The sequence below is a fragment of the Stenella coeruleoalba genome, assembly GCF_951394435.1.
Source record: "Stenella coeruleoalba genome assembly, chromosome: 1".
NCBI classification, from domain to species: Eukaryota; Metazoa; Chordata; class Mammalia; order Artiodactyla; family Delphinidae; genus Stenella; species Stenella coeruleoalba.
The window spans coordinates 108,637,636-108,698,583 of record NC_137169.1 but is presented as its reverse complement, the minus strand read 5'-3'; the positions used below and the strand labels follow the sequence as shown (position 1 = coordinate 108,698,583).

Genomic DNA, 60,948 nt, shown 5'->3' with positions numbered 1-60,948 from the left:
ACTAGAAAAGAAGCCCGGGCAGGGGTTAGGATGAGCACAGCACATGACGTGCCACGCGCTCCAACCAATTGAAAAACCACGAAAGGGGGAGGGCGGAAGTGACGAGCCGTATCCCTCCGCGGGGCGAGAGGGTCGGTGGGGGGAGTCGGCGTCTCTCTCCCCCGCGCCAGCTCCCGTACACGGAGCCGCATTCCTTGGCCCCCCCGCCCCCCTCCCTCGGGGCCCCCCCGCCCCCCTCGGGAAAAAAATCCACCCCAAATCACTCGAACCCGAGGGAGGTTTCCTTTCACCCTCGGGAGACGCGCTTTCAACGGTTCCCTCTTCTTCGTCTCCCCCCAAGCCCCCGTCCCCTCCCCTGCTCCCACCCCCTTCTCCCGGCGCCGGGTGCAAGGTCCCTTTAAGGCGACGGCGCCTTCCTCGGGTCAGACTACCGGCGGCGACGACCACGGGAGGTGAGTGAGCGAGCGAGCTTTCTCTCTCCCCACCCCCCTTCTCCCGGGGGTTCCGTTATCTTTTCGCTCGGCGAGGCGTTCCGAGGCGAGACAATGAGAGGGGGATGGGGCGGGAGCGCGAGGGGTGGGGGTGGGGGCCCGGTGGCGCGCGCCCCCGCCCCCCTCGAGTGGCGGCGCGGCCCGCGGCGGCGGGCGTGGGGTGCGGCGCGCGAGCGCGTGTGTGAGTGCGTGCGCCCTGGGAGCCGCGCGGCGGGCCGGGCAGGCCCTTGTCTGCCTGCCGGCCGCCCCCGGCGCCTGCAGCGGCGCGCGCGCGCGCACTCGCGGTCCACGGCCCCGCACACACCCGACGTCCACACGCACACCCGGCGCGAGGCGTCTCGGAGGAGTGGGCGGGCGCGGGCGCGGGCGGCGGCCCGCTGGGGAAGAGGCGGGGGCGCGGGCGGCGGCGAGACGGCGGGGCGCGGCGGGAGGGGAGGGCGAGGCCGCGCTGGGGAGGCGGGCGGGAGGGGCCGTGGGCCGACGTCCCCCGGGGGTGGGGATGGTGCTCGGCCGTCCCCGCGCCACCCCCGCCGGGGAACGAGTGGGGCGCTCTCTTTGAGCGCGAGGAGGAGAATGAGTGATTGCTTAGTCTCTCCCTTGTGTTATGTAATCCCCGCTCGGTCGTATAGTACACCCGAAGCCTTAGTGCACCGCGGTTTACAAAGTCTCCTCCCCCGGCTCTAAATTTTGGGGTGGCGCCGTGATTTATAAAATGGGATGTGGCGGAAAAAGCTTTATTTTCGTATGGTTATATCCTGCCGCGGTGGGCGCCATGTTTATCCCAGGGACTATTTTCTCTAGATTCTTAGCACCTTCTGAAAAGGAGTGATGTTGATCCACCTGCTTTCTCTCCATTCTGCGAGTTTTCCTGATTTCCTCTTCTGTCAGACGCGGGATTCTCTCAAATTGTTAATAATACTGGACGTTTCTCTCATTGTCTTGGATATTTTCAGCTCAGAAAAAGGTAGAGCTGGAAAGAGTAAGTCGTTTAGCCCAGATCTCTTTTTCGAGATGGAAATTGAGATACAGGTGTCCTATCGGAACAGCCGTCGTTCTGTTGCAGACTGTGGCCCAGCCCTCTACACTCTTTTAGAGACCTCCCACCGCAGCTCAAAACCCCACAGAAGTACAATTTCACTTTCAAAGGAATTTTCCCATCTAGATGAAGGGAAACGGCGGGGCCGGGGGGGGACTGCTTCTTGGCGAACGACATTGAATTTTGAGACCCCTTGCTTTTGGAACTGGGAATTGGACTTTGAACTACTTAGCACAATCGTTCTTAACTTCGGGGTGCATAAAAAGTACCTTGCAGATCGCTAAAAGTGCGGTTTGGGGGGGCCTCATCCCCAAGCTTTTTTGGATGGGATGGGGAGAGGGGTATCATCTCTACATTTTTAATCTGCAATCCTTCAGCTGAGACTGATTAGGGTAACCACCATATTGAGTTTTTGATCCAGCATAAAGGTGCGCAGACTATAATCTTCGAACAATTAAGTGGCAATCTATGCCCTTGATTTCCTTCCCCTTTCATATATTACGGTTATAACGTACCAGCTATGCTGATGTATCTCAAACTAAAGGAACTAACAGAATGAAGACTCTTGGGATGAACAGAATTTTGTTAGTTTCCACCCCCACCTTGAACCAGTGGCATAATCTAGAAAAGCAGTTCCCAGAATGTGGTCTGCTGACCCCTGGGAATCCCCTCAGGCCCATTCAGGAGAGCTTCGAGGTCATAACTGTTTTCAAAATAATACTGAGACACTGTTTATCTTTTTCACTGACATTTGCACTTATGATCCAAAAGCAACACTTGATAAAACTACTGCAGGAAACTCTTTACTTACTTGAGAATGTCCTTGATGAAGCAGTAAAAATAATTAGTTTTATTAAATTTCAGCTCTTTAGTACATGTCTTTTTAATTTATAAGAGTCTATGACCAAATGGGAAGTGTGCTTGAAGCACTTAACACCGCCTGCTGAGGTAGATCTTTGTTATAAGGAAAGGCACTTGAGAGATTTAGTTGTGAGTTACTTGTTTCCTGGAACAGCATTTTTACTTGAACGACTGATAAACTACAGCTTTTGACACTTGAGTGTTTGTGGATGTTTTCTTGAAAATGTGAGCTTGTCACTTCAAGGAAAACGATAGTATTTGTTCCCAGTGATAAAAATTTGAGAGTGAAAATTAGAATTTTTAAAAAGTTGATACCTCAACTGTAACAACTTCCTGGTACTTGAAAGACTTTTCTTATGTCAGTTTTAATAACTATGTTTTTTTTTATATTGTATGATGAAATGTGTCAATAGTTGGAAGATAGGCATAATTCAGTAAGTCTGTATTTTCCAAATGACCATTGCATGAAGTCACCATGAGTAAGAAATCATTTCAAAATTTAAGGTACATCAATGGATTTTAACATAACATTCATTGATAGGGTTTCAGGTTCCAAGATGCAGTTATCCTTTAAGAAACTATCATTTGTCTAGTTTTAGTACTGTATCAATATAAAAACTATCTGAAAAGGTTTTTAGAATACTTTTCCCTTTTTCTATCTGTGTGACAGCAGATCTTTGTTATATACTTAACCAGAACAACATAGAACCACAGACTGAATGCAGAAGCAGTTATGAGAATCAAACTCTTCTATTAACCTAGACATGAAAGATTTGCAAAAATGTAAAACAACGTTATTTCACTCTTTGGGGGAAAAATAGTAATTTTTAATTGAAAATGTTATTTAAGTTAACCTGTAATGGGTTTGTTTTTGAATATACTGATAAGTATTCACATTTTTTATGATTTAATTTCTAATGTAAATATCAAAAGGTAAAGTCCACATAAAAAAAAGCTCTTTGGGATCCTTAATAATTTTAAGAATGTAAAGGGGTCCCAAGACCAAAAACTGGGTCTGTCCTGTCCTTCTCCTTAAATCATCCAAATCTGTCTCCCTATAGAAACTTCCGGAGAATTCAGAAATGTTGGAGTTAATAATGGAAGAGGCAATGACTTGGGGAAGAATTCCAGAGCAAAAAAAGCTTAGTAAATATCCCAGCCAGGATTCAAACCAGCTGTAACCTAGGGCAAGTTACTTGAACTCTCTAAACTTCGTTTTGACCTTATCTGTAAAATGTATTACTTAGGGTATATAGTGAGAATTAATTGTGATAATGTAAAGTGCATAATGCCTGTTATTAGATCATAGTAAAATAAAATGTATTCCAGATAATGTTTCAGTCTTTATTCTCCATATATGTCTTTTTGTTGAAAGTGGAGATTTCTAATTTAAATTACAAACCCTAGAGCTGGTGGTGTCTTTGTCATAATATCAGTATGGTAAGACTTTGATAGATTCTTTGGCAATCTGGTTTGTGATAATAAGCCATATCCACAAAAACGTATTTTTACATGTAACTCCAGAGGAGAGGAGAAAGGACTAATATTTTACTAGTATTTGGCAGAGTTAAATAAAATTGAGTAGAAATGGAATTTAGACAACATACAACTGTCAGTGAAGAAGAACTTTTCTTGGGAGAAGAACTGAATATTGTACCCTTTAAAAATAGGAAACTTAGGGCTTCCCTGGTGGCGCAGTGGTTGAGAGTCCGCCTGCCGATGCAGGGGACACGGGTTCGTGCCCCGGTCCAGGAGGATCCCACATGCCGCGGAGCGGCTGGGCCTGTGAGCCATGGCCGCTGGCCTGTGCATCCGGAGCCTGTGCTCCGCAACGGGAGAGGCCACAACAGTGAGAGGCCCGCGTACCGCGGAAAAAAAAAAAAAAAGGAAACTTAACTGCTCACTTTAGTTGTTGTTTTAGTAAAGAACCCATAATGAATATATTTGGGTTCTTCTTGATAGGAGATTTGCTGCTAGATAAGTGGAAAGTATTTTATGTTTGAGAATATTAGGCAGATTATTAAGACTATTTAAGAACCCATTGTGAATATTATATGTGAGGTTCTACAGCAGTTACTGTGAGGGACAAAATGGGCCATACGGAAGACTGGGTAAATAAATGCTTCTTATTACAAGTTTAACAATAATTAGTTTTATAGCCATACTAAGTATTCAGCCCTGTAGGTTTTCTGGAATTAATCCCTTTTAAAGTCAAAAATTGAAGTAACTTGAATACAGATTTTTTTGAGGATTATTATTGTTTATTTCTAACTCAGGAGCAAGAGAGTGGTATTCTTAAATTTGTTGTTTAAGACATTTTTTCTGTTCCAAATGTTCTTTTTATCTTGATTTATGTATGAGTGGGTATGCGCTAGCAGTGAATTGAAAATGTTAGATACTGAATTCTTCATTCCTGGAGTTTACTTTAGAGCTATAAAAGAACCAGACAAATTAAAGGAATTCAATGCTTCAAGAGCCAAATCTGTCTGGAGAGTTTTGGTAGAAAACATGTTTTCCTAATCTTATTTGAGGTGAAGATAGGTAGAGATTTCTGCCCATTAAATACTTCAGAGGTAGACTGACAGTTGTAACTGAGGGATTCTTTTTGCTGCTTTTAAATAAGATTGTATAAAGAGTCTCTTTGTATCTTGCTTTTCAGTTATGTAGGCTTTTACTGACTAGCTGATTTTATAGGACCTGAGTATAAGGTAGACTACCATATTTGCCAGCATTTAAGGTACAATTCAGTCCTCCCTAGAAAGGTATGTATCTGGTACACCCATATTATGGATGGAAAGATGAATGCCAAAGACTTAAAGACTGTGGGAGTCACTAATAGTCCCGTGTGAGTTGCAGTGTTGAGTAAAACCTACTGAGTGCACGAAAATCACGTTACCAGTGTAATTACTGCTACAAAATACAGAAACCAGATAGGTTACCAAGATGTCAGATAATCATGATGCGTTGATTAATGGAAGACGGCAGTGTTCATCTCATCTTACAGTACCTCCTTGGTAACCTGTATAACTCAACTTCGATTTATTTTTTTCTAACATTTAATTATGGTGCAACATCTTTAGAAATGTGTATATATAATCTATGTGAAAATTGCTCCTAGAAATGAGAACAAGTTAACAGAAAATTCAACCCATGAGGCTACCAGTTTGATTTAGTAAATGGCAAAAAGAAAATGGCAGAATATAGTAGAACAAAATATCACAACCAAGATATGAGTAGGTAGTTATTCCCCATTACTTTTTTTCTTTTCTTTTTTAAATTTCAGCTTTATTGAGGTGTAATTGACGTATAAAATTGTATGATGTTAAACTGTACATCATGGTGATTTCATATACATAAATATTGTGAAAGGATTCCCCCCCGTTCAGTTAATTAACACATCCATCACCTCACATATTTATCTTGTGTGTATGTGAACATTCTCCTCTTTTAGCAAATATCAATTATAGTGTTATCAACTATAGCCACCATATTTTATGTTAGATTCCCAGACCTTGTTCCTCTGATCCCCCCAACTTTTTATTTTAAGAAAATTTCATGCGTGTAAAAAAGGTGAAAGAATACTACAAGGAGTGTCTACAATGAACCCACCACCTAGACACAACGATTTTTTTTTCATAAATTTATCCATTTATTTATTTTTGGCTGCGTTGGGTCTTCATTGCTGCGTGCGGGCTTTCTCTAGTTGTGGTGAGCGGGGGCTACTCTTCACTGCGGAGCGGGGGAGTCTCTTGTTGCGGAGCACAGGCTCTAGGCGCACGGGCTTCAGTACTTAGGGCTCGTAGGCTCTAGAGCACAGGCTCAGTAGTTGTAGTACACAGGCTTGGTTGCTCCGCGGCATGTGGGATCTTTCCGGACCAGGGCTCGAGCCCACATCCCCTGGATTGGCAGGCGGATTCTTAACCACAGCGCCACCAGGGAAGTCCCGACACAACCATTTTTCATGTTGGCATATTTGATGTCTGTAAGAAAACGCCAAAATATATATTTGCTGAACCACCTGAAAGTCACAGTCATGATACTTCCACTGAACATTTCGTGCATTTGCTAAGAATAAATACGTTCTCCTACATAACTCTAATACCACTATTCTTTCTAAGAAAATTAAAAATAATTTCCAAATATCGTCTTGTATCTAGTCTATATTCAAATGTTCCGGTTCTCCCCAATATGTCATTTATAGCTTTTTTATGAACCAGAATCCAGTAAAGGTTTACATGTTGCATTTTGTTACATCGCTTTAGTTTCTTTCAGTCTGGTTTAGTCTTCTCACTCTGTGTGTGGGCATGCATGTATATATACATGTGTGTGTGAGATTGACATTTTTAAACTGTGTTAGTAGTTTTATAAAATATTCCATATTCTGCAGTTGTCTTATTTCCTTTTAAAATGTCCCACTTTTTGGATTTATCTCATTATTTCCTTGAGGTGCTACTTAACTTATTCCTCTACTGCTGTATTTCCTAAAAACTGGAAGTTAAATTTAAGTGCTTGGTTTGATTCAGGTTAAACATTATTGTCAATAGCTTTTGTTTGTTTACAGAAGAATAAGCCACAGACCAAACAGCTGATGACAGAGTTTGTATTATTGGCTAACATTTTTCTGTTTAAACTTATTACTGTCATAACTTTTGGCTTTGAGACATAGAGCTACTTCCATAATTTTAAGTTTAAGCATAACAATAGGACTTTGAGAAGGACCACAGAAATAAGTTTGCATCGTGTCATTTTGGTTCACTGCCCTCTGAGAAAATGATTGGAAAGTTGAAGAGGCAATAAGAGCTGATATATTTAGCAAAAGCAACCCACAGAGGAATAGTAAAGGGGTGAAAACCAGAAATTTTAGAAATGGAGATTTTGGGACTTTGGGAAATTATTTTCACCAAGATTATTTACCAGTTAATACTGATAGTAACCATAAATTTACAGAACTAACATCATAATGCTAAAGTTTTATAAGGAGAAATTACGTACCTAGGCAGGAACAAGTTTCACAGGTAGATCATTATAGGGTGAAACAAACTAGATGTATATGAGTTTTATAAAAATGTTTTTACTGTGTTAAGATGTAACCCTTTGAACAATTCATAGGGATCTTGTTCTCATCTTTTCTGTTGCAGAGAGGATAAATTATTTTAAAAAGAAATGAGAAAATTAACATAACATTGTAAGTCAACTATATTTCAATTTAAAAAAAAGAAATGAGAGTTCTTTATGCATAGAACGTGGGATGATTTTTTAAAAAATTTTCCCCTTCAGAACATGGATTCAGTTTGATCAGGGTTTCTCAGTCTTGGCACTATTAACATTTTGTGCCAGATATGTCCCCGTCTGTCTCGTGCATTGTAGGATGTTTAGTAGCACCCCTGGCCACTTGCCACTAGATAGATGCCAGTAGCACCCTTCCCCAACCCCACCCCTAGTTATGACTACCAAAAATGTCTCTAGACATTGCCATATGTCTTCTGGGGGCAGATTATCCCTGTTTGAGTATTACTGAGTTGGATAAAAGCCACTGGCATATGTGGATTCCTTAATGATCTAGGTTTCCCTTTATATAACCTATGTACAGACTTTGGACACAGTTCCCTTCTGCAGATATGCTGCACAGCTTGGGTGCTTAGTATATGTTGGAGAACACTGGAATATGATGACATTTTTTAGCTCTATTGGAAATTTTATTGAAGCTAGAAATGAGCTCTTCATTTGTAAGGTATAGGTCTTTTGCTTTATCTCATCCCCCTCCCACCTCCCAGTTTGCTTGGAAAAGAACCTTATTAGCTGTGTGTTATGGGTAAAGTTTTTGTTAGGAGTAGTTGATAAATTTGATATTTTTGAGGTGATCTGTTTATATCTTGGCATTCAAGAAAAGACAGTCTTTAAAAAAATAGTTACTGGGGACTATATTCAATATTTTGTAATAACCTGTAAGGGAAAAGAATCTGAAAAGAATATATATATATATTATACATATGTATATTACATCCATATATATTTTATATATATGTATGTATAACTGAATCACTTTACTGACACAACATTGTGAATCAGTTGTACTTCAGTTTAATAAATAAGAAAGACATGGTTCCTGCCCTCTCAAATATTTCAGTCTAGTAGTTAAGGGAAGAATGTTAAATTGAGTATCTTTTAGTTAAATATGAATGTTCCTGTTGTTTCAGAGTATCAGCTGAGGGCCCCAAACTAAGAGTCATAGGAGCTAAGCAACCCCACATTATAAAGTATGTTACGGTGACTTCCCTGCCAGTCCAGTGGTTAAGACTCCATGCTTCCAATGCAGGGGGCGTGGATTTGATCCCTGGTCAGGGAACTAAGATCTTGCATGCCCTGTGGCATGGCAATAAATAGATAGTAAGTTACAAGACCATCTCTGCAGGACTTGTAAATTGGGTAAGTCAGAAGCTACTTAGGCTAGTGTTTGGAAAATTCGCCATTTCTTTGGAAGTTAAACATACACTTATCCTGTGGCCCAGAAATTCCTCTCCTAGTTATTTATCCAAAATAATGAAAACATATGCACATACAAAGACTTGTGCCCAAATGTTCATAGCAGGTTTATTCATAATAGCTGAAAAATTGAAAACAACTATCTGTCAACATGTGGATGGATAGTTTATCCATAAATGGAGCACTACTCAGTAATAAAAAATGAACAAACTACTGAAAAATGCAACAAAACATAGATGATTATGTTAAGGTAATGAAGGCAGCCTCAAAAAAAGTTACTTGCTAAAGGGCTTGGTTAAACTACATGCTGTGTCCTCTTTGTTAATCTTTGATCTTAAAAAAATTTTTTTTAACTATATGTAAATTCTGCATATAGAATTTATAGGGAAAGGTTGGAAAAAGAGTGGAAGTAATGAGAATTAGTTAGTAAAGTTTAAAAGATTGAAACATCTCCAGTAAGAATCTCAGGAGAAAATAGAAGTTTGTTTTAGGTTTCTAAGACAAGTCTTATTTGTAGATTTGGAATTTTTCTGCCAAATGACATAGAAGCGAAATTGAAGGTAGCTGACTAATAGTTGGGGGTTGATACGGAGATAATTTTATGTTTAAAATGAGCAGAGGGACATCCCTGTGGTCCAGTGGTTAAGAGTCCGCCTTCCAATGCATGGGACGTGGGTTCGATCCCTGGTCCGGGAACTAAGATCCCACATGCTGCAGAGCAGCTAAGCCTGTGCACTCTAGAGCCTGTGTGCATCACAGCTAGAGAGCCCTTGTGCCTCAACTACTGAGCCCACACACTCTAGAGCCCTCACGCCGCAACTAGAGAGAAGCCCACGCGCTGCAACGAAAGATCCCGCGTGCTGCAACTAAGACCCGACGCAGCCAAATAATTTTTTTTTTTTTTTAATGAGCAGAGAAGTCACTAGCATCTAGACTGCGATCTTGGAATATCATTCCACACCAAAAGGAATCAGGGCTCCTTAGAGAAATGGCTGATTCTAGGTCTGGGGCAAGAATGTATGAGATGAGCCTGAAACTTACAGCCAGGATTTTATCAAACACAAGGGTTGTGTCAGAAGGACTCAGGAGCTAACTGAGAAGTTCCCAGTAGCCAAAATAGGACACTTTGAGTATCAATAAGGATAACTGCAGTGGATCAAAACATATCAAATATGTTTAAATTGATGTGTCATATGATGTGATATAATGATAGTTTAAGAACAAGCTTATTGGACTTCCCTGGTGGCGCAGTGGTTAAGAATCCGCCTGCCAATGCAGGGGACACGGGTTCGAGCCCTGGTCCAGGAGGATCCCACATGCCACGGAGCAACTAAGCCCGTCTGCCACAACTGCTGAGCCTGCGCTCTAGAGTCCACGAGCCACAACTACTGAGCCTGCGTGCCACAGCTACTGAAGCCTGTGCATCCAGAGCCTGTGCTCTGCAACAAGAGAAGCCACCGCAAGAAGTCCGTGCACCGCAACGAAAAGTAGCCCCGGCTCACCGCAACTAGAGAAAGCCTGCGTGCAGCAACAAAGACCCAACATAGCCAAAAATAAAATTAATTAATTAATTTTTTAAAAAAGAACAAACTCATTGGTCACTTTGAGGAAGTGCTAGTAAAACAGATCATTATTTTGAAAACTGGTAAATAAAGGGAAAGAAGCAAGATGGAAAGAGTCGAGACTTTTACTATATGAACTGCACCACTGGGTAACCAAATAGTAGATATGTTTTGTTTTTTTTTTAAATCAAGGTGTTTCAGGTAATAAATGAAAAGGGAATGATAGATTTAGAATGACTAGATCAAGGTATTGAGCCTGGATAGAAGGATTCCTGTTGGAAGAAAATCCTGCTCTTGTGAGTAGTCTTGGGGGAAAAAAATGTTAAACCTGTATCTAATCATGTCTGTAGATCCAGCTATCAATTTCAGGATATACAGAGGCCAGAGGCATATATTAAATGCCATGTGTATGTAATCAACAGTATCCAGACTGTAGAAATTGCAAGAGGTGACCTGGTTCTTCAACAGATAAATTACAAGGTGGGGGGAAAAAGATGAAGGAAGATCTATAAATTAAAAGAGACCTGGACTTCCCTGGTGGTGCAGTGGTTGAGAGTCCACCTGCCGATGCAAGGAACACAGGTTCATGCCCCGGTCCGGGAAGATCCCACATGCCACGGAGCGGCTGGGCCCATGAGCCATGGCCACTGAGCCTGCGCATCTGGAGCCTGTGCTCCACAACGGGACAGGCCACAACAGTGAGAGGCCCGCGTACTGCAAAAAAAAAAAAAAAAAGAGGCCTAAGAAACTTACCAAATAATCATAATATGTGGACCTTATTTGAATCTGAACCAAACAAACTTTAAGAAATATGGTATTTAGTTAAGACATCGAAGCAACCTAAATGTCTATCAACAGAGGAATGGGTAAAGAAGATGTGGTAAATATATACAATGGAATATTACTCAGCCATAAAAAAGAATGAAATAATGCCATTTGCAGCAACATGCATGGACCTAGAGATTAACATACTAAGTGAAGTAAGTCAGAGAAAGACAAATATGTGATATCACTTATTTGTGGAATCTAAAAAAGGATACAAATGAACTTACTTACAAAACAGAAGGGGACTCACAGACTTCAAGAACAAATTTATGGTTACCAAAGGGGAAAGGTAGGGGGAGGGATAAATTAGGAGTTTGGGATTAACATATACACACTACTATATATAAAACAGATAATCAACAAAGACCTACTATATAGCACAGGAAACTCTACTCAGTATTCTGTAATAACCTATATGGGAAAAGAATCTGAAAAAAAATGGATATATGAATATGTATAACTGAACCACTGCTGTACACCTGAAACTAACACAGTATTGTATATTAGCTATATTCCAATATAAAATAAATTTTAAAAGAAATATGGCGTTTGAGAGAATTTGAGATTTCAGTGTTGACTAGATATTTGATATTGAGACTATAAATCTTTTAGGCATATTAATGGTACTATGATTTATTTATTTATTTTAAAATTTGGCCATGCAGCTTGCGGGATCTCAGTTCCCCAACCAGGGATCAGACCCAGCCCCAGCAGTGAAAGCACTGCGTCCTAACCACTGGCTGACCAAGGAATTCTCTATGATTTTTCTTTTTTTTGGTACATGATCTTTTCAAGTCCTTATCTTTTAGAGCTACATAATAAAATATTTATAAATATGATATTAGAGATTAGTTTCAAAATAATATGAAGAAGAGAGGGCATAGATGAAACAAGATTGGTTGATAATTTTTGAAGCTGGGTGATGGATACATGTCTACTCTTTTTTTTGCGGTATGCGGGCCTCTCACTGTTGTGGCCTTTCCCGCGGCGGAGCACAGGCTCTGGACGCGCAGGCTCAGTGGCCATGGCTCACGGGCCCAACCACTTCGCGGCATGCGGGATCTTCCTGGACCGGGGCACGAACCCGTGTCCCCTGCATCGGCAGGTGGACTCTCAACCACTGCGCCACCTGGGAATCCCCATGTCTACTCTTGTATATAATTTTTTTTTTTTTGGCCCCAATCAAGGATCAAACCCAGGCCCCCTGAAGTGGAAGCATGGAGTCCTAACCACTGGACTGCCAGGGAATTCCCTACTCTTGTATATAATTAAAATTGATATCTCATTTTAGGAATAGCAGAAAAGGAATCACTACAGTCTTGATTTAGAGATTCATAGTTGTAATATGATGAAAGTTTGCCCCTTTACTTGGTTACAGTATATGATTCTCAAATTTACTACCTGTGCAAGTTTTCCTCTTGATGTAGCATGGTGTTCCCTATGTGCTGGCTTTTAATTTCTGGAATTCAGGTTTTTACCTGGCACTTTTTCAGAAGAAATGAAAATGTCCCAAAACTGAGTAAGGATTGAAGTTCAATGTAAGGTTTTTGGTTTTGTTATTTATTTATTTGGCTGCGTCTGGTCTTAGTTGCGGTTCATGGGATCTTTCCTTGTGGCCTGCAAGTTTCTCTCTAGTTGTGGTGTGCGGGCTCTGGAGTGTGCAGCCTCAGTAGTTGTGGTGCATGGGCTGTAGAGCATGAGGGCTTAGTAGTTGCAGCTGCGGACTTAGTTGCCTTGTGGCATGTGGGATCTTAGTACCCTAACCAGGAATCGAGCCTGCGTCCCCTACATTGGAAGGTGGATTCTTTTTTTTTTTAATAAATTTATTTATTTTATTCATTTTATTTTTGGCTGTGTTGGGTCTTCGTTGCTGCGTGCAGGCTTTCTCTAGTTGCTGTGAGCAGGGGCTACTCTTCATTGCAGTGCGTGGGCTCCTCATTGCGGTGGCTTCCTTGTTGCGGAGCACGGGCTTTAGGTACACGGGCTTCAGTAGTTGTGGCACGTGGGCTCAGTAGTTGTGGCTCATGGGTTCTAGAGCGCAGGCTCAGTAGTTGAGGCGCACAGGCTTAGTTGATCCGCGGCATGTGGGATCTTCCTGGACCAGGACTCGAACCTGTGTCCCCTGCATTGGCAGGCGGATTCTTAACCACTGGACCACCAGGGAAGTCACTGTTTGTTTTTGCATGTGAGATGTATTCCAAGCCTATGAGTACATTTATCCTTTATAGCAAAATAATAGGGTAGAGAGGGGAAAATTCCAGATTTTTCTTTTTCTTGTGAGAAATTAAGTTGAAGGTTTGGTGTAGAAAGAAATTAAACATGAGTAGACTGATAGTTTGGGAAGATTTACCTATTTAGTAATTCCTGTCTTCTTTGATCAAATATAGTTGAAAGGTGGTTATAGGCCATGGATCACTTGGAATACCGCAGAGAAAGATGGTGTTCCTTGAGCATCTTGGTAGAGATATTAAATATAGCATTTCATTATATTAATGAAGATTCCTTTTTGATAGCTGGAAAACTACTGAAGGGTGCTAAATTTGCATTTTTTAATTTTAAAGTTTATAAGGAATTTAATTCAGGTTGATACCTCTATTGTGGTATGGCCCATCTTTTCAACAGACTTAATTTTTTGACCCTGAGCTATAGGTGCTGAAATGAAAGGAATGATCACATTCTGAGATAGAAGAGGCTAGATCAGAAATAAGGACTGTTTGGAAAACTTGGTTTCAGTGTCTTTCAGAGATGTTTTGCTGTGAGTCATAAAATATGCTCAGTCAGCAGATTTATTATTTTCCGAGTTGTCAGACCTTGTTGGTTAACTGTCTTCTCCATTGTAAAAACCTTGAAAAATATTTTCTAAGTGTAATTTTCTTTCCATTTTGAATCTTTTAATTTACATTGGTTGTCTTGGCAGAGCTTATATCTGAGGAGTTATTTTTCTTTCTCACTTGGTCAAAAGTAGTTAGGACATAAACATTCTTCTTTGCCATCGTTTCACATCTGCCTTTTCCACTCTGTTTCTTAGAATACCTTGTTCATGGTAGGAATAATATAATTTGACTCCCGTCAGATGGAAGAATCTTTCATTATTTTTATTAGTCTTCATTGTTTGACAGGATAAAACGTGAACTCAGTCTTTTATGATACTATAAATAGTTGAGGTAAAAGACCAGCCTGTGGATGTGCTATTAAAATATCCATAAGCATGACATTGAAAACCACAATTTGCATTCAGATAGCTCTGCTTATTCCCAAGGAAAGTTTTCTACAGATTGCTCAGCGTATGTATGGAGAGTTTGCTTGCAGCTGGTCACAGCTAAAAGAAGGTCCTTGAAAACCGTCTGTAGAGGTTATCCACAGCTTATATTCATTCTGCTGGATGTTTGATAGTATGCATTAATTGTCTGTTGGCTGTGGGCTCTAAGAAAGTTACACAGCAAACAAAGAACAATAGTATAAAATTAAGCAGTTAGAAAAGAGTTGTTTAGAATGTTACCTCTTTCAGTGGAACTAGACTGGAAAATACAAAAGTGTGTTGTGTAGTCTTGACTCAAAGAATGCCTTTGATATGGATTTGGCTTCTTTTTAATTCGGTTTCTGGCTAGCATTGTCTTTTGTATATGTAAATTAAATACAAAACTAAGAAAATTTAAGTTGACACTTTAGAGCTTTTTCTTACCCTGCTCATACCTTCTTTCCTTTGTGGTTTTGGTTTGGGAACACAGAAATAATTAAAATAGAATATTAGAGACCAGTTAGAATCAAATGAAGCACTTTACCCATTAAAACTGTGGGCACATCTTCTTTATCCATTCATCCGATGATGGGCACTTAGGTTGTTTCCATCTCCGGGCTATTGTAAATAGAGCTGCAATGAACATTTTGGTACATGACTCTATTTGATTTATGGTTTTCTCAGGCTATATGCCCAGTAGTGGGATTGCTGGGTCATGTGGTAGTTCTTTTTGTAGTTTTTTAAGGAACCTCCATACTGTTCTCCATAGTGGCTGTACCAATTCACATTCCCACCAGCAGTGCAGGAGTGTTCCCTTTTCTCCACACCCTCTCCAGCATTTATTGTTTCTAGATTTTTTGATGATGGCCATTCTGACTGATGTGAGATGATATCTCATTGTAGTTTTGATATACAATGGAATATTACTCAGCCATAAAAAGAAACGAAATTGAGCTATTTGTAATGAGGTGGATAGACCTAGAGTCTGTCATACAGAGTGAAGTAAGTCAGAAAGAGAAAGACAAATACCGTATGCTAACACATATATATGGAATTTAAGGGGAAAAAAAAGTCATGAAGAACCTAGGGGTAAGACAGGAATAAAGACACAGACCTACTGGAGAACGGACTTGAGGATATGGGGAGGGGGAGGGGGAGCTGTGACAAAGCGAGAGAGAGGCATGGACATATATACAGTACCAGACGTAAGGTAGATAGCTAGTGGGAAGCAGCCGCATAGCACAGGCATATCAGCTTGGTGCTTTGTGACCGCCTGGAGGGGTAGGATAGGGAGGGTGGGAGGGAGGGAGATGCAAGAGGGAAGAGATATGGGAACATATGTGTATGTATAACTGATTCACTTTGTTATAAAGCAGAAACTAACACACCACTGTAAAGCAATTATACCCCAATAAAGATGTTAAAAAAAAACAAAAAAAACTGGGCACTTGACTAGCCAACTTACTGCGGCATTGCTGGAATATTTTAAATTTTCAAGGGGACAACGCCATCTGTTGGGCATCTTGCAAAGTAATACTATCAAATTGTAGGGCCCTAACTATTTAAACACAAAGGTTAGGTTGGTTGTTTTGTTTTGGTTTTGCTTTCGGGGTGTGGTGAAAAAATTTCTGAGATACTAAGGGCACCGAGAGTCCTTGCCTTAAAAGTTTTGTTTGAACATTGAGCAGTAATGCTACTTCCATTCCAAGACAAAGAAATTGACTTTTAGTCAACTAATACTGGAGAGCAGCATAGTAACAATAACTCTTTATTTGTATTATAAAGATGAATGTAATTTAAGCAGTGTTTAAGCAGTGTTTTCAAATAAAGCCTGACTCCCAAAATCATGGTGGAGTTTAAGGTAGTAGCAGGGTTGGAATTAGATTGTGACAAGTGAGGTTCTCACTTAAGTGCAAAAAAGCTCAGTAATCAAGATAAAATACTATTTTAATGTATCATTTTTATGCTATTATTTTTATTTTATTTACATTTAAATTTCACCAAACACAGAGCTCAAGTATATCCTGGCCCTTTGTTCAGATTCTTGAAATAAAGATAAATGGACAGACAGCTTTAAGGATGCAATGTATTTTACATTGCACAATATATTAAATGATTGGAGAAAATTTAGAGGGTGGTATAACTATATACCTTTATACATTTAGTAGCACAAATATAGGGACAAGCCATGCAATTGAGGAAAAACCCGTTAAGGACTGAACAGAGAGGTCTTGGTTGCTGACAGAATCTCCCCTTGACTTCAGACTTGAGACAAACCAAGGAGTCTATCAGTATACAAAAACCACTGAGTTCAGAACAGTAACAACAGGATAGATATTAAGGAACTGGCTCTTGCCAATTAGGATTGTGGGGGCCAGTCTGAAGCAAGCAGGGTTGGCTGGAGGCTGGAAATGTTGCAGCTCAAGTCCAGAATCAGTAGAACAGCAGTCTAGAGACAGAATGGTTAGCGCTTTCTTCAAAAATTCCCGGTTTTCCAAACAAGTTCCTAGGGTACTTTCCTCAAACAGCAAATGTATCATTTTTGAAAGCTCAATATTAATGCAAAAAATTTCATAATGAGCAAAATATCAATTTTAAATAAAGCAGGATCTGACCCTCCACTTGCATGATTCGCCTCACCCTAATCCCAGCCCTGGGTATTATAGATTAAATTTTCATAACCCTAATTATTAAATAATTTGCTGTGGACTCTTCCACATTAATTTTTTTTTTCAAGAATAAAAGTTATACTTCTGGAACCTTGGAAATGGGGGGAGGTTAGGGGAAATGGTAGAGGGAGCACAAGGGAATAGGTTACCAATAGATTCAGGAATCTGATTCCATATTTTATATAAAATTATTTCTCCCATTCTGAGGTCAATATCTTATTCAATCTTCTTTTTCTTGTAGCATGGCGGACACCGACCTCTTTATGGAATGTGAGGAGGAGGAGTTGGAGCCATGGCAGAAAATCAGTGATGTCATTGAGGATTCTGTAGTTGAGGATTATAATTCAGTGGATAAAACTACTACAGGTAACAAAAATTCTTTTGCTCTTAGATCATTGTTATATTGACTGAATTGAATGGCATTTTTGTTAAGAAAGTGCGAGGTGGAAGAAGACTTCAAGAATCCAGGGTTGCTTCACTGTGGCACTGGTGCTACCTTTTTCCGCTGTGCTCTGGTCTGTAAGTGCTTTGGTTTCCTTGTACATAAAGCTAAAAACACATTTAATAAATTGAAAACATTGAGAATTGGATTAACCAATGTTTATCAAACACATAAGCAATCCTCTTACCAAATGATGTATGAACAAGAATGCAAAGGTGTGTGTCAGTGCTCATTTATATACCCAGTCAAAAACAGGTTCCCATAGTCTTGGGGGATTTTTTGTTTGTTTTACTTGAACTTGGTTTCCTTTGTGAGCTGAGCAGAATTCGCTTCGTGTCTGCCTCCATGGACAGTTTACAAACTTAGGCTTGTTAGCGTCTCTTTCAAAAAGGTGATGTTGCAGGGTCAAATTCTAGATTGCCCTGAATTCAGAAACTGAGTGGTAGTTCTTTTCCCCTCTAAATTGTATCTGTTGCTCTTTTAATTTTTTTATCTTTCCTGCCTTGAGAACTGAAGATGGCATTGGTTTGGGCTGAAACAGGACAGTTCAGGGTCTTGTGGACGGCTTACTAATGCATGGTTATGAATACCAGTAGTGGAGATAATAAGCCTTTGAATTCTAGAGGTTTGCTTGTGCTATATAAGCAAAACAGTAAAATCCGGGTTCAGTGAGCTCATAATCTAACTTAATTTACCAGGAAATGTGAGGCTAAGAAGAAGGCATTGTGTCTAATTTGTGGTGTGAGGGACACATAGGAGAAATCAGATGAACAGTTGGATTTACGAATAAAGCAGGAAAGTTTTTGGCTATAGAGACCCACAGTAAGATGAAAAGGGAAGATTAGAACAGTATCCTTTAGTGTCATCTGTCCCTGTCTCCAAGTGACTGTGCCTCCCCTTCCCCACAGTTTCTGTGAGCCAGCAGCCTGTCTCGGCTCCAGTGCCCATCGCTGCCCATGCTTCTGTTGCTGGGCACCTCTCTACATCCACCACCGTTAGTAGCAGCGGGGCACAGAACAGCGACAGTACAAAGAAGACTCTTGTCACACTAATTGCCAACAACAATGGTAAGTGGGATTATTGGGAAATTCTTCCTGGGCTAGAGGGGTGAGAGACTAAAAAAGGTCTTAGGAACAGCTGTACCTGTTCAGTTTTAGGTACTGATGTGGTTCTGCTGGTGTTGGAGTGAGTTTAGTCCTGATTCTCTGTTACGGAAGTAAGTGGTGCTGTTCCTTCTGATTTAGTGCTGAATCGATGCTAGTGTTTCAAGTCAGAGGACAGCTGAGTCTTTTTGCTGATAATTTCTAGGAAAGAAAATGTAAACCCCAAATTCCTAACTATTAAAGAGATGTATGGGGGGCTTGTTTGATTGTTTATGTTTTTTAATTAGAAGAGCCCCACTAGTCTGCTAAGAATTCTCCGAGGGCAGCTTTGTTCCATATTTTCTTTGGCAGATTCATTTGGTTATTGGTTCCTGGGTATGAAAAATAGGATAGGGTTGTTGTCTACCTGAAGAAATGGTGAAAGAGAAGTGTTTTTTAGTGAGTTTATTGACTAGAGAAGTTATATAGTATTGGTTTCTGTTTCATTTCTGATGACTGTTTCTACATTCTGAAAGTGAGTTACTGGCAAGTTATGTCTCAAGATTCATGTGTAGAATAAGCACCTTCATAGAATCATTGCATTGCTATAAAGGACTTATTTAATTCCTTTAGCTTTATTAATACAAGAATAATATATGCATTGTAGAAAAAGTGGACAGTAAAAAAAAAACAAAACAATTTTTAACTGTAATCTCACTACCTGGAGATAACTGTTTGTAACTTACTCTGTACATATATGTACTTTTATGTACATTTATATGCTATGTGCAGTGATTCACTTTTTATAAAAATAGATCCATACAGATTGTACTTGCTTTCTTCCCTCAATATGTAGTGAATATCTTCTCATTTTAATAAATCTTTTTGTAACATTTTGATGACTATTTCCCGTTGTTTGGCTAACTGTTACTAGCAATAGGTTGTAAAGCTGTGTACTACTACTTTAAAGGGCTATTGTGAACATCTCTGTCTCTCTTGTCTCTCTTGTCTTTTCTCACATCCATAGTTCTGAGAATACATTTCTAAATGTCAAATTGTTGGATCAAAGGTTATCACAATTTTTAAGGATTTTGATCAATATTTTTCCTGGATTGGCCATCTAGAAATGTTGTATCCATTTACATTTCCATTAGAGGTGCACCTGGTGTTCTTAGTGTTGAATATAACCATTTACCTCCCTTATTGTTGGACATTTACTACAATCCCATTTTTTTGTGATTACAAACAGTGCTGCAGTGAACATTCTCAGACATTGTATCTGTGCCCGCTGTGTAAGCATATCTGTAATGTAAAGTGAGATTGCTGGGTCAGGCATTTAAAATTTGTTAGCGTCAAATTGCCATAATAGATTGCTCTACATAAGTGGATACTGAAAAAATAAAATTTTTTAAATTTATTTATTTTGGCTGTGCTGGGTCTTTGTTGCAGCTCATAGGCTCTTCAGTGCAGTATGCGGGCTTAGTTGCAGTATGTGGGAAGTTGTGGTGCACGGGCTCCCTAGTTGCAACGCGCAGGCTCTAGAGCACGTGGGCTCAGTAGTTGCATTGTGCAGGCCTAGTTGCAGTATGTGGGATCTTAGTTCCCTGACCAGAGACTGAACCCAGGCCCCCTGCATTGGGAGCTCAGAGTCTTAACCACTGGACTACCAGGGAAGTCCCTGAAAAAATAATTTTTATCACATGAAAAATCCTTAGAATTTTTTTAAACCTATAGTGACCCTCATATATATAAAGATGAGGAACCTATATCTAGAGATTTTCTCATTTTTACAGATGCAGAAACCAAGGCGTGGAGAGTCTAAATAATGTACTTAAGGTCAAATAGTAAGCGACTAAACTGGATTTGAATTATTTAGACTGCAAAACTTGTGGCCTTCCCACTGTATTATACTACTTTCCTATGTTTCTCTTAATATAAGCTGTCAAAGTGCTATTAGCCACCAGTTTAGCTGAATTTTTCTTTGATCCCAGCATTCCAAGGCCCATGATGAGCATCTCATGACACACTGATGTGACCTACTCTCTTTGAATGGACCCTTGATTCCTGTGGCCTGTGTACAAAAATTTTTTGAAATATGAAAATGGATTTTATTTACTTTAGAAAGCCCTAGTATTCAAATTAAAATGTTAACCTGTGTTCATGGTTTAAAAAAAAAGTGGGGGGCTTCCCTGGTGGCGCAGTGGTTGAGAGTCCGCCTGCCGATGCAGGGGACACGGGTTCGTGCCCCGGTCCGGGAAGATCCCACACGCCGCGAAGCAGCTAGGCTCGTGAGCCATGGCCGCTGAGCCTGCACGTCCAGAGCCTGTGCTCCACAATGGGAGAGGCCACAACAGTGAGAGACCCGCATACCGAAAAAAAAAAAAAAAACTGGTAACCACAGTTACGTATGTCTTGTGTGTTCATCCAAAAATTCTTTCATGCTGGGAGTTCCCTGGTGGTCCAGTGGTTAGGACTCCGTGCTTTCACTGCCGAGGGCCTGGGTTCAATCCCTCGTTGGGGAACTAAGATCCTATAGGCCATGCAGTGTGGCCAAAAAAAGGGGGGGGCTCAAAACTTCTTTTATGCGTAGATAAGCACACAATTGTGTGACTTTCTAAAATCAGATACTCTTGAAGTGCCAGCGTTATTCATTATAGCCCGGAATTGGAAACAACCTAAGATGTTGAATGAATAAGCAAAATGTGGGACCTCCCTGGTGGCGCAGTAGTTAAGAATCTGCCTGCCAATGCAGGGGACACGGGTTTGATCCCTGGTCCGGGAAGATCCCACATGCCATGGAGCAACTAAGCCCGTACGCCACAACTACTGAGCCTGCGCTCTAGATCCCAAGAGCCATAACTGCTGAGCCTGAGTGCCAGAACTACTGAAGCCCGTGCACCCAGAGCCCGTGCTCTGCAACAAGAGAAGCCACCGCAATGAGAAACCCGCGCACTTCAACGAAGGGTAGCCCCCACTCGCCGCAACTAAAGAAAGCCCGCACGCAGCAACGAAGACCCAACACAGCCAAAAATAGATAGATAGATAGATATCAAAAAGGCCACATATATGACCCCATTGTTATGAAATGCCCATAATAGACAAATCTGTAGAGACAGAAAGTTAGATTGTTCGTTGCCAGGGCTGGGGGGAGGAGAATGGGGAATAACTGCTAATGGGTGTAAGGTTTCTTTCTGAGCTGCTGAAAATGTTCTGGAATTAAATAATGGTGATGATTGCACAAACCTTGTGAATACACTAAAAGCCTCTAAATTGTACACTTTAAATGGGTGATAAAATATGTATGGTATGTGAATTATATCTCAATAAGGCTTTTTTCTTTAACAGAGTGTTAGGAATAAAATTTTAGAACATTTTTACTATTTTTGCTGTTCTTCAGAATCCACCACTCAGCATTTAGAAATTATTCCTGTAGTTCTGACTGATCATATGTTTGCATTGGAAAGGAACATTATGAAGTGAAATGAACCACTGCTTAATTCTGAGCTGTGAATGATATGAATTTAATGTTATACATTTTTTATTGTAATTATGATTTTCAATTCCTGTTTGGCCCATTTCAACTCCATTTGGCCCTCTTATCTCTGGGGTTTAAGGCTGTGTAAGTGAACTTAAAAGAATGAAGAAAAAAAAATCAAGACCTTCAGATTTGTAAAACAAACAGAACATGTTGTGAGAGAAGCTGCTAAATCTTCTATTATTTAATCAGTTTATGGCTGAGGTACCTAGTTTATTGGAGAACAAACTTACAGGTAGGGGATTGGTCAGATAATTCTTTTAAAGGCTTTTTTTTTTTTTTTTTTTTTTTTTTTGTGGTACGCGGGCCTCTCACCGTTGTGGCCTCTCCCGTTGCGGAGCACAGGCTCCGGACGCGCAGGCTCAGCGGCCATGGCTCACATGCCCAGCCGCTCCGCATGTGGGATCTTCCCGGACTGGGGCACGAACCCGTGTCCCCTGCATCGGCAGGCGGACTCTCAACCACTGCGCCACCAGGGAAGCCCGTTTTTAAAGGCTTTTTTAAGTCTCAGGGTTCTAACTTCCTCTTTCATTCTCTGGAAATAGAACTTCATAAGACCTTTGAATTGTCAGAATTTCTTTTAGGAAAGACTTAATAAGAATGCAGAAATCATTAAAAACAACTCATTTGTTAGAATTGGAATTATTATAATTCATTAGAATTATAAGAATGAATTTATAGAATACATTAAATAAATATTTACTGTGTGACTTTAATTTACCCAGTGTGACTTGCCGTATGCTGGTTTTTGCTTTCAATTGAATTGTAAACCTAGTCTAGGCTTAGAAACCTACTTTTTTGTTTGCACTTTATTTTTGGAAAGGTCCTAACAATCCACCAAAATTCAAACATGACCCTGAGGTCAGAGAGAATATTTGCAGAAAATGCTGTGTTAACATTCTTTATAGTAGTAGAGTATGTGTAGATTTCATGGGAACAAGGCCTGTCTTTTGAGACTTGCTAATGCTGGTTGATTTCACATAAATGCAAAAAATTTTCCATCCTTCCCTTCCTATATTTAGTTGAGATGTTGAGTCAGTGATTATCTTAAGAATTCTTAGGCTTAGATAAATAACAGATAATTTATTTTCTTTTACCCTAGCAGTTAAAATAGTGAATAGAAAATACATGTTTTTGCTTAGTCAATATTTTCAACCGTAAATTGCAGAGGAGTAAAAAAGAGATGGATGGGGAACCTATAGATTAAAAGAGATTGAAGAGGTATGTCATCAGTTATACTTTATGAACCCTTTTGTAACATAATTCAAACAAAAAAATGTAATTGTCAATTTGAATTCTAACTGGGTATTTGATATTAAAGAATTGTTCATTCATTCATTCATTGATTTATTGCCGCACAGTGCGGCATGTGGGATCTTAGTTCCCCCACCAGGGATGGAACCCGTGCCCCCTGCAGTGGAAGTGCAGAGTCCTAACCACTGGACTGCCAAGGAAGCTCCCAAGAATTGTTGTATATATTTAACTTTATTGAGGTATAATTGACAAATAAAATTGTAAGATATTTAATGTGTACTTTGTGGTGATTTGGTATATGTATGCATTGTGCAAGGATTCCCACTATCTAGTTAATTAACACATCCATCACCTCACATATTTATCCTCTTTTGGGGGTAGGGATAGGGGGTAGTGAGAACATTTAAGTTCTGTTCTCTCAGCAAACTTCAATTATATCATACAGTATTATCCACTATAGTTACAGAATTATTATAATATTTTTTTAGGAGTGATAATGGTGTTGATATTTCCTCTTTTTTAAAGTCCTTTTAGAGATATATGCTGAAATATTTATAGATGAAGTGATATGATCTGAAGCTTGTATCAACATAATATGGGAGCTGGTAAGAGAATGGGAAGTATAGATGAAACAAGATTGACCTTAAGTTGATAATTATTGAAGCTGATATAGGTACATAGAGATTTATTATAGTGTTCTATTTTTATATGTATTTGAACATCTCCATAATAAAATACTTAAGTTAAAAATGTAGAGAGAGAGAGTCAATAAATTGCCAGTGTAATTAGCATAGCTAGAATTTGGAATTTTTTATCTGTCAGCATCTATAATTACTAGTCTGCTGGCCCAGTAACTATGAGGGTCTAGTCCACTGATGGACTCTCAGTTTCTGGGAGAACATGGGACAATTCAAGGTTGGCCCATTAATAGCCACCTGTATACCCACTTTGGTGGTCTAGCTCTGTAGCTAACTATAGTGACACCATTTGTCAAGTGGAACTTAAAGCTTCAGGGGAGTCCATCCCATTCTGGTGATTTGAGGTAAAAAAGTTGCAGTATTTTGCTTGAATCTTTGATTTAGGTATTGGGTTGGCCAAAAAGTTCCTTTGGTTTTAAAATAAAAATAAAAGACACATTTTTCATTTTCACCAAGAACATTATTGAACAACGTATTCACCATTTTGTTCCACTACCTTCTGCCATTTTTCAGGCAACTTCATAATTCCATCTTCCCAAAACTTTTTATCTTTTTGAGCAAAGAACTGTTCCAGGTACCTTTTACAGTCTTCCAGGGAATTGAAATTTTTTCCATTAAGAGAATTTTGTAAAGACTGAAATAAATGGAAATCCGAAGGTGCAATGTCTGGTGAATACAGTGGATGAATCACAACTCCCCAGCCAAGCTGTACCAGTTTTTGCCTGGTCATCAAAGAAACATGCAGTCTTGTGTTATCCTGATGGAAGACTATGCATTTTCTGTTGACTCATTCTGGACACTTTTTGTCGAGTGCTGCTTTCATTTGGTCTAATTGGGAGCAGTACTTGTTGGAATTAATCGTTTGGATTTCCAGAAGGAGCTCATAACAGAGGACTCCCTTCCAATCCCACCATATACACAACATCGCCTTCTTGGGATGAAGACCGGTCTTTGCTGTGGTTGGTGCTGGTTCATTTTGCTTGCCTCACGATCTCTTCCGTTCCACATTATTGTACACTATCCACTTTTCATCGCCCATCACAATTTTTCCGTTTTAAAAATGGAATATTTTTGTTGCATTTAAGTAGAGAATCGCATGCAGAAATAAGGTCAAGAATGTTTTTTTCACCTAACTTATGTGGAACCCAAACATCAAAGCGATTAACATAACCAAGCTGGTGCAAGTGATTTTCAGTGCTTGATTTAGATATTTGGAGTATGTCGGCTATCTCCCGCGTGATATAATGGTGATTGTTCTCAGCTAATGTCTGGATTTGATCGCCGTCAACTTCAACTGGGCTACCCAGCCGTGGAGCGTTGTCCAGCGAGAAATCTCCAGCACGAAACTTCACGAACCAATTTTGACAACGTTTGATCAGTCACGGCACCTTCTCCATACACTGCACAAATCTTTTTTTGCATATCAGCGTTTTTACCTTTCTTGAAATAATAAAGCATAATATTGCCAAAAATGAAAAATTTTTTCTTCCATCTTCAGTATTAAAATGGCTACACAAAAAGTCAACAATCTTGATAAGTTTTTTTTAAATGCACACTATGGCAGCTGTCCCAATACAATCTAACAAAATTGTTTTGAATGAAGTTAAAGACAACTAAGTGCTACTAGAGCCATCTTACAGAAAAAAAGAACGTGCTTTTTGGCAAAGCCAATGTTTTGGCTCTCTGAAATAGAATTTCTGTTTTGGAGTATTCTTTGTAGATCAGGAAACTTAGTGTAAATGATTTTTTAGCCAATTGTAGCAAATACAGGACTTAAAAACATTACAAAATTACTTTTAACACACATGAAAAAGAATTTAAAATATTTCAAAAAAATTAGCCAGTTTTTTAATATTTATGATATTTGTTACTATTTATTAATGAATGAATCTTCTTAAGTCATATCAGTTTTACTTGGTGTTGATTAGTTTTGGCCAGGTCTTTTCTTTATCAGTTCTGATGACATAAAGAAGGTAGCCTGTCAGTCTCTGTGTTCCCATACCTATTAAAGACAATGGATGTTTAGAGAATCTGTTGCATTTCTGAGATTTGATGCGCTAGGAAGAGATCCCATTTTTTAGATTCTGTGTACTTGCTGAATTAATGTTTGTAGATGAATATTCCTCTTTTTAAAATATAAGGTGGATTAGCTAACAACAAATTACATTCTGATAAAATAGGTTTTTACCTAGTTAAAATGTGGGGAAGGAACTTATATCTTACTTTGTTTTGCTGATTTGGTATGGGGAGATTATTTGTGGTCACTTAAATCATCAGAGTCAAAGTGATAGCCATGTAGAAGTCTTACTGTGTGTGTTACGACATCCCTAGTTAAGATATATGGGGGAGATTTTAGTGAACTTTCCCTTTCTGTGTATTTTTCTGTTAGTTGTAGCTTTGGGTGAAGCTTAAATATTTGGTAAGTTTGCTGACATTAAACCTGAGGTGAGTGACAGTCTTGGATATCTTGATATATGGGAACACCATTTATCTAAGACCATTGTGTTGCTTATAATGGTGGGTTTATTTTCTCTTACATTGTTTTTTTTTTTCCTCTTCCCTCTAGCTGGCAATTCTTTGGTCCAACAAGGTGGACAGCCGCTCATCCTAACCCAGAATCCAACCTCAGGTCTGGGTACAATGGTTACTCAACCAGTATTGAGGCCTGTCCAGGTCATGCAGAATGCCAATCATGTGACTAGTTCCCCTGTGGCCTCACAACCAATATTCATCACTACACAGGTAAATAGGACTCTGAATTCTACTGAATTCAGACACGGTAGAGGAGAGAAAGACTATGGGAACCTTTGAAGGCTATGACTTAAGTCTTTATCATCATTAGAAATGGTTCTAAGTCCTGTCTTTTGATTTGGCTTTCTCATTTGCTAGTTTTTAATTTGATACTGACTTTAGTAGAAAGCCCAACATAGTGTACAGCTGGGTAATCTCCTCTTTATACCCCTGGAGGACTATTAAGTAATTTGATTGAGGTCTAGGCAGGAAAGAGTGGGAAGCTTGCATTAGGAAGCCTTAACACTTGGTCCTCAAGGGTTCTTACCCTTTGCTTGGGCTATTTTTCTTAAAATGGGGTGAGTTAGTTGACTTATGGAAATATACATGCAAGATTGGTGAAGTGCCGGCAGATCTTTGGAAGAGAAGGAAGATGACTTATTTGATATAAATGTGAATTGGAGTTGAAAGCCTAATGCTGGTATGGAATGTAAAGGCAAATGCTTTTTTCTGCCTTGTCTAACAAATTTCCCAGAGGTGTATGGCCTTTGAAGTGGACTTTGGGAACAGTTTCGTACAATTGTTTGTATGTTGAATCACTCCAGTGAATACTGTTAGTGTCATTTTTTTGCATTCTATGCCTTTAGCAATTGAGGGGCCAGTTTGTGGAGGAGTTTTTTTTTGTTTTTTGTGGTTTTTTTGCGGTATGCGGGCCTCTCACTGTTGTGGCCTCTCCCGTTGAGGAGCACAGGCTCCGGATGCGCAGGCTCAGCGGCCATGGCTCACGGGCCTAGCTGCTCTGCGGCATGTGGGATCTTCCTGGACTGGGGCACGAACCCGTGTCCCCTGCATCGGCAGGCAGACTCTCAACCACTGCGCCACCAGGGAAGCCCCTGTGGATGAGCTTTTTAAGCTGAGGTTCTCTTAAGACAAGAAGTAGGTTTTCATTTTTGTTCATATGTACCAAAGCTCATTCTCCAGTTTTAATATTTGCCACTCACAAGTTTGCCAGAAGTCCAAAATTTCTCCATCTCAGTCATTTAAAAGCTCTAGTTCTAGAGAGAGAATCATTAGGTAAGGGTGTGGGCATTTTTTTGGATATAGGTCTTAATGCAGTCTCTGCTAGTGTTAGCTGATCTCCATGTTAAAGATCATTTTGCTTTTTAATGCAGGGATTTCCTGTAAGAAATGTCCGGCCTGTACAAAATGCAATGAATCAGGTTGGGATTGTGCTGAACGTACAGCAAGGCCAAACAGTTAGACCAATTACACTAGTCCCAGGTAAGGAAAAATGTCTACCCATTTGGAATAAACCAGCATCCAGAAGGCTTGTTTTTGTTGTCTCAAAATATTCAAGGTCATTTAAAAAGTGTATTTAAGGGAAATCTAAAACTACAAAAATCATATTGGTTTAAGCCCCATTTTTAAAAAACTCTAACCTTTGGCCAGGGTGGTGGTTTTATTTTTTAACCTTTTACCACCCTTCATAAGGCAGTAAAACAGGGTTTATATAGTTATTTTTCTGTTTCTGCTGTTTTATTCAGCTATTAAGTTTGTTATCCTGAAGAACTATTATTAATGCAAACTCCCAAATTCTGTATTCCTTATAAGTCTACTCACTTACATGGTGGGATTATAAAATTATTTTGCTTTACTTTTATAGCATAGATTTGGAATATAAATTAAACAAATGGCATATCCTTTGAGGATAAATATTGACAATGGCTAGTTTTTTTTTTTTAAGAAACCAAATTGAAAGATAATTTTTAAAAATCTTGTAATTTTCCCCCAGTTCCATATTTAGTGTCTATAAGTTTACTACAATTCAGGCCAAAAAAGGGTATCTTAATTTAGTTGTAGTAAAGGTATCTCTGTAGCTTGTCTTCCTAAGTTTTTGTTGTTGTTCTCAGAGCCCATAGGGGTTTTTGGCCTTCAGTCTCATGAGCCTATCCTGTCTAGTTCTGATATTTTTTAAATGTTTGTCAGTGAAATTGTCTATAGTTGAGCCAGGAGACTCACCTTTGGGACATCCTAGTAGAATGGCATAGTCTGTCTTCTATTTGAGTTTGTATAAGAGAATGAAAGACTCCTTTAGTATTCTGAGAAAGATCACTTTTTTCAGAGCCAGCTCTGCCCTTTGGCCTATATATACCCATACTGCTTCCCACTCTAGACCTATTATTCTCTTCCAATAACAGAGGTCAAGCTACTCATGATTGTATTCTTGGAATAGAAAAGGCAGTGTGGTAAGGTGTTCTGGGAGGAGTTGATGGGACTCTTCTTTCACTTTAATGTTTTCAGGGCTGATTACTAAGGCTAACTTGTTTTATCAGTTTGTGATACCTGTTGTCTTAGACATTAGAATCTATGCTTCCCTTGGGAACCTGACAGTCACCAATCAGTTTGGGGAGATAATCTTTTCCTATTCCAGTATTTCCAGTAAAGACATGAGGAATGTATTATAGGTGAGCTCGTTGACCAAGATTTGGTATTTTTGTCTCTCTTTTGAAGCCCCAGGTACCCAGTTTGTTAAGCCGACAGTTGGAGTCCCACAAGTGTTCTCTCAGATGACCCCTGTGAGGCCAGGCTCCACAATGCCTGTGCGGCCCACCACCAACACCTTCACCACCGTCATCCCAGCCACTCTCACCATTCGAAGCACCGTCCCACAGTCCCAGTCCCAGCAGACCAAGTCCACTCCCAGCACTTCTACCACTCCCACTGCCACACAGCCGACCTCATTGGGGCACCTTGCTGTTCAACCTCCAGGCCAGTCCAACCAGACTCAGAATCCCAAACTAGGTGAGGCTTGGGAAGAGGAGATGGCAGAGCTGGGATGGGTGGTGGGTGGAGAACAGATGATTATCACTTGGCCAACAAAGCTCCCTCCTTCCCCTCTCCACCTGCAGTGAGCATTGCCAGCTTTGTCACTGTGAAGCGACCTGGGGTTACAGGTGAAAATAGCAATGAAGTGGCCAAACTGGTGAATACCCTTAACACCATCCCTTCCCTGGGCCAGAGTCCTGGGCCAATGGTGGTATCCAACAACAGCTCTGCGCATGGCTCTCAGAGAACCAGCGGGCCTGAGTCTTCAATGAAAGGTACGATAACCAGAAAGACTCTGGGCAGCCAGTCATTCAAAAACATTAATAAAGTATTTGTTGTATCAGAACTCTATACTATGAAATAGAGAAATAAAATAAGGTATAGTTGCTATAGTGTGTTCTCACAGAAACTTTAATGTAGTAAAGAGGATCGCCACTTGTGAAAAGTGTAACTGAATCAGCCAGAAGGAGTTTTGTGTTAATTGTTCTTTGGAGATTAGTAAAATGGATTGGTTGATCAGAGATCAGTGGGATAATCAAAAGATAGTTCAATTTATTTATTTTTGGCCGCATTGGGTCTTCATTGCTGCACGCGGGCTTTCACTAGCTGCGGCGAGTGGGGGCTATCTTCATTGCGGTACACAGGCTTCTCACTGCAGTGGTTTCTCTTGTTGCGGAGCACGGGCTCTAGGCTCATGGGCTTCAGTAGTTGTGGCTTGCGGGCCCTAGAGCGCAGGCTCAGTAGTTGTGGCGCACAGGCTTAGTTGCTCTGCGGCATGTGGGATCTTCCCAGACCAGGGATCGAACCCATGTCCCCTGCATTGGCAGGCAGATTCTTAACCTCTGCACCACCAGGGAAGTCCCTGAACAAGATTTTAAAGTTGATATTTAGTAGAGAGGTTTTCAGATGTAGAAGGATATGAGCATAAGGATTTTCAACGGTCTGGAGCAGGGCTTCACAGACTTTTTCTGTAAAGGACCAGATAGTAAATATTTTAGGTTTTATGTACAATATAGTCTCTGTCACAACTACTTAACTCTGCCATTGTGGTACAAAAGCAGCCACAGACAATATGTAAATAATTGAGTTTGACTCTACTCCACTAAAACTATTTATGGATTCTGAATTTTGAGTTTAATTTTCATGTGTCAGAAGATCATTTCTTTTGCTTTTATTTCAACCCTTTAAAAATAAGAAAACCTTTAACAAATGGTGTTGAGAAAACTGGATATCCCCATGCAAAAAAAATGAAGTTGGACCCTTTACCATACACCATATTACAAAAACTAACTCAGTGAACTAAAGACCTAAACAAAAGAACTAAAACCATAAAACTCTTAGAAGAAAGCATAGGGGAAAAGCTTTATGACACTGGGTTTGGCAGTGCTTCTTGCATATGATACCAAAAGCATAAGCAACAAAAGGAAAAATAAATAAATGGGACTACATCAAAATTTAAAACTTTACGACATCAAAGGGTTAGCGTTAGGGAGAGTGAAAAGGCAACCCACTAAATGGGAGAAAATTTTTTAAGAGTACTTTAAATCATATATCTGATAAGGGCTTAACATCCAGAATATATAAGAACTTCTACAGCTCAACCAACAACAAAAGAACAAACAATCCAATTAAAAAATGGGCCAAGGAGCTGAATAGAGATTTCTCGAGGTACACAGATGGCCATTAAACACCCAAAAAGATGCTAAACCTCACTCACTAATCATTACGGAAATGCACATCAAAATTACAATAAGATACCGCTTCACACCCATTAGGATAGCTCTTATCCAAAAAAACAGAAAATAATAAGTGTTGGTGAGGATGCAGAGAAATTGGAACCCTCGTACGTTGCGGGTGGGAATGTAAAATGGGGTGATGGTCCCTCAAAAAATGACACATGAAATTACCGTATGTTCCAGCATTCCACTTTGGAGTATATACCCAGAAGAATTAAAAACAGGGACCCAAACAGATATTTGTACCCCCATGTTCACAGCAACATTTCACAATAGCCTAAAGGTAGAAGCATCCCAGATGTCCATCAGCTGATGAATGGATAAACAAAATATGGTATATACATACAATGGTATATTGTTCAGCCTTAAAAAGGAAAGAAATTCTGACACATGCTGCAACACTGATTAACGACATTATGTTAAGTGAAATAAGCCAGATACAAGAGGACAAATACTCTATGAATCCACTTATATGAGGTACCTAGAGTAGTCAGACTCACAGAGACAAGAGAGAATGGCGATTGCTAGGGTCTAGGAGGAGGGGGCAGTGGGGAATTATTTAATGGGTGTAGAGTTTCAAGTTTTGCAAGATGAAAAGAGTTTTGGAGATTGCACAAAAATGTGAATGTTCTTAACTGAACTGAACACTTAAAAATGGTTAAGAGGAAACTTTATGTTAAGTATCTGTTACCACAATTAAAGAAAATCTTATATAACCACCACCACAACAAAAAATGTAAAAGCTGTTCTTAGTTCATGAGGCAAACAGAAACTGGCAGCTGGCTGGATTTGGTCTACTAGCTGTGATTTGCTGACCCCTGGCCTACAGTTAGAAGAATGGTAGAAGGAATGTGCCTCATAGCAGTTTCTCATGCTCGCTTACCAACCTTAATATACCCTTCAGGAAGTGTTTAACCTTTTTCCAAAAGGCCAGTAGTCTTTTTCCAGTATCATCTTATTAATCTTATTGATGTTCTCACTTCCAGTGACCTCTTCCATCCCAGTGTTTGACCTCCAGGATGGTGGACGGAAGATATGTCCACGGTGTAATGCTCAATTCCGTGTTACTGAAGCTTTGAGAGGTCACATGTGTGTAAGTGATCACCTGTGATGGAGATTCAGCTTAAATGGCTACCACTCACTGTATACCTCCTGTAGTGTAGTGTTGGGAGCTTGTGAAGCAAGGACTCTGAAATGGCTTGGAAGCTTTTTAAAGGGTTACTCTCTTTTGGCCTGTTTTAGAATGAACTCAGAAATGTGATAGGATATATTTAAAGACCCTCAAATAGGTCAGAACATATGCGACCTTAATTCCTTAGTTCATAGATTTTGAACTGCACAGGAAGACAGGCCAACTTGGCCTCAGTCCATTTTCTATTTATTGTGTCATTGGATGAATCAGGAGCTATTAACCAGTTTCTAATTCTAGTCTTTTCATTTTTTGGTATTAGTCCAGATGCAAAGGTTGAGACTTCTTCCTACCAGGGAGCTCAGAGCCAGGTTATGCTAGTGAGTGGTTAAAGGATCTAAGACAGGAAGAAGTACAAAGTATGGTGTTTGGAGTGGCATATGGCTGTAAATACACACACACACACACACATTTTAGAAAACTGCAGGGTGAAAGCTGGTTGAGAATACCTAGAACCAAACACTTACAGAGAAATGTTAGTGAAGTTGAGGAGTTAGCACATCTCAGCCCCCAGGAGAACCAGGATGATCAGATGTCTTCTTTCTTTATAGTACTGTTGCCCAGAAATGGTTGAATACCAGAAGAAAGGAAAGTCTCTGGATTCAGAACCCAGTGTCCCATCAGCAACAAAGCCCCCATCCCCTGAGAAAACAACTCCTGTTGCTTCCACTCCCTCTTCTACACCTATTCCTGCTCTGTCACCACCTACCAAAGTACCAGAGCCAAATGAGAATGTGGGTGATGGCGTCCAGACCAAGCTCATTATGCTAGTAGATGACTTCTACTATGGACGGGATGGTGGCAAAGTAGCCCAGCTCACAAACTTCCCTAAGGTCGCCACATCTTTCCGATGCCCACATTGTACCAAAAGGCTAAAAAACAACATTCGGTGAGTGTTGAAGAGCCTTGGAGCTCACCTTGGACAAGTGAAGTCTGAAAGCTTCTTACATGTTTAAGTCTTTCTGTTTGGAGAATGGCCCTAATTATTATCCTTTCTTGCTAAGGATTATCATTAAATCAATAACTAGTACTATAGAAGGAGATATTGTGGTAATAAATAAAACATAACTTTGGGTAGAGTGAGACCAGTGCATCTCCTTCCCCAGAAAAGTTTCGAGATCTCTCTTAATTTCTGGGCTCAGAAGATGTCCCAAAAAGAGGAAGTTGGGTGGGAGGGTGGAGGGGGAAACATGTAATGTCTGTTCTGTGATTTCGCTGGTACATTTTTCCAAGGCTTCTGATTTTTTATGTTGTCTGTACTTTTCCTTTGTGCCGTGCTACAGATTTATGAACCATATGAAACATCATGTAGAACTTGATCAGCAGAACGGTGAGGTGGATGGTCATACTATCTGCCAGCACTGTTATCGTCAGTTTTCCACTCCCTTCCAGCTCCAGTGCCACTTGGAAAATGTTCATAGTCCCTATGAATCAACTAGTAAGTTTGGAAATTCTTAAACTCTAGGGGTATACTTCATTTTTCATTCAGTGAATGGCACTGGTGGGAGCCCATTATGTGTATTTATATGTGGATAACAGTGTCGAGGAAGTTCTTTGCATATTCGTAGTCAGTTTCTTACTTCACTTACCCTATTATCTTACAAGCCTGACTTCTATTCTGTTCAAGCATGAGTCGAGTTCAGTGCTTGATTCTAAATTAAGGGGCTTTCTTTCAGGACCACTGTAGAGAGGTATATGTAAAGAGTTTATTACCTAGATCCTTTTATAGAAGAAGCAGGCATCTGTATTTGGGTCTCCATTTTAGTTAGTACCCTCATAGGTTTTATGAAGGATAAAAGATAATGTTATAGAATACTTCACCATTAAGACAGTGCTTTCATGAGATATAAGATGAGTTGGAGTGTTAGCTACACTGTACATCTTACAGATGAGAAGCACAGGCTGAATACAAGCCCGGAAACATTTAGTCATTTGCTTTAGAGCAAACACTTCTAATAAGGTGAAATTGTGAGGATTTGAGTCCAGTCTTCTAGAATATTTCTTTTGTCCTTTAAGGGATTTCTAGTTTGTTTTTTTTTTTTTTTGGATTTCTAGTTTTGTTGAAGAGACAAAAATTATTTAACTATAGGAAAATGTGAGAACAAGACAATATATTTGCTGTAAACATATGCATTGTATGATACCAGTGATAGGTGAAATAGTTCAGAGAAGGGAAAAGATCCTTGTGGATTTCACAGAAAGTAATGCGTAAACTTTTAGGGTCTTTAAATACAAGAAGGATTTAGATGGATGGAAAGTAGTAAGAAAAGATTTTAGGTGATAGGAAACACATAAAGGCAGAAATTTTTGCTGCAAATTAAAAATCTTGGCTAAAGATGGATTAAATGTTAAGGACATCTATTATTATATGATTTAACTGAAAAGACTCAAGGTGGAGTAAGCTTCAAGCCCAGAATGCGAGTCTTCTACTTTTCAACAGTTCTCTTGTCTCTGGCTCATAGCAGGATGGTTGCGTTAGTCTCAGGAATACAGGCGGATGTAAAATTTTGCAGATGAAGAAGAGACCGTATCTTCCTGTGTCTTTTCTAAGTCTGTTTCTTACAAGACAGAATTGTTTTCCCTTTATATCTCTTAGCCTTGGCCATATTGTCAAGGGAAATGGGATTGCCATGAGTGGCTCAGACTAGTGCTGGTCCACAGAAATACAATGAGTTACATATGTAATTTTAAATTTTTAGTAGTCATTTGAAATAAAGATGTTTTAAAGGCGAAAGTAATTTTAATATTGTATTTTATTTAAGTCAAAATAGCCAAAATAAAATCATCTCGGCATGTAATCAGAACTTTAAAATTAATGAAATATTTACCATTCTTTTTTTTTTTCTTTTCTTTTTAAATCTGGTGTGTATTATTACACCACAGCAAATCTCAGTTTGGGCTCACCACATTTCATGTCTTCACTAGCCACATGTTACTGGTGGTTACCATATTAGACCGTGGAACTTTGGGCTAATCATTTGTGAGTAGAGTAGATACTGGAATCAGACATCAGAACACTACAGTATAGTGGCAGAGTAGCCAACTTGGTCTAGGTTAGGACCCAAAATTCTTCACTGTCAGTCATGGGAAGCCCAAATAACTCATCTGAATCCCCAGTGAAAACATCTACTTTTATACAGAATCTGGTGGGGTGTGTTTTTGTTATTCTACTTATATATGTACTGTACATAAAAAGATAAATTTTTCCTAATGGGAAACAGTGCAGCACCTCATCAGTCTTTTTCTCTTGGCTTACCACTCTTTTATCCTTGACTATTAATTTTTGAGTATCTTATGACTTAAAATTTACACTGATGAAAAACCTGAGAAATTGTTGATCCAAACAGGTAAATACCGTTTCTGTACTTTAGTATATATCAATCTTATTTTTGGATTCTTTTGTAATTCCCCTTTTTTTTTTTTAAATAACTCCCTTTTTTTTGCATCCATGGCAGATCCTTCATTGAAAGTAGCTTATTTTTTTTTTGTTAATATTTTGAGACCAATTGTTTTCTTTTTAGTTTTGAAAATTTCTTTTCCTTTTATTTTCTGAAGTGTTTTTAAACTAAATTATAGACATAATGATATTTCACTCTTAAATACTTCATTATGTATCTCTGAAAAGTAAGGACATTTTAAAATACATAGCCATAGTATGTTTGTCAAGACATAACAGAATTCATCGTAAATGTTTAATATTATGTATCTTCATTTTCAAGTTTCCTGAATTGTTTCCAAAACATCAATGGATTATTATATTTAATTATGGTAACAGTATAATTTTTAATAGCATTATGTTTTTCTTCACACTTGTTTAAAGACAATAGACTAAGGAAGAGGTAGGGTTGAGGGAAGGATGCTTCAGGGTGATTAATTGTGTTCAGGTGTCAGGAGGGTTCTATGGAAAAAGACTGAAGAAAGGGAGAACCACTTGCTTGATAAAGTCATGGGATACGTGGAATGATGAGATCGGATGAGCCTTAGAAAAGGCATAAGGAATCTGTCCTTCCAAATTTGGAAAACAGGAAGCAAAAGCTGTAGTAGTTCATGCCTGTTTTCTCAAGGCAGGAGACTATGGTAGGTGTTAGGGAGATGAGAGTGATAGTGCTGGGAGGGACAGTGTTAGGTTGCCACTTTGGAAAATCAGTTAATTCTTCCTCTTAAATCTTTTTTGACATCAACTCCAATAGGTGTGAAAGGTTACTAGAGATCTCTTAAATCCACTGATGCCTTTGGTTCCTTTCTCACTGATTTTCTTTGTATGAGATAATATATATAAATCTTAGCATGGTGTTTATGCATTAAAAATTGCTTAATAAATGTTGTTATAGTTGATGTGTGAGACCTATAAGAATAGAGCGGATGTATAGGTTGTAGGAAAAGCCTTTGAGGGTAAAAGAGATCGCCCAGGGAAAACATAGAGAATAAGAAAAGCCTGGACAGAAGGTTGGGAAACACCAATGCTTAAAAGTGTTCTAGAAAAGAAAAAAAGATTAACAAATTGAATTGAGAAGTAAGGGGGAAGAAAACAGGAGAAAATATTGTCATGCCACTAGTTACTGTTTCCCAAACATGACATGCAATACCATGCCTTTGCTCATGTTCTTCTCTCATCTCCTCTGTCTGGCAAACCACTCTTTCAAGGTTCAGCTCGTATATCAGCTTTTCCTCATTCTAGGCAGAATTTTTAATTTCTTTATCTTGTTCTTGTTCTTTATCTTATCTTGTATCTAATGTACCTCTAGGAAGTGGTCCTAAATGGGTTGCAGACACCTTTGAGAATAAACACAAAACTTCCCAGAAAAATACACATTTTACTCTTTTGCAGATAATTTCAGGGGCTACCTGGGTTCCCTGAGACCTCTTCCCTGGACCCCAGATTCAGACCCCTGGTTTTGTTTTTTATTTCAGCTTCACTCATTTGGGGGTACGGGGCAGGGGTTGGACATTGTCCAATAAATAAGCGCTTAGAGCTTCAAATTTACAATTTTCATGTTTGCAAAAACTTGAAAATAATTTCAGTAATGGTAATAAAAATGCAAATAACTATCATTATTTTGCCTGTATAATTCAAAATATGTAACAAAACTTTTGCCAAAAATTTAGAACTGCAGCCTTATAAAAGCTTGATAAAATGGCTAATTTTAAAGTTTAATTATCTCAAATTAGTTAATACTGAAATAACACAGTAACTCATAAGTCAAGAAGTTCTGTTCATATTGTCAGTCTTTTAAGGACAAATCCTTCTTTGTCCTCATTTAGTAAACGTTCAATAAATGTTGAATTATTCATAGGAGATAATCATTGTCTATCCTTGAGCAGAGGGATGAAGTAATGTAGTATTTTAAAAGAATTCATTTGGCAATGGTATATAAAGAATAGATACTGTATTGGAGAGATAAGGAGGTATTAGAAGCCAGCTGATCAGCAGTAGGAAATCATATGGGCTTCTACCAAGTTTCTGCCTGTGAGAATGCAGAAGTGACAATTCCTTGATGCATTTTGAAATAATGGTGACAGACACGGGTTTGGAGTCAGATAATGCCTAGGTTTTGAGTTCAGGAGGAGGTGGGATGTGAGAAGGGAAATGATGGGAAGCAGGAGGATGCTGAATTAAGTTAGAGTAGATGGTAGAATATTATGTTTCGTAAAGAGTTCAAAATCTAGAATGGAACTTTGGTAAAGAAGTCTGAGCTAGAGACAGAAGGATAGTTTTAATCAGCAGCACAAATGTTGAGACAGAACCATTTTAAAGAAAGACTAGAAGAGACTTCATAATTTACTGACTATTGAACATGAAGATATAGGAGTCAGAGAAAAAGATTATGAGTCAGCAGGACTTTGGTCTTATTTTCAGGTGGATTTATTGATTATTTTTCTTCTTACAGCCAAGTGCAAGATCTGTGAGTGGGCGTTTGAGAGTGAGCCACTGTTTCTCCAGCATATGAAGGATACTCATAAGCCTGGAGAGATGCCTTATGTTTGCCAGGTATTGCCTTTTTCTCCAGGGAGATTTAGCCATTTTGCTCTCAGGCTAAATACAAAGAATCCACTAATGAACATTGCCCAGTACCTACTGCACACACTCAGTTTTAGGAACACTGAGGAAATACAGAAGAAATAGTGAACACGGGTTCTATTTTCAGGGTTTCCCATGCAGGAGAAAAACATAAAGGAATATCTGCATGTACCCAGCTGAGGAACCCAGTCTGGGAACATATATATACCTGTACTAAGGGAGTGTCTGTCTCCTGAATGTGCCCGTTGGAGATAGAAAAAAAACTCTACTCCTCTTTGTCAGAATATGGACTGTTCTCAGACTTTCCTGTCTTTCCCATTTTTATCTTATTTCATGGCTGAATTTATCACCAACATAGCCCTGCAATAAACGTCAGAAAAATAATCTGATTTCTATACATTTAGGAAAAATTTTTTTTCATATCTTAACATTTTTGTTGCTACCTCTTTTTTAAGGCCTCAGTTGTCCACTTCACTCTTAGCTTATTTTCCTTCTTATGTGACTCAGGTGTGTCAGTATCGCTCCTCACTCTACTCTGAGGTAGATGTCCATTTTCGGATGATCCATGAGGATACTCGGCACCTGCTCTGCCCTTATTGCTTGAAGGTCTTCAAAAATGGCAATGCATTCCAACAGCATTACATGAGGCACCAGGTACCAGGCACCAAGCAATTTCCGTGTTCTTATTTTTTAATTATGGATACAGGGGCCAGGACTGAGCTAAGCAAATAATTTTGGTAGAGAAGATACCATGTGTTTGAAAAATTTATTGAATTCCAGTGATGTGTGCCAGGCACTGGGCTAGATGCTAGAGATTTAGTGGTTAAACAGGACAATTAAACAGTACAATAAAGCAAGAAGAATGTTGTGTTAGGGGAAATACAAGATGTAAAAAAGAATGTACCTATTCTGGGAGCCTAGTAAGGCTTTTAGGAAAGGGGGTGTTCAAGACCTGAAGGATGAGTAAGGATGAGCCAGATGAAGTGGGATAGAAGGACAGAATGCTCTCAAAGACAGGGAAATTCAAGGAATTGAAGTTCAGCGTGGTTGGCGTGTGTAGGGTACAGGAGGAGGTTGGAAGTTAGGGAACAGATCATGGAGAATCTTGTAAGCCATATAAAAGGAATTTCAACTTTTATTATAATAAGTTGTTGGGAAGCCATTAAAGAGATTTTTAGTCCTGGAGTGATGTGTTCAAATTTGCTTTTAGTTATGATTGCACTGGCTGCTCTAAGGAGAATGAATTGAAGGAGGTTGAGACTAGAGTTAGGGAGACAAGCCAGAGGCTTTTTCAGTAGTTGAGATGAGAGATGATAGTGGCTTTTGAAATGATGGACAAAGAGGATAGAGTTGAGAGATATTGAGAAGATAAGTGATATCTATGATTTAGAAATGGATTTAGGTGAAGGTAGTGAGAGAGTAGTTAAGGATAGTGCCCAGGATTCTGTCTTCGGTAATTGGATGAATGGTGGGACTGTTTATTGAGATAGGAACACTGGAGAAAGTAATTTTTGAGGGGAGGATTATAAGTTTGGATATTCTTTTTTATTACTATTATTTTTTAAATTTTTGGCCATGCCATGTGGCACACGGGATCTTATTCGTTCCTGACCAGGGATCAGACCCACACTCCCTGCAATGGAAGCATGGAGTCTTAACCACTGGACCACCAGGGAAGTCCCAAGTTTGGATATTCTTGACTTAGCAGTATCTATGGACATCAAGTATAACTGACTATTAAATAGGTAGTTGGATATACAGGTCTGAGGCCTGGGAGAAAAACCTGGATTGTGAAAGGTACTTAGGAATCATCATTATATAAATAAGTGGATTTTAAACTTGTAAGTGCTATGCTGCACCCCCATCCCCCACCCCCCAAACTGAGAATAAGGTGAAGGCTTAGGACCATTGAAGTCTCTATCCACAAGGCCAGGACCATAGTCCTGGAAGGAAAACAAGAAGAGTCTTGGTGTCAAGGAAGCTGAGGGGACAAAAGTATTTTGAAGAAAAGAGTGTGGTCAAGTGTTGCAGGAAGGTATCAACAAGGTAGAAACTTTAGAGGCCAGCATTTAATTTAGCCGTTTTGTTGGTTAGCAAGGTGGAAGTCAAATTTCAGTGGGACAGATGATGAGAGGTAAGGAAATGGAGACAACTTATTTAAAGAAATTTGTTTATGAAAAAAATAAATTAATTAAAAAATAAATTTGTTAGGGCTTCCCCTGTGGCACAGTGGTTGAGAATCCACCTGCCAATGCAGGGGACACGGGTTTGAGCCGTGGTCCGGGAAGATCCCACATGCCGTGGAGCAACTAAGCCCATGAGCCACAACTACTGAGCTCGAGTGCTGTAACTACTGAAGCCGCCCGCATGCCTAGAGCCCGTGCTCCACAATAAGAGAAGCCACCACAATGAGAAGCCTGCGCACCACAACGAAGAGTAGCCCCCGCTCGCCACAATTAGAGAAAGCCCGTGCACAGCAATGAAGACCCAACACAGCCAAAAAAATAAATAAATAAAATAAAAAATAAAAATAAGTAAATTTGTTTATGAAGGGGAGGACCAAGGGTGGTAGATCCAGGAAAAGAGGTAGCAAGGGAGAATTTGTTGTTGCTTTTGTGTTTTGTTTTTAAGATGGAACAGGTATGCCTTTGTTTTAAAATACTGCAGGAAAGGAGCCACTGGAGGAGAAGAGTGAAGGTACATAGGGAACAGAAGAGAGAACAAGATGGGTGGGTGTACCTGTGCATAACATCCACATGTGTGCACACGTGCCCTCACTCTTACTTGTAAGCAGGCACTTCTTAGGCTCACAGTAGTGACTGCTGATAATCCACCACTAATGCATTTCCATATAGTAGCGTGGAAATTATCACCTGTGACTCAGCTGAGGTTACAGAGAGAGCCTTGCTATCCTAGGGAAGAAAATCATAGACATGTCATATTTCAATACTGGGCAGATTGAATCCTCAAAATGGCCTTGGAGGGAGGCATATCTGTATGCATTGATGTGTTAAGAGGAAAAAAACAGCACTGTGTAGAAAGGGCTATCATTTTTGTTAAAGAAAGAGAAAGGAAAACAGGTGGTGATTGGAGATGTATGTGTTTGCTATATGGTTATATGCATAGACTATCTGTGAAAGAATACCCAAGAAACTTGGTAACAAGTTGTTTCTATGGAGAGGGACTGAGGGTTGGAGTTGAAGGCAAGCTTACCACATGAAGGAGTACAGAATAAAAGTATGATTTTTTTTTTTTACCACGTACATATTTATTGTATTTTTTAAAAAATAAGAATATCCAGAAGTAGTAGCACTGTCCATCCACACTGTAAAGATAAAGTAGTAGGGGCAAGTGAAGCATAAGCCACTCAGCCAAATTGTTAAAGCAAGTCAGCGGGAGGTGGTTTGAGGACCTAGTTATTCTGACTTTGAGTCTGCCTTTCTCTGGGAGCATGGGAGGTGATGATTCTCACCACCCAATAATAGGTTTGTAACTTTACTTCAAAATAAATAAAGTTATATAAAAAGATAAAAAAATACTAGGTTTGGTGTTAGGTTGTGTATTTCTCTTTTTTCCTCTGTTAAATTACCAACAGAAGGGTGGGAAGAATATGATTGGCAATGATGTACCTTCTCCTCAGGGAAGAAAATTCATTGGCAACCTTTAAAGGATTCTGTCTCTTTTTATTCCCCCTTCAGAAGAGGAATGTTTATCATTGCAACAAATGCCGGCTGCAGTTTCTCTTTGCCAAGGACAAAATTGAACACAAGCTTCAGCACCATAAAACCTTCCGTAAACCCAAGCAGCTGGAAGGTTTGAAACCAGGCACCAAGGTAAAGGGTTTGTTGACATTCCCTTTACAGATCCAAGAAGGGGAGGAATAGAGATTTTCCGTGTTCTGAGGTTTAACGTGGGTAGTGTCTAATTATCCCTTCCCTTGACTCACAGGTGACAATCCGGGCTTCCCGAGGGCAGCCACGCACTGTTCCTGTACCCTCCAGTGATGTCCCTCCCAGCACCTTGCAGGAGGCAGCACCACTGGCCTCCTCAGCGGACCCTCTGCCCGTCTTCCTTTATCCCCCTGTCCAGCGCAACGTCCAGAAGAGAGCTGTTAGGAAAATGTCAGTGCCTTCTTCTGGAGGCTGGGGGCCGGGTGGGCACAGTTATTCCTGATAGCTAGTGTAATCTGGTAGCCTTTTAGGTAGTATCTGTTGTCTAAATCGCCTACAATTTAGGAACCCCTGAGGCAGTAATGAGAATTTTCCTTGTTTCTTGACAGGAGTGTCATGGGCCGGCAGACATGTCTGGAGTGCAGCTTTGAGATCCCAGATTTCCCTAACCATTTCCCTACTTATGTTCACTGCTCTCTATGTCGCTATAGTACCTGCTGTTCTCGAGCTTATGCCAACCACATGATCAAGTAAGTCAGGATTAAACCAATGTTCCTATCTGGGATTTCAGGTTCTCCAGAACTCAGTGCATTCCCTCCCCTGCTTCTGGGGTTTCCTTCTTCAACTTTTAGAGCTGTTTGCCCACCTGTCCTAGCAGGTAAGAGGCCAGACCCGGCTTCATTTGGCTTTGATGGTCTGTGCTCTGATTTTGTAGGACCTTGCTACCCAAAACGTGGTCCAAGGACCAGCAGCACTCATTTGGAGCGTCTTAGAAATGTAGCATCTGACCCTGGTCACCACCACGCCACCCCCAACCAGAATGTGCCTTTTAATAGATTTCCCCCCACCCCCATGATGCGTTTGCATATTAATAGAAAATATTAATGTGATAGGAAAACAGGCTTGGGTTGAGGTTAGGATTGAGTGAAGAGGCATATCTTTTGTTGGGGCATTGTCAGTCGCTGGTGATCTCTAGTTTAGCAAGCAGAACCACGTAACTCATACCACTTTTTGTTTGTCTTCCTCAGCAATCATGTTCCACGGAAGAGCCCCAAGTATTTGGCTTTGTTTAAAAATTCTGTGAGGTAACAAAAAACTTATTGATGGTCTGTTAATTTATCAAGTTTTTACATTAAATCCCTTTTAATATTTTGGGGGGTGGATATATGAATTAATTTGACGGAGAGGAGAAAGGAGGGACACTCTTTTTCTTTATTAAGCCTCAAAGCTTAACACTCTCTAGTGTCACTGCTACATTTGTCTTATATACTCTTGACTCTCTTTCTTAGTGGAATCAAGCTGGCCTGCACTTCATGTACCTTTGTTACTTCTGTTGGAGATGCCATGGCTAAGCATTTGGTATTCAACCCCTCTCACAGATCCAGTAGCATCCTGCCACGGGGTAAGTAGGAGAGATGGGGATTAGGGAAAAAAGCTAAGGATACAGGTCATACCATGAGTCTGGTGCATCTCTACCTGGCCTGACCCATTCACTGTTTAGATACACTTCACCAAATTGGAAGCATTCTAACCTGAAATTTATATAAGACTGGGAAGACAGTAGGTTTGCTTTTTTGATTGAAATCTAAAGAACTCTTTGGAGGGTTTGTTTCTTCACTGAGCTAACACTTTTTTATTGTCTTTATTTCCCATAGGACTCACTTGGATATCTCACTCAAGGTAACAGAAACTCGCTTGATGGTTTAATTTCTATTTTATAGTATGTTTGGTCTTTATTATTACTACTACTACTATTATTATTTCATTTTTCTAGTTTAACTGAGCTTTTTCCTCCTCTCGTTGCTAACCTTTTAGGCATGGCCAGACTCGTGACCGAGTGCACGACCGGAACTTGAAGAATTTGTACCCTCCTCCTTCCTTCCCCTCTATTAAAGCTGCCACTGTGAAATCTGCGGGGGCCACCCCAGCTGAGCCTGAAGAGCTACCAGCTCCCATGGCCCAGGCACTCCCGTCACCAGCCTCAACTGCAACCCCACCACCAACCCCCACTCATCCCCAGCCTTTAGCCCTTCCACCCTTGGCTACGGAGGGGGCGGAATGTCTGAATGTCGATGACCAGGATGAAGGGAGCCCAGTCACCCAGGAGCCTGAGCCAGCATCAGGGGGTGGTAGTAGCAGTGTGATTGGCAAGAAGGAGCAGCTTTCTGTGAAGAAGCTTCGAGTGGTACTGTTTGCCCTGTGCTGCAATACGGAACAGGCAGCTGAACACTTCCGAAACCCCCAACGACGCATCCGGCGTTGGCTTCGGCGCTTCCAGGCCTCACAGGGGGAGAATCTGGAGGGCAAATATCTGAGCTTAGAGGCAGAAGAGAAACTGGCTGAGTGGGTGCTGACCCAACGTGAGCAACAGCTACCTGTAAATGAGGAGACCTTGTTCCAGAAGGCCACCAAAATAGGACGTTCTTTGGAGGGGGGGTTTAAGATCTCTTATGAGTGGGCTGTGCGTTTCATGCTACGTCACCACCTGACTCCCCACGCTCGGCGAGCTGTGGCCCACACTCTACCTAAGGATGTGGCAGAGAATGCAGGACTCTTCATTGAATTTGTACAACGGCAGATTCACAACCAGGACTTACCCTTGTCTATGATTGTGGCTATTGATGAGATCTCCTTGTTCCTGGATACGGAGGTACTGAGCAGTGACGACCGAAAGGAAAATGCCCTGCAGACAGTGGGCACAGGGGAGCCTTGGTGTGATGTGGTGCTGGCCATTCTGGCAGATGGCACTGTCCTCCCTACCCTGGTTTTCTACCGAGGACAGATGGATCAGCCTGCTAATGTGCCAGACTCTATCTTGCTAGAGGCGAAGGAGAGTGGCTACAGTGACGATGAGATCATGGAGCTGTGGTCAACCCGAGTGTGGCAGAAGCACACAGCTTGCCAGCACAGCAAAGGCATGCTTGTGATGGACTGTCATCGCACTCACCTGTCAGAAGAGGTGCTGGCCATGCTTAGTGCCTCTAGCACTTTGCCTGCAGTTGTCCCAGCAGGCTGTAGCTCCAAAATCCAGCCATTAGATGTATGCATCAAACGAACTGTCAAGAACTTCCTGCACAAAAAGTGGAAGGAGCAGGCTCGGGAAATGGCAGATAGTGCGTGTGATTCTGATGTCCTGCTTCAGCTGCTTCTGGTCTGGCTGGCTGAGGTGCTTGGTGTCATTGGGGACTGTCCAGAGCTAGTTCAGCGGTCCTTCCTTGTGGCCAGCGTTCTGCCTGGCCCTGATGGCAACATTAACTCACCTACAAGAAATGCTGACATGCAGGAGGAGCTAATTGCCTCCCTAGAGGAGCAACTGAAGCTGAGTGGGGAACAGTCTGAGGAGGCCTCAGCTTCCACTCCCCGACCCAGGTCATCTCCTGAAGAGACAGTTGAGCCTGAAAGCCTTCACCAGCTCTTTGAGGGTGAAAGTGAGACCGAGTCCTTCTATGGCTTTGAAGAAGCTGACCTAGATCTGATGGAGATTTAAGTGTTGGGGTCATGAGGGGGTGTGGAGTGGGGGTGGGAAAGTGTTAGGGAGGGTAGAGGTAAAGGGGGGTATACCAGGTGGGGGTATTTGGGTTATATTTTTTAATTTTATGCCACCACTCCCCCCTGATGTTGACTTATACATCCTTGTGGATTTGTGGATTATTAGGAAAACCGATAGTGATCACGTCTGAGCCGATGAGCTGGTCCTGGCCCTGTTGGTCATTCACTTCTGCTAAAAACAGGTTTTTGTGACTTTTTTTTAAATTTAAATCACTGTGCTTGGTATTTTTCTGACAAAATCAAAAAGGAAAAAAAAAATCTTTCGTGGGCGAATGTTAAATCTTTTGTTTCCCCTTTTACCTCAACTGTATCATAGTACATCTGGGTTTTGTTTGTTTTACTGTGTGGCCAGTGTCTTTGGGCATGATGCTATCCAACCATTGTCAATGTGAGAACATTTCTGAAGATGGGAAAGACAAAAATTGTAGCTCACAAACTGGTTTATTATATATATATATGGATAAAAAAGTTTTTTCATTGTGGTCTTAACACTTTTATATAAAAATGAAAATGGAAAAAAAATCCCACTGAACTCTCTCTTCCTTCTCCTTTCTTTCCTTCCCTCTCCAGAGATGTTGGTTTCTACAGCAACTCTAAATATAAAATTGTGGCTTTAAAAATGCATGAAACCACCTTTAATCGTCCAGAATGATGAGTAGATTTTTTCCCTCACCACCCTCCCTCCGACAAAAACACAACAAAACCAATATTCTTTGCACCTGTGATCCTTGGCCCCCTTCCCCATTCTCACACCGTCACTCTGGACAAAGGATCATACATGGGTCATTAGCAAGCAAGAGGTACTGAGGTGATCACACAGAACCTTAGGGTGGAAGCCATTCCCAGTGTATGGGTCTTCATCCTGCAATCCATGGGGGCAGTCCCTGCTTTGTTGAACTTCCTCCTGTTAAGTGGACAGCATACCTGTTCAAGGGATCACATGTCCGCCAGCCAGCAGCTAATTGTGCAAGAAGTTGTATTGAACTTTAAAAAGACCACTTGTTGAAATTCTGCTTACCCTGTGGCTTTCCCCTATTTCTCTTAATGCTTAGAGAAGAATCTGACATGAAGAAACACATAGGGGTGTGCACAAAGAAAAAGACATGAATCTTTATTTTTCACTGCCAGCTTCAAGGAAAGAAAATTTTTTCTACAATTTGCATGAGGGATTTTTTTTTTTAATTGTATGTACTCAATGGCTATAAACTGAAACGTACTGTAACACACAGAGAAAAGGAGCAAAAATCCAGGTCCACCTTTCCCACAACTATACTATACTTCTGTCCATCCTGAGGCTTTCTGCAACGTTTCCCTCCTGTGAGCCAAGGAGGCAACCTGCACAGGCTTGTAAATGGTTCATCTTTAAAATGTACATAAGTGGAACATTTAAAAAAAATGAGGGGAAATGGATTTATAAACAATGTGGTTTTTTTCTAGGTTACCCTATTTGAGCAGGCTTTCACAGACTGGGAGATGCTCAAGATGTGATGGGCCTGGTGGTACAGGTGTGACATTTGTTACCACCTGTTTCTCCTCATCCGTTTTTTTTTTTGTGTTTTTTAACTCCCAGCACACTATAATATAGTGAACTGGAGTATTCCCCTCCATAAACAGCTTGGCCAGCTTTGTGAACCCATGGCATCTGAAAACTGAACTGAGGATCCACCTGGGCTTCTCTTCCCCAGCTTTTTGCCTGATGCCATTTTGACAGAATATGGACTTTTGAGTCAAAACTTTGCCTTTCAGAAAGTTCAAGAACTATGGTCAACGCTATCTGCAATGACTTAATCCTTCTCTTTGGTAGTCTCCGCAGCAGCCCCAGATTTAGCAGAGCTGGGTTCCTGGCCTCTGCACACTGTATGACTTTCTCAATGGGTAATTTTTTTAAGGCCATAATACCAACAGTGGATCAGCTGGGTTTTGGCCAGGAAGTTACCTTTGTGGATTCTGCCCGCATGGCTTCGTAGTATAGGAAGTTTTTTTTGTTTTGTTTTTTATAATTCAGTTTAATCAATAAACAAGTATTTATTGACTACTTTGTGTTGAGACTGAATGTGTGGAAGATTCAAATTGAAAGCTGACAGTTTTCTTTGGCTTGAATTTACTAGTTGTAATCATGGGTAATACAAGTGGAGGGGTTTTAATTTCTCTCTCAGCTCTCACCTCACTGAATTTCTATACAGGCATACCTTGGAGATACTGTGGGTTGGGGTCCAGACCACTGCAGTGAAGCAACTATCATAGCAAAGCGAGTCACAGTCTTTTTGGTTTTCCAGTGCATGTAAGTTTATACTATAGTATATTAAATGTGCAATAACACTATGTATGTCTAAAAAATGATATACCTTAATTTAAAAATACTTTATTGCCAAAAATGCTGACCACCCTGAGCCTTCAAGTTGTCATCTTTTTTTGCAGTAGTAACGTCAAAGATCACTGATCACCATATCAAATAAAATAATGAAAAAGTTTGAAATATTGCAAGAATCACCAAATGTGACATAGACACAAAGTAAGCAAATGCTACTGGAAAAATGGCACCAAGACTTTCTCAATGCAGGGTGGACACAGACCTTCAGTTTGTAAAACAACACTGCAGTATCTGCAAAGCATAAAAAACAAGATATGCCTGTAATAGTTTTGGGGTTTACTGCCTATACTAGTTTCTCAAAAAGAGGTTTAGAGAGGATATGCATCAGAATCACCCAGGGTGTTTTTTAAAATTCGGGTTTAACGCCATCCTGGTGATGGAACTGGCTAATAACCCCAACTGATTTGACTCACCACTACACCCAGGACTTAGTGAACACAATACTTGTAAGAGGTCTTCTGACAGTGCTAGAAATTAGTAGAAGACTTAGCTTAAATGTCGAAATTACTTAGTATTCCCCATGAAGGGTGAGGAGGTTGGACGGGTGTGGGATCAAGGCTGTTAGTTCCAGTTTGGGAGTAACCTTATACAGCTCTACGAGATGTTACATTTCCATCTTTGAAATGATGTTTTAACTAAAATCACATGTAGAGCCAACATTAACCAGAAAGTCTGTATTTTAGACTAGTGCATGGGTGAAAACATTGAAGAAAAATGTTAAAAGCTAATTATGTTACCACACAAAGATTAAGTCTGACTTCTGTACAAAGCAGCCTTCCGTACAGACCCAGATGAAGACAGTAATGGGTCTTTGGTATTATCATGCAGACCATTCTATATATATGCTACCAGAACCAAGAACCAAAGGGTTCTCTGACCAGGGAGGGAGATGGCACACAGCAGTACTTAGCAGTTTCACTCTTGGTGTGACCTAGTCAAACAGTACAACCACTCAGCAAGTGTTTCAAAGGATTTATTTTACAAAAGAATAGTACCTTTGAACCAGCCAAGTTCAAAGTTAGAAGAAGGGTACAACTTCAGTTCTGGATAATGCCTCTGTATTTCATTCAAAGCCACTAAAAAGGAAGAGATCATAATAAAATGGTGAAGCCATAGAGTGAGGAATCAATTTGTAAAAGCAGCTCTATCCTCAGCCCAAACCCTTGCCACCCAGAGAATTTTTTGGTTGAGACCTCCGGAAAAACAAAGCTTACTGCAACCAAGGAATCTCCCAACTATCTCTTCTACTGTAATTTTAATTTCAATCACCTGATCATGTGGGCAATATCCCAGCTGGTCTCTGCAGACAGGGGTCCCGCTATTTCAACACCTTTTTCAGTTACAGTGGCGATTTGAAACTGAAAGAAAGCAGAGATCTCAATGAAAATGCCAACCCTTATGTGAAAGAAGTCCCTGGTCAAAGGTCAAGTGGAGGGTCTTTCCCAAAGATGAAAACAGGAGACACAGAAATGGGGCACTCTGCTTCAAAGTTTAGAGACTCGGGGATTGCAAAGCCTGCCAATTAGCTCCGCATCACTTATTATTCACACTTCTCACCCGGTTATAAGAACGGGCATCTCGATAGTACAGTACTCGCATGCAGCGTTCCACTAGCTCTTGGGCCTCAGTCTGGCTCAGCACTGGCTTCTTCTCCAGAACTTCTCGCAGCAGAGGCTAGGGATATCGGGGGTGGGGGTGGGGGGGAACATGGGAGATATCACGAGCTGAATACCAGGCGATTTGTCGCAAATCCACAGTGTGAAAAGAATCATAAATGAGTGAAAAGGCGACATTCCACCTACTGCCTCAGCAAAATGAACTCTGCTTACTTGTGCTAAGACCCATTTGAAGGGGAAATTCTAGGGTGTCCTCTCTTAGCACATGTATACTGACTCCCTCCAGGACATACCCCACCGTGTCATTATGGCCTCTGGACCAAAAAGAAAACCATCCGCCCAGCAGTACAGATCCTAGCCTGTTCCTCATGTCAGAATTTCAAGGGTAGAACAAGCAGACAACCACTAACCCCCCCTGCCTTCTGTCTTCTATCCCTCATCCCTCAATTGGCTACTTACCTGAGCCAAGTATGCACCATAACCGGTGGCCACCGAAGGGGCTTCATAGGCTACACCAAGCATGTCCACGTAACCCAGGAAGCTAACAGGACACAATAGGTCATCTTAGGTTTCTGTATCTTAGCTGTAGGAAGGGACCATGGGGTCTGAGGTAGAAGTGGGAGTCACTCAGGGGGAAGAGACAGACATACACGGGCACTACAGATTGGGTAGTCAAGGAAATGAGTTATTTGCATTCAAGTCAACCTCTCTCCATCAGCATAGCCTCCAATGACCATGGTGTTCCACAGGGGGTTCATCTTGGAGCGCCGGCTGTACGTAGCCCTGGTCAGCCATGAATGAATAGCTTTAGGGCTATAGCTGTGTCCATCTCCCAACAGCTCCTCATCGATCCTTAAAAAGAATTGGTTGTGAAAAAAGGGAGAGAACGGAAGTCGGGGTTTCCATCCACCCCCAAAAGATGTTACCACAATCTTCCCCATTTAAACTAAAATAAACTAAAATAAACTACTTATTTGCAAACATTCTCAAATCTTCCACGCCAAGTCTCCCTGTCCTCTGCTGCAGCTTCAAGTTTCTCCACCCTAGAACTTCTTGAGGGGATAAAAAACAGTGTATTCCCCTCCCCACTTGGAAACTACTCCTATTCTCGAGATGACTTACACCATTTGGCCGAGAACTTGCTTCAAATATTGGAAATCAGCGTAGTCTCCGGAAGCACCCAGCATGGTGCTGTTGTTGACTCGCATAATGCGAGAGATGTTGCGGAAACGAGCCAAGGAGCCGTAGGAGCCCAGCATGTCTGCTGCAATCACCACTCCGCCCTCAAACTTGACGCCCAGGACCGAGGTCCCGGTCACCATGGGGTTCCTGGAGAGAGAGGGTGGTCTGGAGAGGAGCGGCGCGGGGGGAGAGCCTGAGCCCGCTTCCCGCGTTGTGGGTTCCGCCTCTGACTTTCAACGGCTCCTTTCATTCTCCGGGACCCTCCTTCCCGAGCTCCCCCGCCGTTAGCGCGCCCCGGGGTGCCCCCTTCGCCTTCCCCGGCTCCCAGAACCTGCCGGCCGCACCAGGCCCCACGGTCCCTCCCCCTGCGCAGGCTAAGGCGCCGAGAGCTTACTGGGTGCGCGTAATCGGACCCCCGTAGAGCGCGGACGCCGGATCCACAGAGGAACCGGGAGTGGGCGGGATGCGGTAAAACTGCCCAGGGGCCGGTCCGCACTGCGACTCCAAAAGCGCTTCCATCTTAGTCACGGTAGCACGGGAAACGAAAGCGTTGGCGCCGACGGAAGCGGAAGTGATCCTTCAGTGCCACACCTTTCTTCTTCCTGCAAGCTACTTCCAGCTGCCATGTTGATAGGGTCAGTGCCGACCGTACCAGTGTCCCGGGTGGCGACCAAAACCCAGAGATGTGGAGTTGCCAGACGTCGTATCACATCGCGGTAGAGTCTGGACTAGAACAGTATTCTGACGCACAAATTCAAGGAAGGGGTGGGTGGTGTGGGAGATGGGTATGGGTCGTGGGTGGATGGGAGGGCGGGGCACTTCAAGACGCTGACGCTGAGCGAGGAAGCAGAAATTCTCCTTTCCTTTTTGGATCCTTATGAAAAACAAAAAACCCACACGAAACTAACAGTGAACCCAGGATCATGTGGCATATTCGACCCATTTTATATATAAGAAACCGAGACTTGTGTAGTGATTTACCCGATTACACAGCAAGTAGTAGAAGATCTGAGTCTTCAAACTCAATTAAAGTAGGAATCATACAGTTGCGCGTACCTTGGGGTGTATGATATCTCAGATGGATCACTCACTCTGTAGGACCTTGTACAAATCTCTGAAAGTTTCCTAATTGTCAAAGGCTCTTACCTGCCTCTTAAACATCAGAAAAATTCCATTGACTGTGGGAGTGTAACTAAATTACAGGCGTTCCCTTCTCAATGTGGTTCTGTAGCAAGGGCTGGAAGCAGTGTCTAGAATCAAACACTAAACCTAAAACCACTACTTTGCCACAACTCCCTTCACAACTAGATTCAAAATTTTTCACTCAGCAGGAAACCAAATCAGTTTTGTTTTTTAAAACTCCCTGAGTTAATTTGAACCAAAGCAATGCAAAATATTTTAGCCTAATTGAAATAAAATATTTTATTAGGTCATGAAACCTTGGAAAGGGAAGGGTCAAGATCTTGTGTCAGAGGCACCCAAATGATGCTCTTTGTATCACCTTTGGGACTTGAAAACTAGATAGTAGATTTTTTCTTCAAAGTAATAGCCACGTTCTCGCAAACCCCATATTCCAGGTGACTCTTGGACCTCTCTGAGGCTTACCTGGACAAATAGCAGGTGTCGTTTGTGATGACAAAAGGCTTACTGGGATTCCTCCAAAACTGCTTGAATACTTCACTTTCATAGCTACCAGAGTCCTCTTCATATGAACTTTAAAGCAATTAGCCATCAATTAATTGGCTATATCCTTGTTTAGAAGTGGCCTGAGGTGGCTTGCTGGTTTCTTGTCTCACTCCTTTCAAGGTCCCTAGATTAAGGCTCTGGTAGGGCCAGTACCAGTTCCAGAGATCAGGCAGGTGGTCAAATTCCACAGAGTCTAAAAGAAGAAAAGTGAAAGGATCTAGAATCATTCAGCCTGGGAGTAGGATGACAGGGAAAGCAAACCACTAACATTTGATGATACAATATTCAGAGGAAGGTGACCAGCATGTCTTTTGTGCTAAGATGAAAACAAGACATAAGTTAAACTGAAGGGGAAACTTAAACTTAAAGGGAAACTTATAAGAAGTTTCTTCTCTTTTTGAAGCATTTTTAAGTTTGCCCAGTTTTCTATGGTTGGTTATTACTTCGAGTTTAATTAGTATTTAGCTCTCACCAGTGTTCGAGCTTTTAAGTCAATAATCATCAGACTGGTTTTGTATCATGTCAGGGTATCTCTGGTTATGGGGAATGTCTTGAAATTCTCAGAAAAGAATAACACTAGACTAAATTGGAATTAATAATCACCATCATCACCACCTCACAAACATTTTCACTGCTCCATATTTTAGAAGTGGTATTTGAAACTTCAACTCCAAAAGAGTTAAGGATCATTTTTGACCTGCTCAGGGCCTGGCTCCAGGGGGCTGTAACAGAAATATGAGAAAGAAAATGTGTCTAGCTTGTCCATGGCTGCACTACCCTGTGGGTATGCCCTGAGGATTTTTGTAATTTTACATCCTCTATAATTCAGTTCTGCAATATCTCTCTTGCAGGATGTGTCACACTTGTCTAAAGACTGACTTGCTAAAGCAAAAGTTCCACAAAAGCAGAAACAGATTGTCTTTCAACAGTATCCCTTGATGCACAGAAGATTCAGATTCAGATGTGGTCCTGTTTATCTTTTTTTGTTGCCCATACTTTTGATATCATATCCATACTTTTGATGTCATATCCAAGAAATCATTACCAAATGCAATGTTAAGAAGCGTTTCCACTATGTTTTCCTCTAAGAGTTTTGTACTTTTAGTCCTTATGTTTAGATCTCTTAGCCATTTTGAGTTAAATTTTGTCTATGGTGTAAGGTAAGTGTCTAACTTCATTCTTATACACGTAGGTATCCAGTTTTCTCAACATCGTTTGTTGAAAAGACTGTCTTTTCCTCATTGAATGGTCTTGGCACCCTTGTTGAAATCATTGATCATATGTGAGGGTTTATTTCTGGGTTCTCTATTTTATTCCACATAGTCTATATGTCTGTCTTTATGACAGCACCACACTGTTTTGATTACTGTAGCTTTGTAGTAAGTTTTGAAATCAGACTGTACAAGACATTATTCTTCTTTTTCAAGATTGTTTTGGTAAAGATATCTTTAAATTTTATATTTTATGGCATTTTTTTCCTTTTGGTATAGAATTCTAGGTGGACAGTTATTTTCTTTTGGAACTTTAAATATGTTATTTCATTTTCTTCTGGCTTCCATTGTTTTTGTTGAGAAGTCATCTGTTAGTCATACTGTTGTTTCTTTGAAGATAATGGGGCTTTTTTCTTCTGACTTCTTTTAAGATACCCAACAGTGTCTCTGATGTTCAACAGTGTTACTAGGATATGCCTAGCCATGGTTTTATTTGTACCTATCCTGCTTGAGTTTGCTGAGCTTCTTGAATCTGTGGTTTGATATCTTTCATCAGTTTTGGAAAATTCTCAGCCATTATCTCTTTAAATATTGCTTTTTCCCAATATTCTCTCCTCTTTTTTAAGATTCCAGTTAAACATGTGCTAGATATTTGAGCATGTCTCCTATGCTTCTTACTTTCTTTTTGTTTTCCATTCTTTTTTATCTCTGTGTTTCAGTTTGGATATTTTCTACTGACCTATCTTCCAGTTCTCTAATTCTGTGCCCAATCTGCTGTTAAACCCTTACATTTCAGATTTTGGCTTTTTGTTTGTTTTTCAGTTCTAGAATGTCCATTTGAGTTTTTTTGGGTTTTTTTTGTGGTATGCGGGCCTCTCACTGTTGTGGCCTCTCCCGTTGCGGAGCACAGGCTCTGGACACGCAGGCTTAGCGGCCATGGCTCACAGGCCCAGCCGCTCCGCAGCATGTGGGATCTTCCTGGACCAGGGCACGAACCCATGTCTCCTGCATCAGCAGGCAGACTGTCAACCACTGTGCCACCAGGGAAGCCCCATTTGAGTTTTCTATAGATTCCAATTTTCTGTTAAAATTCATTTTCATTTATATGTCCATAATTTTTGCTATTTTCTTTAACATATTAATCATTGTTATTTTTAAATTCTTCTATGCTAATTTTAGTATCTGGATCATCTATGAGTCTTTTTATATTTTTTTTTTCTTTTCATTTTGGTCATATTTTTTTTTCTCTTTACAAGTCTCATGCTTTTTTATTGTTTGCCAGAAATTATGAATAACTACAGAAGGCTCCATATCATGTTCTCTTCCACCAGAGAGGGTTCTCACTTTTTCCTATTAGGCAGATAGGGTGAGGGACTGATTCACCTCAATCCAGTCAAGGATTAGGCTGTCTCAGGGTTGGGTTGCTGTTTCAGTCTGGTTCATCCATATTCTTCAGGCATGTTCCTCACAATCTTTTGACTGAAAGCTGGGCAGGTATTCATCTCCTTAGCTCTGAAGTGCTGAAGAAGATTGAGCCAGCTCTGCAGGCTTCTGTTCCAGGGAGTCTCAAAATCTGGCAAATATCTTGAGGAGGAGACCAGTTGAGTAGTTGAGGCTCTTCTCCTTTCCCTGCCTCAGCAGGTCTTCACTTCCTAATCAATAATGCGAGACTGTGGGAGGTTCATTGTGCCTTTTAGAAGCTTTTAACCCAACTCTCCAGCCTCATGAACATTCCAGGAGTTCCGCAAATTTTCCATAGATAAAACTAGCCATCATTAGAGGCCCTTTAAAATTTTAACTCGTCACTCCAGCATTGCATGACCATCAAAGTCTTTGGTGATTTCTTTTCCCCAAGCAGAGGCATTCTGTCTAGGTTAGGCCTTATCTTCAGCCTGTGCTCAGCTCACTTCAGAAACATTCTCCTGTCTCTGGAATTTTACTTGATCTAGTCCTCATTCCTTTGACATCCCCTTGTTGCCTTTAAAAAACATGGTTTTTGTAGTTTTTCTAGCTTCTTATTGCAGGAGGAAGACTGACCTGCCATGACCTACAGCTTACCTGTATTGGTTTATTGGTGTATTGGTGTATTGGTTTCCTGTGGATGCTATAGCAAATAACCACAATCTTAGTGGCTTAAAACAACAGAAATGTATTCTCTCACAATTCTAGAGGCCAGAATCTGAAAGCAAGGCAACATCAGGGCCACACTCCCTCTGGAGGGTCTGGAGGGGGATTCATTCCTTGCCTCTTCTAGCTTCTGGCATTATTTGGTGTTCTTTGGCATGTGGGTACATAACTCCAATCTCTCTCCATCTTCTTCTCACCTTCTCCTCTTGGTCAAATCCCCCTCTGCTTTTCTCTTATAAGGACACTGTGGTTACATTTAGGGCCCACCCACGTAATGCATTTTAGTCTCTTCATTTAAAGATCCTTAGTTTAATCACATCTGGAGGAGAAAAAAAAAAAACCCTTTTTCCAAATAAAAACCTTTTTTCTTATTTTTCAAAAAAGGTAGCATTCACAGGTTCCAGGGATTAGGCTGTGGATATATCTTGAGAAGCCATTATCAGCCTACCACATATGGAATCAGAAGTCCATGATTTGTTTTTTTTTACCTTTATAACTGAAAAATAAAACACACATATAGAAAATCACACAAAACAAATACATGACTTGAATTACTTTAAGGCCAACACCCTTGAAACTACCATCTAAATCAAGAAATGGAACTTCTCCAGCTAGCCCAGTTCCAATCACAATTGTTTCCCTCTTCTAGAAAATAACCACTATCCTGACTTTTATGATAATTATCCCCTTGGATTTCTTTATAGTTTCATCATCCAAGTGTGCTTCCCTGAACACTATACCTCAGATTTCCCATTTATTTGATTTTATATGTATTTTGAGTTTTTTAATCTACAGATTTCCTCCTCTAGCCCTTTCTTTCCATAACAGTGTATCTGTTAAAGACCCCAGGATGTTTGATCTGTATACCCTGCTTTCTGCCCACAGTCTGGGTTTTGCTGATTGCATACTAATAGTTTAGTTCAACATGTTCTTCAGTCCTCTGCAGTTCCTGCACGTGGACAGCTCAATCCAGAGGTCTGTTCAGACTCAGGTTTGATGCCTTTGGCAAGACGGTAAGTGGTGGTGTGTTTTTTCACCAGGAGGCCCATTGTGTCTGGTTGTCTCTTTTTCTTGTGATGTTAGCAATTGCTTCTGTTCAGTTAATTCATTTAGTATTGCACAATAATGATATTCTAATTCTATAACTTTGTTTTCATTCATTAACGTGAATATTTCCATAAGGGGACACTTTTCTCATCTACTTTTTTTGGTTACCCAGTGTTAAGCTCATATAAGAAATGTCAGATAAATGCTTTATTCTTTCTCTTTAAAGACTTTTAAAATGATTTTGCCCCATCATTATCTAAATGTGACCAGTTAGCATTTTTTGTATTTTTATGAACTCATAGATTTAAACATTCATTCTGATGCTCAAATTATTCCAGATTTGGCCAGTGAGAGCCTTTTCAAACTGGCTTCTAACAACATTGTAAATCAACTATACTCCAATAAAAATCAATTTTAAAGAAAACTGGCTTCTGGGTCCTTTTAACATGTCCCCATCATTATTTGAGCACATCGTTACTTTTTGGCAAAACAGGATGTTCCAGGCTCATACTTTCTCTGCACCAGCCCTGGAATCAGTCATTTCTCCAAAGGGCCTTGATTCCTTTTAGTAGAAACTGGTATTTATTCCTTTTTTTGGTTTTTTGTTTGTTTGTTTGTTTTTGGCCGAGCAGCTTGTGGGATTTTAGTTCCCCAACCAGGAATCGAACTCGGGCCCTTGGCAGTGAGAGCACAGAGTTCTAACTGCTGGACTGCCGGGGAATTCCTGAGACTGGTATTTAGAAACCAAGATTTAGTCCCTAGGTGAGCTCATTACTGAGATATTGCTGTCCCCAATACTTCTCAGTGGAGAGAGCTATGCACATACATTTACATCAATATTTATTTCTATATCTATCTACTTATTAGTAGATAGTAGATAACTTATTAGTTATCTATCTATCCACTGAAAACTACAACTTTACACCAGTATCTCCAATTTCAATTCAACACTACTGGACATAACATATTCTAACTTTCTCCCTTTCCATATTTGTTATTCCCTTTTCTGAAAGTGAAAGTGAGAAACCTGGCTCCCATTATCCTCTCTATATATGTAAATCAATTCCCTTATGCATAACCAATCTCCCATCACTGCCACCAACTCCATCCCTTCACCAATGCCCTCCTCACTCTGCTCCAGCTCCAACATCCTACTGCACCATCCCCTCATGAAGATTTTCTCTGTACCCGACTCAGGCTCTCATACCTTACTATGGACCATCTCTCCAAGTACACACCCCCTTTATCCTACTGTGGCTCCAACAACCTACATCAGGTCACTGTCGCTGCCACCTCCCTGCTTAGACGTCTTCCTCACATCTCATGCTGGGCCACTGTGGCTCTGCACCATTTTCTGCTTCACACCTTTGCCTCCCTTGCTTGGTCCCACTTAATGGCTTTGGACTAAATTGTTCACAAAAGGAAGGGTTAGAGGAAAAGGAAAACATACAGATATATTTATTCTTAGTTCTACAAGTTATACATATATTTATATCTCATCTATCTATCTCTGGCTTACCACCAATCCTTATGTTGATGTTGCTCTAATCATTTTGTTTGTAAAGTTTTTTTCTAGATCCTTCAGGGAGGGCTCATGGAATCTACATTCTCTTAATTATTGAATACTGGTAACAGTTGTGTGTGCCCTTCAAACTTCCAAGTCAATTTTTTAAAAATTTTATTATTATTTTTTAATACAGCAGGTTCTTATTAGTTATCTGTTTTATACATATTAGTGTATACATGTCAATCCCAATATCCCAATTCATCCCACCCCAACACCCCCACCACCCCTGGCTTTACCCCCTTGGTGTCCATACATTTGGTCTCTACATCTGTGTCTCCATTTCTGCCTTGCAAACCGGTTCATCTGTACCATTTTTTCTAGATTCCACATATATGCGTTAATATACGATATTTGTTTTTCTCTTTCTGACTTAACTTCAGTCTGTATGACAGTCTCTAGGTCCATCCATGTCTCTACAAATGACCCAATTTCTTTCCTTTTTTGGCTGAGTAACATTCCATTGTATATATGTACCACATCTCCTTTATCCATTCGTCTGTCGATGGGCATTTAGGTTGCTTGCATGATCTGGCTATTGTAAATAGTGCTGCAATGAACATTGGAGTGCATGTGTCTTTTTGAATTATGGTTTTCTCTGGGTACATACCCAGTAGTGGGATTTCTGGGTCATATGGTAATTCTATTTTTAGTTTTTTAAGGAACCTCCATAGTGGCTGTATCAATTTACATTCCCACCAACGGTGCAAGAGGATTCCCTTTTCTCCGCACCCCAAGTCAATTTTGCTGGGTATAAAACCCTTAGCCTTGGGACTTCCCTGGTGGTCCAGTGGTTAAGACTCCATGCTTCCACTGCAGGGGGCACAGGTTCAATCCATGGTCAGGAGGTCCCTCATGCCTTGTGGTGTGGCCAAAAAACAAACAAAAAAAAACCCTTAGCTTACATTTTTTTGCCTTAAGTATATCTTAGTTATGTTACCCTAATTTCTCTGACATAAATTGTTCCTGTCAAACAGTCTAATGACAATATAATTTTCCCCCTTTTCTAGGTCACTTGCTCTTTTTGCCTACATGATGAAATAATAATTTTTTCCTTAAAGTTCAATAATTTTACTAGAACAGGACTATGTTGGTCATTCTGAGTTGATAATCTTATATATGCAGTGTGTTATTTCAATATGTAGTGGTTTAATTTTTTTTCCTTGATTTTAGCTTTTAGTATGTATTCTCTATATCCCTTCATTTATTTTCAACTTAAAAAAATTTTACTTTCTGTTTCTCTTAAGGCATTATCTATTATATTTACTTAGTCTTATATTCCTTTTAATTTAGTCTTCATTTCTGAAGAGATTTTTTTCCTTTCTTAAAAATATTTATTTTGGGCTGCGTCGTGTCTTAGTTGTGGTGTTCAGGCTCTTCATACGGCACACGGGCTTCTTGGGCTTCTATCTAGTTGTGGTGCACAGGCTCAGTAGTTGCAGCGTGCAGGCTTAGTTGCTCCACGGCATGTGGGATCTTACTTACCCAACCAGAGATTGAACCCGCATCCCCTGCATTGGAAGGGGGATTCTAAACTACTGGACCACCAGGGAAGTCCCAGATTTTTTCTTTTATTTCCAGTTCTTTCCCGAGTTTAGTCACCTAATAGCTGCATTTTCAAATTCTGACTTCTGTTGTTCTTTTATTTCTTACATTATTTTCACAGTATCTTTCAGCTCATTTTGAAATGGTGGATGACGGTCTGTTTTGCTCGTGGACATGACTGTCTGGCGTGATTTCATTGTCAGTAGAGATGTTATTCTGCTTCTTATTCTCTTTATTTTTGTAATAACTGTGTGGGATTTGCCCTCGATCCTTTGACCCTCTTTTCTTTTGGAAACATTTGTTTTCCTGAACTTTTAGGAGGCAAGGTTCAGGATAGCTTTTCTAACTTCACAGAGCTCCCTCTGCTGTTCTTTTTGTGTAATTTTCAAAAACATGACCAGTTGCTCTCTCAAGATTTCCTAGCTTTGTTCTTCTTTTCCACTTTCATCCAGAGCTTCCTTCTCTTCGTGTGGCTCTGTTGTCC

The 60,948-nt window shown here is 40.4% G+C and overlaps 2 protein-coding genes across 6 annotated transcripts; one reads left to right on the top strand and one right to left on the bottom strand.

The window, feature by feature from the left end:
• Positions 1-231: 231 nt before the first annotated feature.
• POGZ (pogo transposable element derived with ZNF domain) lies at positions 232-46,067 on the top strand. Of its 5 annotated transcripts, none has more exons than XM_079931875.1 (19): positions 232-452; positions 17,407-17,531; positions 18,516-18,674; positions 26,743-26,918; positions 28,079-28,187; positions 29,418-29,708; positions 29,816-30,007; positions 32,455-32,561; positions 33,209-33,546; positions 33,941-34,095; positions 38,546-38,646; positions 39,184-39,330; positions 42,375-42,509; positions 42,625-42,797; positions 42,956-43,096; positions 43,595-43,651; positions 43,856-43,968; positions 44,222-44,246; positions 44,382-46,067. In XM_079931875.1, exons 2-19 carry the CDS (start codon positions 17,408-17,410, stop codon positions 46,051-46,053), a joined length of 4,215 nt encoding a protein of 1,404 aa, XP_079788001.1. In that variant the 5' UTR covers positions 232-452; position 17,407; the 3' UTR covers positions 46,054-46,067. The 5 variants fall into 5 exon arrangements, with proteins under 5 accessions (XP_079788001.1, XP_079788000.1, XP_079788004.1 ...); XM_079931874.1 differs by having other exon boundaries at positions 29,789-30,007; XM_079931878.1 differs by lacking the exon at positions 18,516-18,674.
• A 3,376-nt stretch (positions 46,068-49,443) lies between these two features.
• On the bottom strand, positions 49,444-51,832 carry PSMB4 (proteasome 20S subunit beta 4). Its single transcript, XM_079931611.1, has 7 exons — positions 51,679-51,832; positions 51,225-51,431; positions 50,808-50,954; positions 50,562-50,643; positions 50,044-50,160; positions 49,756-49,844; positions 49,444-49,562 (listed from the first exon to the last, which is right to left on the bottom strand). The coding sequence occupies exons 1-7, from the start codon at positions 51,801-51,803 to the stop codon at positions 49,550-49,552; spliced, it is 780 nt and encodes a 259-aa protein (XP_079787737.1). The 5' UTR covers positions 51,804-51,832; the 3' UTR covers positions 49,444-49,549.
• Between the last annotated feature and the right edge of the window lie 9,116 nt (positions 51,833-60,948).

Excerpts from the sequence above, each read along its gene's own strand:
- PSMB4 (XM_079931611.1), bottom strand. The coding sequence starts at position 51,803 with ATGGAAGCGCTTTTGGAGTCGCAGTGCGGACCGGCCCCTGGGCAGTTT. Across the intron at positions 51,432-51,678 it reads GGTCCGATTACGCGCACCCA|GAACCCCATGGTGACCGGGA; the intron begins GTAAGCTCTCGG and ends CTCTCTCTCCAG. Across the intron at positions 50,644-50,807 it reads GGCTATGCTGATGGAGAGAG|CTTCCTGGGTTACGTGGACA; the intron begins GTTGACTTGAAT and ends GTGTCCTGTTAG.
- POGZ (XM_079931874.1), top strand. The coding sequence starts at position 17,408 with ATGGCGGACACCGACCTCTTTATGGAATGTGAGGAGGAGGAGTTGGAG. Across the intron at positions 18,675-26,742 it reads ACTAATTGCCAACAACAATG|CTGGCAATTCTTTGGTCCAA; the intron begins GTAAGTGGGATT and ends TCTTCCCTCTAG. Across the intron at positions 34,096-38,545 it reads TAGTCCCTATGAATCAACTA|CCAAGTGCAAGATCTGTGAG; the intron begins GTAAGTTTGGAA and ends TTCTTCTTACAG.